General features: G+C 40.9%; 1 long non-coding RNA gene across 1 annotated transcript; it reads left to right on the forward strand.

The window, feature by feature from the left end:
• The first annotated feature begins 6,075 nt into the window (after positions 1-6,075).
• LOC127381478 (uncharacterized) lies at positions 6,076-38,839 on the forward strand. Its single transcript, XR_007888723.1, has 4 exons — positions 6,076-6,250; positions 36,863-37,036; positions 37,143-37,237; positions 38,000-38,839. It is a non-coding gene; the product is annotated as an uncharacterized LOC127381478 (long non-coding RNA).
• Positions 38,840-72,089: the final 33,250 nt, after the last annotated feature.

Consider the following 72,089-nt stretch of genomic DNA (forward strand, 5'->3'; position numbering starts at 1 on the left):
ATAGAGTTCTGATACCCTGAGACTTCCTGCAGTCCTAAGCTATGTGTCCTTACTCCAGGGGGGTGGGATTCAGGATGTGGCCCCTGTAAAATGATTTCATGCAGTCTGTTTTGTACCCTTTTCTCTCCCTGCAAGCATGCAAAGAATTAGCTACTTAATTTTGATTTCTGGACTGAAGAAAACACTGCCGTTCTTAATTTGGTCGCTTAAACCCTTGTTAGATTTAGGTCTGAGTCAGAATCCTAGCCTTCAGAGGTATGCTGCTATTCAGAAAATAAAGGTAACAGGTTCTGGTACTGATCAAGGTGACTAAAGACTTGAAAACAGGATGTGATCCTAGTCAAAATGGCATCTAGCTGAGTCTGGATAGCCTGGAACAGCAGCTCTGCCTTGGCTGCCATACACGGTTAGGCCAGCAAGTTTCTCTGTGTGGAGCAGCACGCTACAACAGGTACTCAGGACACCCCATTTATCACCACTGTGTTTTCAAACTGAAATTCGTCCCACCTCCTTTCCTTCTCCAAGTTGGAAAGAAAGATAACCTTGTCATACAGAGGTCATGATGGGGAACAGGAGAAGGAAGGCCAAGCTTAGCCTTTGGCATTTGGCAGGCTACATCCTACCAAAACTTAGTCTGGACTAAACTAAGTCCCAGTCTAATCTAGCCTGCCATTATACTTTTACAGTCAAAAGTTCATATTTTCTTTTCCCAACTATTAAAGAATATGGTCGTGTGGTCTCTGCTCACATTTTCCAAATGACTGTAATTGGACTGGGGCCATGCATTGGAAATTTTTGCCCCAAAGGAAGAAATTTTGAGAAAGATTCAAATGATTCAAACCCAGTCTTTTATGAATGTTAGAAATATGCACAGTATGCTTTGTTCACAATAGCTCTGTTTTCCCAGACAGAAGCTCCACCAACTGGTGGAATTGCCCTGGAATTCTGCAATACCACAGATGGGGAGGCTTGAATACTCCTGAACTGACTCAGCCTGTTCACTTTGCCTGGTGTGTAAGACAATAGGCGATTATTTCTTGCTCATCGAGATCCAAAAGTAAAAGTAAAGGAGGTTGCATGTTCACAAAAGGAACGACTGCCTTTCAGACAAACCCACAGACCAAACTGTGATCATATTAAGTAGAGTGGCTGTTGAGGGTATAATTCCTACTGCCCACGGAAGAGCTGATTAGAATTGGGAGAAGCCGGGACCAGACAAGGTTCAGACATGCAAGCATAGCAGATTATTAAATAAGGAGATGAAGAAGCATTCAGAGGGATCTTAATTTAAGTACATTAATTATGTAATAATGAGCAGCTTTAAACTGGATTTATCATGGATACACAAGAACTGCATTTCTTTCACAAGGATGATCTTCTTTGATTGTGTTCACTTAAAATAAATGAGAGAGAGCGGAAAAAAGAAAAGAAGCTCATGTTCATCTTATCCTGGGCATAGATCTTGAATGGTGTCACTTTTATGACAGATAGATGGATTTCAGAGAAGGATCAAGGCCATGGGGCTGGTTTATAAACCCAAAAGTTAACATTTTTCCTCCCTTTACCTTATAATTAATAATAGCAATTACAGTAATTATTGTGTAAGTTCTTTTCCCATGGCTTCCTTCTGAGCCCTTCATGTCTAAATTTAATTCCTAACTGGATTGTCAATCTCTCTTCCAAGGAGGAGTCTTTTTACTTGCCACATGGGGGACTACAGAAATGCAACGGTATAATTGTAAAGACAATAATCATTTATACCAGATAATAATTTAGGCTTATTCAGCAGGCATTGCCATTCTGGCAGACTAATACTTCATGTTTGTGTTGACAAAGGATAGCTCCTCAAAAGCATCAGCTTGGTATTTGTTTACTTTTCCTAACATCTTTCTATGAGCAGGACCTTTAAAATTCCATTTGTTCTTATTACTTTGTTTTTTTCCGGCTACCCTGTTTGTTTTACTCCTAATGATCCCTAAATCATTTACCTATGTTACTGAGCACTCATTGTCTCTCTCACCTCTTCTTGGACTGCAGTCTTTCCTTCCTACTAATTTCCCTGTTTCTCTCCCTTCTCTCTACTGTGCTGTCCAAACTGCCCATTTCCAAGAGCTGCTGGGCAGCAGTTCCTCACTCAGCTGGGGGAGGACAAGGGGCTTGAGGAGAGGACAGTGGGAGAGTTCAGCTGCCACGGCGACTGACTGTCCAGGTGTTGCTTTCTGCTTCGTCTCTGTCCTAGCTTATGCCTTTGCACAATTCCGTTTACCTCTGTCTGCTTTGTTCCCCATCTGTAAAATTACAACGAGGGATGCTGGAAATAAAGGCACAGAAATGAAAACTAATTGTTTATGTCTTACTAACGGACAAGGCCTCAGATCCCTTAACAGCAATCATATTTTTTATTTCTTATATAAAGAAATGAATAATTTACCCAAGAAGATCCAGACTATTTCTTTCAAGTTTATCCCATCTTAAAGATCAGAAGTGGGCTCTAGTATCACGTCATAGGTTAAGAGAGTTTAAGCATCAGCTTTCTTCAATTATGACTAAAATGTCTGGCATCTCTGAATCAGCTGAGATACACTGTTAGAGTGAGCTGATGAAATCAGTTCCACTTCCCGCCCCTGCACTGCACATCAAAGACCAGGCTGTGGTGTATGCACTCTAGGCCTCCGCTTGTAGCCCTGGCTCGGGGAGCAGGCTGATGAGCTCAGAGCCAAGTCCTTGGCCTCTTGAAAATCATCTTGAAATCCAAACTTGACTGACGCTGGCAAGTCATAGCTGCCTGAGCCCATCAGGGGCTGGAAATGTCCTACCTGGAGCTGAGAGTGCACTCCTCTGTGCAGCCCTCTGGAGATGGCGGGAGCGAGCAGTGCCAAAACAAACTTGCAAACAAAAGGAGCAAAGCGCGGGGAGTGCAGGTGTGCTGCTGTTGGACCAGCTGAGGGAAGCCGAGCCTGTTCCTCTTCTGCCAGAAAGGAGGAGGGGCCTGCTGCCATTTCTGCAGGAGAAGCTGTGAGAAAGGCAAGGGAGGATGCAATGGCCTCACACTCCTCGGTAAAGTGAGCTTTGGAAAGTGACTTGGAAAGTTGACCTCGAAAGTTAAAGCAAAAGAGAAGCTGAATTCCTGACTTTGTTCCCTCTCATTGCAAGGGTGCAAGAACTTCACAGCCTCCCCTGACTATAATTGTATGCAATGCTACTCAAAAACTTACAGGTAGAGTGATGTATGAGAGTGATGTGGTTTGAACAGCGAAAACTTGAAATATGAAGAAGTGCAAGTCAAACCCATCTGAACACAGCTTTAGAAAACAACTGTCGCTGCTTCTGGGGCACCTAGAGCAGAAATCCAAAATTACGGAAAGGCTACGTGTCTCAGTGATGGAGGCAAGGGGGAGAATGACAGAGAAGAGTGATTCCAGGGCTCCCCTTCTGCTTCCTTAAATTACCCTCCCTTGGGTGTCGAAGCTTTGCAAAGGCAAACAGGAAGCACCACAGTGGAGCCGAGAATCAGTGGAGCTGCTCACTGCGGTAGCAGCAGGTGCAGGTGTTTTTTCTAGTAGAAGGACCTCCCCACTTTCAAAGGACCAAAGTCACAATAGATTCTCTCTAATTCCTGTGTCTCTGAAGGAAAGGACCAGGCAAACATCTTCACAAAGACTTCTTGAAGTCGTTACTGTACTGCATGGTTTGTGCTGATCTCAGTAGGGGAAGGGAACAGGACATCCTGAAGAAAGAGAATTTATATTTGAACAGTCTTCTGTTCTTCACTAGGACATGGTTGTGCTTTTATGGGGAAGTTGTTGCTGGGTGACGAGGCAAAAACTTTGTCATGTTGCAGGTAAATTTGGCAATAGAAACTAATGAATAATTAGAAGTTCTGGATAATTCAAAAAACCAAAATGGCATTCCCATTTTCTCTTGCTTTCACTCGAGCTTTCATGTGCTAAATGCTAGAATAACTCTGGTGTTTTCACCCTGCCAAAACCGCCCACTGACCACTCCACGCGTTTGTGGTGACACGGAAGGGGGGAAAAGGCTTCCTGCCGCCTGTTCCGAGTTAGGTGTCTTCTCTTACTGTATTTCCTCGCTTTGTTAACTTAAATTGTTTTTGTTGTTAACTTCAGTAACTTAAATTTGCAGTATCTGTATCTTTAAGACTTTAAGCAATTCCCTTCTATTTTCCACGCTGCTGCTCTTAAATGAAGACAAACAGTAGCCTGTTTTCATTAGATACAGAACACCGCCCAGCTTCACCTTTTTATCATTCCTTGTAGCTTTTCCCAGCCTGGTATTTTCTAATGACAAGAACCCGAAACAGTAGAGGCTTTTTATTAAATTTATATATTTATTAAACGTAAGTATATTTATGAAACAGGCTTTTATTAAAAATGGTGTCATTTCACCATCACTTCCCTCCTAGCTGTTCGGTTGCCTTTCTAATTGCTTTGCCGTGTTACGAACGTTTCTAGAGGGCTCCACGTTACCTGCAGATTTTGTGTCCCACCAGCGTATTCCACTAAAATCCCATGGATTTGTCACTTGTCCCGGCACGCACGCGAAGAACCTGCTGCTTTTTAGATACATTTTATTGTTTTAAAACTCCACTGGCTGAGCCGCTTCCCCAGCTCCCGAGCGGACTCCCCCCCGCTCCCGTCCGCCCCGGCACGCCTGGCGAGCAGCGAGATCCCCTCGGGATCGGGGGTTATTCCCCAGCGGGGACGCGAGGCCTGCGGGCCCCGCCTGCTTCCAAAATCCATCCTTTCCCCCCGCCCCCCCCCGGTTGAGCGGCGGGATCCCGCCGGGGGCGGCGGGCGCGGGAGGTCCCGCCCCTGGCGCGCGGGCAGGTGACCGGCGGCGGCACGCGCGCCCGGTCCCGTGACGCCGCGGGCGCTGCTGGCGCCCGTCCCGCCGCGCGCCTGCCCCAGCTGAGCGCCGCGTGACGGCGGCGGCGGCGCCAACAGGTGTCCCCGCGCGCTGCCGGGGCACCCCCGCACCGCCCCCCCCCCCCACCGGGGGTGACCTGGGCTGGCCCCTGGCCCGGCTCCCGGGCCGGCGAGGCTGCGCTCGGACCCGGAGGTTCCCCCGGACACACAAACACACACACACACACGCACCCGGAGCAGCCGGTGGCGGGCAGCGCGCCGGGCGGCTCCGCGTCCCCGGCCAGAGCGGGCGGCTGGGGACGGGCACCGCCGCGCCCCCCCGCCGCCCAGAGCAGCGCCGGCCCGGGCGGCAGGTTGTCCCACGCGGCCGCAGAGCGGGGCACAGCAGAAACGCCCCGGCGCGGCTTTCGGGAGCAGGGAAGGGGACGAGGCTGCAGCGGCGGCCACCGAGGCAGCCCCGGCGGGCGGGCGGGCGCCGTTCGCGGCGGCACCCCGGGGCACCGTTCCCGCAGGGGACTCGCTGCCCGCCACGGGGAGGGAAGCGGAAGACGCGTTTTAAAAAGCCGCCGGGCCCCGCGGCTCGGCCCACGCGGGCTGCGGGAGCGGCGGGCCGGGGCGGGACGCCGGGGGCAGAGCGGCCCGCTTCCCGGCTCCGCTTCCCGGAAGGCTGGGCCCGGCCCTCGCGCTTCTCGCTTTCCGCGGGGTTTTTCCCGGGAGGGGGGGGGAATCCCCCGCGGGGCCCCTGGGCCGCAGCCCCCCCCGCACCGCCCGGGCCCCGCACCCGCCGCCGCGCGCCGCCCCTGCCGCCCGCCCCGCCCCCGAGGGCGGGGCCACAGCGCGGCCCGGCCCCGCCCCCCCGCGCGTGCGGACGGCTCGGGAAGCACCCGCCAGCGCCGCGCGCCACTCCCCGCCCCCCACAGCCCGCCTTCTCCCGCTATAAATAGCTCGCGCCGTGCGTGTGTCACGTTCCCATTACGTACGCCTTACGCTGACGCACGGGGGCGGTGCGCTCCGTGACGTCAGCACGTATCCGGCCAAGCTATAAATACACTTCCGGCGGGGCGCGCCAGGGGCGGGCGGGCTGGGAAGGCGGCGGCGCTGCCGGTCCCGCTCCCCGGGGAGCGCCCGCCCGCCCCGGCCCGTCACCCCGGCCCCGCTTCCTCGGGCGCCGACGCGGGGGGCTCCAGGCCCGGAGCTGCCCCCGCCTCGCCTCCCGGGCCGGGCCGGGCTGGAGGGGCGTAGCGCCCGGGGGTGTCGGCAGGCCCCGGCCGCCCTCTGGCCGGAGGGGCTGGGCGGGCCTGCCCTGCCCTGCCGGCGCTTGGCAGCTGCTTTCACGTGGAGCCGGGCAGCCTCCGTTTGCTGAGGTGGTGCTGCGGCGGGTCTGTCTCGTGGTGAGGTCGCTGCTGTTAAGGCAGTAGCGGTCTGGGGGCAGGCCGGCGTGAGGGCGCGGCGCTGCGGGTGAGGCGTGCGGGGTTCCTCCCGGGGAGGAGAGCCCCCCCGCCCCCCTGGTGCCCGTATTTCGGCCTCCTGAGCAGGGGAGCTGCAGGCCAAAGGGCAGCCAGCCCTTCTCTGAGTGGGGGTGAGCTGCACTTGAGCAGCAGGTGATGCCGCCTTTCTTTCCCCCCTCTCATTTTGGTGCACAGCTGTGGCAGTTTGCAGCCCTGTGTTTTCTATCGTTGTTTGTCTTGAGGTGCTGACTGAGTTAGTAGTTCTGCAGTTGGCCCAAGTCCATGTGCAGTAGTGGTGGGAGTGCTTAGCATGGTCACTTCACTGGTCCTGCTGTGCTCCTTCTAGCCTGAGATCTGGATCCCAGATGGGATTTAAGGAAATCGATACATAATTTAGCTGGTGGTTAGAAATGTAGGTAATGTATTGCTTGCTACACAGGGCTCTCACGAGCTTAGCTGCAGCTGTCTCTTCGGAAGTAAGCAATGGGTTGTGTTTTGTTTGGTTTTGGTTTACCCCTTCAGGTTGAGGAGGGCAGTCAACATACCTCTCACTCAGTCTGGGAAAGTGCTCTCACCACTAGTCTGCAGTGTCAAAGTGACTCTGATGGCTGGTCTCAATGTCATCAGTACGTGTTAGGCCCCTCAGGGCTAGGGGTGTAGCAAGATAATTTTTTTTTTTGCAAGCAGCTGTGCTGGCTAAAGATGTAACTCTTCCCCAGTCATTTGCTGCCTTTCCTCTGCCAGAGTTACCACCCCCACAGCTCTTGAGTTAATATTGGGTAAGTGAGCAGCTGGGTGAACTGTACTAATTCTGCTTGAAGCACACTAGGGAGGATTAGTACAATCTCTTGCTGGCAGAGATTTGGACTAGGTTATCTGTGGCATATAGATGATGACAGCATGATATGGCAATAATGCATTCACCTAGTGGAGTGATGTTGGAAAGAAGATCCTTGCTTATTATTTTTAGGCATTGGGACAACTTGTGAGTACATAGTATTTCTGGGTAGACAAGTGCTCAGGTCAGTCTAGATGATCATATCTCTGGGTCTGTTCATAGCAGTGCTTGGTGCCCTACTAACCTCTTCTGGTGAAAGTCTGGGCAGCGTGTTTGGCTCTTCTGCCAAGGTGTCTCACTTGCATCCTCAATGTACAGGGCTATGTTCAAAGATAGGCCTGCTTGAGTGGCTGAGCAACCCACTGAAAAATAACTCTGGAAAAAGGGATCCAATTCTAGTACTTAAACTATTGCTAAATAACATTATAATTAAATTGTAACCCTTTTTTTTTTTTTTTTTACTGTAAACTTCCTGGGTGGGGAAACGTCATCATTATTGGCCATCTTATGTCTCTTTACTGTTTGCATCAACCTGTGTTTTTTGTGTTTTGTTGTGTGCTTTTTTTTTTTTCCTTAAGAGTCTTTGCAAATCAGTAACAAAGTAAGTGTAAATAGCAGATTTATTTAATATAACTTTTAGAGTTGCTGGGGTTTCAGGAAATCCAGCCATCTTACTTGTTTTCTCATGCATGGTATTTTTGTGTTTCATTTTGTAGGCCAACATCTAAAATTTTATTGAGTTGGTTGAATTTCAGGTTATAAAACACTTGATGTTACGCTTGTGCTTTTATATCAATGGAATTTAAAAAAAAGAACTCCCATGACAAGAACTAGCCATTTCAATGATTCAGGGTTTCCACTGAGTTCTGTGCATTTGATAAGTTTTGCATGTATTTTCTAGCCCTGGCAGAGCAGATATGTTCATTTGTCTTTCCACAAAGTGAAAATTTTATAGCCAGCAGTGGGTTGAGTTGTGATGCTTGTAGTTTCTAATGTCTTGCCAGCTTTGTAGGGCATATTTGACATAGTAGTTTCTTAGAAGAGATGGAGCATTTCTTAATCTTGCAGTTTTATGGAGGTATACCCTGCTTGGATGTACGTAGTCTTTTGGAACATTATCCAGAGGCTGCGGCAGTCTTCTGGGAATTCAGATTTTATTGTAGTATGAGCTTCAGTTCTCAAGGAAAATGGTGTGCTTCTTCAGTAATTGCATTACTGGATAGAAACTGTGCAGTTGTCTTACCTGTAAGGCTTGTAAGTTTGCTGGAGAATTTTCCTAGACAGCATGGGTGGGTGCACAGGGGAGCTGAAACTAGAAGCAGCTATCCTGGAGCCTTCTCTTCTCCAGGCTGAACAATGCCAGTTCTTTCAGCCTGTCTTCATAGGAGAGGTGCTCCAGCCCTTGGATCGTCTTCATGGCCTTTCTCTGGACTCACTCCAACAGCTCCATGCCCTTCTTATGTTGGGGGCTGCAGAGCTGGCCAGAATACTCCAGGTGGGGTCTCATGAGGGTGGAGTAGGGGGAGAGAAGTGCTTCCCTTGACCTGCTGGCCATGCTTCTTTTGAGGAAACTCAGACATGGTTTGCTTTCTGGGCTGCAGGTGCACATTGTTGGCTCATGTTGAGCTTTTGATCAACCCAAAAGCCCAGGTCCTTCTCCTTAGGGCTGTTCTCAGTCCATTTTCTGCCCAGCATATATTTGTGCTTGGAATTATGTCAGTGTACATGCAGGACCTTGCACTTGGCCTTGTTGAACTTAAAAGAGGTTGGCATGGACCCACCTCTCAAGCCTGTCAAGGTCCCTCTGGATGGCCTCCCTCCAGTTTTTTGACCACAGCACACAGCTTGGTATTGTCAGCAAACTTGCCTGGGGTGCACTCAATCCTACTGTCCATGTCACTGGCAAGTATGTTAAACAGTGCTGGTCCCCATCCTGACCCCTGAGGAGTACTGCTCATCACTGATCTCTACTTGGACATCAAGCTGTTGACTACTGCTCTTTGTGACCATCCAGGTAATTCTTTATCCATCAAGTGGTCCACCCATGAAGTCTTTCTCCAATTTAGAGACCAGGATGTTTTGCAGGACAGTGTCAAGTACTTTGCTTAAGCTCAGGTAGATGAGGTAGTTGCTCTTCCCTTATGCAGCGATGTTGTAGCCCTGTCACAGAAGTCCACCAAATTTGTCAGGCACATTTTGTCCTTGGTGAAGCCATGTTAACTGTCACCAGTCACCTTATTTTACATAGTTTGCAGGAGGATCTGCTGCATGATCTTGCCAGGCACAGAGGTGAGACTGGCTTGTAGCTCTTTGGGTCTTCCTTTTTTCCCTTTCTAAAAATGGGTGTTTTGTTTCACCTTTTTCAGTCAGTGGGGATTTCACAAGACAGCTTCTCAAATATGATGGATAGGAGCTTAGCAACTTCATCCACCAGTTTCCTCAGGACCTGTGGATGCATCTTATTGGGTCCCATGGACCTGTGAACCTTAAGATCCCTTAGATGATCCCAAAACTGGTCTACCCCTGCCAGCTAAATTAACTTGGATGAAAAAGTTGGGAAGTTAGAGGTAATGTTAGTGGGGCTCAACCTAAACAAAAAAAAGTTGTGACTCTAATTTCACATGTGTGGGCAGTAATTCTACCAGTGTAGTGACTTGCTTGAAGAGAAGACAAGTTAAAACAACAAAGAGCTTAGGCAAAAACAGAGAAAGGTGTCTATGACACAAAGCCATAGTGGCTTTGTCAGGGGCAGGGTAACAAAGCAAAAAAACTCGTGTCCTTTTTAGTTGTCTCCTCAGTGCTGAGAGGAAAAGTCCTCTGTGTTGATCCTGTCTGTGATCAGGCTAAACTATAGTGTTTCTGTGATTGCAAATGGTAAACAGTGAAAATATTTTTGCAACAACACTTGATCGTAAGAAAACATATTAATAATATGACAATATTGTACATTCTTTGAGTACTTTACAAAAAAACAAGATTTTTTTTTAATAACTGTTTTTGAAAGCTTTTGTCTCTAACTTGAGGTAGACTGGAATATATTTTAATTTGTGAAGGCACTGCAGTATGTTTTACAGAATTCAGTGTGTCAGATTTATTTAAATGAGAAAAGCATTCTGATGTATGTCTAGGAGCAAATTTGCTAATGTTTATCTTGAGCAAATTCTTGTTGCTTCTTTTCCAGAAAAGTTTCATTTGTTGAAGTGAAGAAAATTAAGTTAGAAAAACATGTTTGGATGGAATATAAAAACATGCATGATTGTACTAAAATTCAGTTTGGTATTTGAATTACTAAAAAGCGTGGCTTGGTACAATTCTTGAATATGATTGTAACAATACTGCATGTGAGGGTTTCATATTCTAAAGCAGTTTTAATTGGCATTGTTTTCCTTGTTCCCTTGCTTTGCTTTTCATGAGAAGCAAAACTGGGCAAACTTAATGATGTCAGCGAGACATCAGCAGAAGAGCACGAGATAATGTGGTTTGTTAATGTCACCCTTCAGCTTGTATCTGTGGTCACACTTTAAAATGCCCTTCTTGGTTTCTCTGCCTTCTGTTCTTCTTTTCACTCTGATCTCTCTTCTGCCTTATACCTTTAGAGTTTCCAGTCCCTGTTTGGGTCTCCTTCCTTCTGCACTAGGCCAGTTCTGGATTTTCTGCTTCACGTTTCCCTATTTGACTAGTTTTGTTCATTTATGTATTAAAAATAAGGACTTAATTCATGTTAGCTTTCTAGGGTTTTAATAAAAGTTATATTTACTTTTTTCCAAGCTGGTCACCTTGTGGAAGAAGTGCTAATGAAACCTGTTAATGTCTAAAGCATGTTTTTTTTTTTCTTGTGCTACATTCAGCCTTTTTCTAAACATTTTTTTGACATTTGTTTTTCATTATGTACTCTTCTTCTATTGACTTTGTTGTTCAGAACTGACTTCAGTCATGAATAGAAACTAGAAAACGATTTTGGTCTGGGTCCTGACATGTAACAGAGACAGAGTTACGTATGATGAGATTTGTGCATGGCTTTCCTTATGATGTTCTTTTCTACTAATGAGTGGATCTTGCCTCCCCTGCCTTAATTGGTCTGCAGCTTGCTCAGTCTTCCATGGCAAAGCCAACACTTTTACACTGGGAGGGAGACACAAGTCTGAGGTGTGATCTGTTTGCTTCAGTCTGCTTTTAATGTGATTAAGGCCTCTAGAGCAATAGAGCAGCAAGTAGTCATGGAGGACCTGTGACTGCTTTCCATTTCCCATTCCCCTAAGGTGACTGGAAGTATTTGGAGAAAGACTAAGCGCCTCTATTTTTGCTCCTCTTCAGAAAGGGAACATGGTCTTTCTTTGTGGGAGGGGCACTGGTTACTGGTTAGCCCTTGTTATCCTGTGTGTCACTGTGATTTGGTATTGTATGCATTCTCAGTAATTTATTTACAGGAATGTACTTGGATAAGTTTGCTCTTTCAATCAATTTGATACTTAAAGTGCACGCTGTACTTGATTAACACTGTTTGTGCTTTAGTTGTGGAAGAAGTCATGCAAAAGTAATGAAAGATAGAAATAACCAGTGCAGCCATCTGCAGCATATGTTAATTTTGTTTGAATCTCCTCATTCAGTGATGGGGAAAAGCTAGAGAATGCATTTAACAGATTATTCTTGGCTGTGGTAACTTGGTCATTGGGCCAATTATCGGTAGAGGTGGTTGGGTAGAGGAAGTGCAAATGAAGAAGATCCACGTTTTGGAAATCATGGTTGATAGAAGTTTGTAGGACTGATAAAGCAGGAAGAATGGAAGGAAGTCTTGTTAATATTTGGTAACATCTCTTGCACATTGTAAAGGCTGGAGTAATTGCATGGCCGACTTTTGTTTTTTTGAGGAATGTGAAGAAAATATGGGAAAGGTATCTGGGAGTTCTGCACCTCAAGAATAAAGACTTTGATTTAGAGCTTGTTTTTGCAAAATTCTACAGTGTTGACAAAAACAGGCTATGTTAATGTCTACTTCTGAGCGAGGCCTGAATTCCCCTTGTAAAAAAAAAAAATCTGTTTGTGCATCCTGGTATAATAATTGTATAGATGTTAAGACATGAGCTTGCATGTACATGTTCACATGAATGATACATGTTTTCTTTTGAAATCTGTCCTAATTGTTTCTTAAAACCGAAGAAAGGAGTTACGATGATCTTTAAGGTCCCTTCCAACCCAAACCATTCTGTGATTCTATGTTAAGTATTAAGCTAAAATAAATTCTTGGCTGAACAGCGTGTGGGATTCAGTAGAGTCATGGATGCATAATTGTACAGCTTTATTTATATTTGAGCAGTTTCCTGAATTCAGATTGTGCCTCACTCTTATAAATACTGAACCATTCCCTTCCCCCATATTTTCACAGTAACTTTAGGAGCTGTGAATCCTTGTTCTCTAGTTGGCTACTGACTTTTAGTAGCCAGTCATATGGTATAGATTTGCAAAGCTGACGCAAAATGGAGCAATTCATCTCCTCCGTAATACAGGCTGCTGAAAGCGTATCACCCTGAAGCTCTGCTCGTTGCACTGTAACCCTGCTGAGTACCAAGACAAGTTCAAGGTTTTGGTTTTGGTCTTAGACTTCACAATGCATGATGGCGATGGCCCAAGCTGCCTGAGGGAACACCTTCTGCAGTCACAGCCGCTCATGACAGCTGCATTCCACTGGAACAATGGCATTGTTGGCGAAATGGGGAATGAATGGGAGAGACAAACTGCTTCTGCAGCGAACCCACAACTGAGGGATTCATTCCTGGAACACATCAGAGTGACTATAAAGCTCCTTGTCCTCAGAATTAAGCGTAAAATTCACTTGCTTCAATCTTGACTTTCTACAATGACCAGGAAAAATATAAATCACTAGGGCATAGGGATGATCTCAGTTTCTTTGTAAAAAGCCCCAATGTATATAAAAGTATAGAAAAACTAGTTTAAGTTTTGTACACTATTCCTGTGCAGTTTTTGGTAGTCTTCCTCATGACTCCTGTCTTCAGAACTTTCACTCTCCTGGCCAGCAGTAAAAATGCTACTTAAGCTTGTTTTTTTGGGTGAGGAAATACCCCAGTCTAAGAGGAGACAATAGAAAGCCAAGTGGAAAAGCAACAGAGAAGAATGTTTCTAAACATTTTAGCTTATGGTTTTTTACATTCCCTCTTCTGCACATCTATTCTTACTATAATTTTTATTTATGGATGTGTTATTGATTGTTGAAGCTGTAAAATTTATCACCTGTTGCAGTAGTGTTGCAGCTGTTGTTGGGACAAGAACCTCACTGATCTGTTGTAGCTTGCATTTGAATGAGAGTGGGGAGATAAATAGCTGGGAGAAAATACCCACTACAGTTGTTTTGTTTTTTTTTCCAGGAAAGCATTGGACAATGTTGATGGCCCATCTGGTTGTTGTAGTCCCTTTGCTCGAGAGTTGAATTTTGGGTCTGAGCCTAAAGTAACTGGAAATCTGTTCTGAAATAGCTAACAAATGTCTCAGTCTTCAGAAGCAGAAGCCCACCGAATCATGGGTGTCATTAGAGGGTGACTGGAGAGCGAGTGCCTGTGATGCCAAAGGAAGCTGGTGGGTGTCAGGTTCAGAACAAGAGGAAGTGATTCTTTGCACAAGGTGTCACTAAGGTCTGAAATTCCTCACCCGAGGACATGACAAATACTAGAAGATTGCCTGGGTCCAAGGAGACAGCCACATGGAAAAGCAAGCCATCAAGGTTTAGTAGCTGTAAAGACACAGCATGGAAACTCAGGAGTGGTTGAGAGGGGAAAGTCTTCCAGGGATGTATTCTGATGCTATTGCGTAAGCATCTTTTTTTATTCAGTATTGCACGGAATACTTGGTTAGGGGGATCACTGATCTGACACAGTGCAGCTCTGTATTTTTGTTTAAAAGTGGTCTGAGGAGAAGGAGAGGGAATGACAAAGCTTACAGAGAAATTAAAATTAAGCTGGCTGTAAAGCTGTGCAGAAGATCTTGCAATTCTGTGTGACTGAGTGAGAAAATGGCAGATGAAATTCAGAATTGATAAATGCAAAATAATGCACCCAGAGAAAAGCAGCTAATTATAGATACATGCTGATATGCTTTCATTTACCTTTTATCATTCAAGAAGGATCCTGGACTCATTGTGAATAGTTCTGTGAAAGTATCAGCTTAATACCCAGTAGAGGTCAAAAAGGCAAACAGGAAACTATCAGGAAGGGACAGAAGAGAAAAATGAGAAGAAAACAAAACAAAAAAACCCATCAGGACCACGAATCCATGAATCTTTGGTGATCTTGAAAACAGTGTGTGTTTTGGGCTATCTTATCATAAAGGAACATAGAGTAGACTTCAGGAAAAAAAAAAGCAACACAAAACCGAGGAAAGAAATAAGGATCAATAATTTTCATATCAATACAGAAAAGTTATTCACCTGAAATAGTAGGTTTTGGGGTAGATGGAGTATGATTGCTCCCTGCCAAGGCAAGAATGCTGGGAAGGAGGATGTGGTGGAAATAACAAATCCTTTCTGAGAAATAAAAACGAAGTCTTCAGGATGACAGCTTAAAAACAAGCAAGAGGAGGTGTTTTTAAAGGAAAACACACAAGCAAATAGTTACACTGTGGCACTCGTTGTGGGTGGTTTGAACAAATAGGTTAAAGCAGCAATTGACAAGTTAGTGGGATAGAAGTCCATCAAGGATTTCTGAACACAAAAGTGGTGATGCTGCTTGTGGTTCAGAAATACCTTAAAATGCCTGTAGACAATGGGGGATGGTCCTATGCTTTTCCCAGAGGGTAAGCCTGGGCCACTGTGAGGGGTGGGATGGACAGCAGCCAATGAAACTACAGCCTGATGTGGGCACCATGCCTTATGTTCTTAGCCCTAATGTTGGAGTATTCACTGTGATGCTCTGCAGTGGGGCTTGTAGTGAAGAAAATTACTTGTTCACAGGCCATGCTGTGTGCTTGTAAGAGTTGAGGAAAGGAAAGCTTTGTTCCTGCATATAAGAAGGTGAAAATAATTGAAATTCTATTTAAACCATACAGAAAATTGGAGCATGGTCTGTTTCCTGTCACATTTTGATTTTATGGTTAATACAAAAATATTTATAAGCTTTAAATAAGCTAGGGGAAGGTGATATGCAGAGTCCTCTGAGGAGACAGTCTCAGGTGCATCTTAGTAATGTCAAATAATGTGTTTTGGTTTCTGATTCCCCTCTTCCCTGAGTTTTTCTCAGCAATACATTTTTTCCAGTTGGGTACCAATTTCTTCAAGACATTTAGAGACATGGGAGATGGTGCTGTCGATGCTTAAGGTAGTGAAGATCAAGAGTTGGGGCTTGCCTGTGCTTTGGTGGTGCTGTAGCCAAAGCTCTCCACTAGGTCTCCAAGTCACTTTACAGAAGCCAGTCTGTCTATGGAAGAGCAGCTGGTCGTAGCAGCCTTGAGAGTGGGTCCTGAGGTGAACTACTTTATTTTCATCTCTGAATTCCTTAAAAAGCAGGACAGGAATGAAGAAGTTGCTTTTACTAAACTTTCTATATTTGTTAATTTTATGCACTTATGGAAAAACTTAACGAGATATTGTGAATACATGTACAGTATTGTCAGATCCATTTGTTGGACTAATAATAAAAAGAGAAAACATACAAAGTAATAATTTATTACCTCTTCAAGACTGAATCACTTACACTGGAAGTGAAAGAAAACTCTACTCTTTCCAATGTTTGTTTGTTTGACTTTTTTGTGTGTGGGTTTGTTTTTCTATTTATTTGTTTTCCAAACAACACCATGTAAAACACAAGCGAAGTAATGCTTAAATACATGTTTTCTAGTGCTAGTCTGCTAAGCACCTGTTAGAAAATATCATCAAGAAGTTGTTGCTATCAAAAGTGTCTCCTGAATGAGACTGAAGGCAGTAGTGGGGATTCTGTAGTTAAAATTTCTGCCTATGACAGAGTTCTGATTATTTGTGTTCCAACTTCTGTCTTCAAAAAATGCACAATAATTAGATGGGTAGGGAACTGGTCCATACAAGGAACAAAAATGCTCCATATATATACATACCACTTTTTACAGTGAATGAACAATGCTAAGTAGCTTTTAACTCAAAATGCAAAAATAAAACTGGTATACGTACTTTGGTTTGAGTACTTCAAGTTACTGGACTGAATTTATTGTTGCTGTACGTCTAGCATTACTCTTAGCTCCTGTAGCTAGGTCTTTGCTGAGAGCTTTAAATGTTCATTTTATAACTAGACAAATGGTTTTCAACCTTTCCATTTAAAAAATGTGCAGTGGTGGATGAAAGAGTAAATTTAAACCTGCAAGAGTTTTCCTGGTGGTTTCATGTTCTTTGAGTCCACCAATGCTTTGGGAGTCTCCAGAATTTGAAACAACTTAGGATCTTTAAATTATGCATATGAAATAAAGACCCCAAACCTGTTTTCTGCATGGAAGCTAAAAATTTATTCCAAGTATGTAGCTGGCTTTGCCAATAGCTTACTCTGCAAGTTTATTTGTGTATTGGCTATAGTTTTCAAGAAACTGGCTAGTATACATTTGATCAAATGTAATTATGCTGGACCAATAGAATCTGTGTAAGTCTTCCTTTCTGCAATGCTAAGAAATCATAAGCTGGTAAGAAAGCTGGTGTTCTGTTCATATACTGACTCCATGAGTCACCAGCTCTTCATTATTAAAACAGATGAACTATCCATGTCTTGTTCTTTCATTTGTTCTTTTAAGAGTTTTGTCAATTCTCTTCCACTGGTTGCTTTTACTGGTTTAGTTGGTAGGAAGGTCAGACATAATGCTCTTTAGCTCATAGGATCAGTCTTCAAGCCATTGAATTTTTTTAATATTTAGTATCTCACATTTCCAGAAGCTGAAATGGACTAAAATGATAGGTTACATGACAGACATGATAGTTGTGTGATTTGGGGAAAAGCTCCTTTACATGTTTTGTTTTGCCCTGTTATGATGCAGGGTTCAGCTGTCTTCAGGTTTCTGTCCTAGCATTAAAATTCTACTGGCCTTTATAAATGGCTTTATTCCTAATGACAGTGGTTTCTTAAAATAGCTGTACTACATTGTAATTAAAATAGTGTAAAAATCCCACAACCCAAATCAACAAACAAATCCAAAAGGTAGAGAGCTCATGAGAAGAAGACCCAGGTCCATTTTCATATACCTCATTCTGGTAGTTGCCATGTTGAGGAAGGAGAATGTTTATTAAGCTCATGGCATTTTGAACTTCCTTGTAAAGTGGATTTCTTTAGTAAAAATTGTCTTTGCTGATCCTTCACATGCAATTCTGCCTCCCTTTTTGTTAAAGTCTGAAGCACAAAGGACTATGAAGTTGCCTTCTAAAGGGGCAAAGGTTCATGGAGGCAAGATGTGCACTGGGACACACGCACTTAACATCCATGTTCCTAACACTTTCTGGTCTGCTTGTGCCTTTGTTTTTTTTCCAATTCTGAATGGGAATCAAGAGGGCAGGCAAGTGCAGGAGATTGTTTTTTCTTGATGCTCTCCTTGGTACTCTGGTACATCAGGAGTGTCATGTGCTGCCCGTTCATTTGGAGGACACCCATTTTAGTTTGTGATTTCTGCAGGGAGCTTTTGTATGGAAGCAACTTGCCCAGTGAAGTATTCTCTCTCACCATGTATGAAACTAAACTGGGCCAAACGGAGAAATTTTGCCAGCTAGGTGGAGCTCCCCCACTAGGTTTATTCTTGCCTTGATTTTGGACAGCCTTACTTGCTGTCACTGAATCTGTAAATTCATTTCATAGATGGCCAGTTTACAAAGAAAACTAAAATAAAAATGTAGGAGAAGCTTTCTCTTCCATGGACTTTGCCACAAGCAGCGGTGACCAGGCAGTAGGCCAGGACTGTATGGATCTGTGCTGCTGTCGAGTCTGTATCTCTTCATGGTGTTTTCATTCAGTGCAAACCTGGAAGTGCTGGCAACACTTTAAGTAGTTTTCTTCCTGGATAATACAATTTAAAAAATTCCTCGGATGACTCAAACTAGCCCACGGGTTGCTGTAAGGTTAACTTACCACTTAGCTGTAATAAACACCTGTCCATAGCAAAACTTACTCTTTTCCCTTCCCTCCCAGAGTCTCTAAGTCTGGCATCTTCCCTTTCCATACTCGCTGGGTCTCTGGAAAGCACTGTGTCGAGTGATTTCTCTGTGTGTGTGACAAGGATGAGCCTTCCTGCTGCAGCCTAAGATGTGAGGATCAGATGAGATTCATCATGAATTTTTATGCCATCTCCAGAGCACAGAATTTGTAGGATGTTTTAGGCATTGATGCAAACACCTCATTTTTCTTTCAGGCCTTTAGTGATGCTGAAGGCACTTGGTAGTTTTCAGTAAACACGTGAAGTGGTTTATGGTACATGGTTTTGTTGATAGTTCAGAAAGAAATACAAAATATAGATTTCTGTCTTACAGGGACTTCATATTTTGGGAAAACATAATTGCTTTGTTGTGGCTGTGAGGAGAGCCTAATGTATATACTCATAAGTGTTCAAAATAATAGGTCTGATTTTGCTAAAAGCACGCATGGGGTCAGTTGCTGTTGCTCAGCTGCTGAACAGTAATTCACTATGCTACAGCAATGTGTTTATTTTTTGCTGTGATACCCATATGCTGGAGTAAAAAGTTATGTTTCTGGATTTGAAATGTAATAAAATAGAGCTAGTAAGAAACTAATTTCTTTTCTAGTAAAAGTGAACATTTTAAGGACTGTAGTGAAGTATAATTATGTAAAGCTTTTGGGTAAAAGAAGAAATAGTGAACAAATAACTCTCTATGCTAATAATCAGAGACTTTTATTTGAAACCAATTATCTCAAAAATAAATATATGTTTCTATTGTAATATGACAGCAGTATGTAGACTTTTGTATTGTCATGTATGGAATATATTCAACCACTAGAGATCATAATTTAGATTCATCAAATAACCACTTAAAAGGAGAAAATCAGTGCCATGTTGTAGCATTAGTAATGGTAGTGGAAGAGTTCTAGATTGAGGCAAGTCTTTTTTTTTCCTGAGGATATGCATACATTAATCCAATGATGAAATGTTCTTAATTGCACCCTTAACGGCATGGGAAAAGTTTAGAGTTTGAAGAATCTTTTCAGTTCAGGTAGTGAATGAAGGCAATCTCTGAGATACCTACTGACTGATTTCTGAAAAAAAGTGCTCTGGGGAGTAGCAGCCTTACATCAGTTAATGTCTCATGTTTTAATAATTAATGCTAGCACACACACACATTTTATCATAACTTCTGTAGCACATGGAAAATGAAACACCAGAAGGAGAAGGGAGGAATTTGGAGGAATTGTCAGGAAGTTATTTTCACATTCCTGACTGGTGTGGTAACTGCATGTATGATATTGTGGAAAGAAGAATGTTTTGATGCAATGCTAATTTAATTTTGTAAATACAGAAATTTTTTTATCATGAAAGCAACTATATTTTCATATATTTGCTATATATATATTCCAATAGCATTGGAAAATTCTTTACCCTAAAACCTATGTAATTGTTAAAGCTTAGCACATTGTGTATTTACTTACAATTGTAATTCCATTCATTTATTAACTAAGGATTTTTTAGCATAACGTATAGAGAGACTATATTAAGTATTCCATGCATTCCTATGACACTGTAGACCTAAGCTGTGGAATGATGACTTTTTCTTGTTTCTTATGAGCATGTCTAAATTTTGGAGGAGGATGAGAGTCTGGGGCCTCGGTCTCAAGGAAGAGATTCAGTCCTCTCTGTAACCTTAAGTGCATCTTTCCAGCTGATGTTTTTGACCTAAGGAGTGATCTGAGATTCATTGAGTACCATTGACTCTTGGTTCAAGGCAAATATTTGAATCATGTCCTGCATCAGTGACTCAGTGTGTTTGCCAGTACTATAGAAAAACAAAATGAAAAAAAAAATTGACTTCTTCTTCAGCAGAGCTTTGTGAGAAGACCTTCATCTTCTAGACGTAATCACCAGAATACATCAGTACAAGTTCTACTTTTCATAGAATAATGGAATCACACATAGAGAGGTTTGGGTTGGAAGGGACCTTTAAAGACCATCTAGTTCGAACCCAGAGCAGAGCTCCAATTCAGAGCAGTCTGAATCTACTTTGTTTCAGTTTTGAGATGTTGGCCTTTGGCCTGTCACTACAGACCTTGGTCAAAAGTCTTTCTTTTAGCTCCAAGTATTAGGCCTTGCAATGTATTGCCTCATTACACTACAGAATGCTTTTAAAAGCTGTACCTAGGATTTTGCCATCAGTAGTAAGGAGATCCATGATATTATGTGACTAAGGGAAGAATAAGGTTTAAAACACAATGGCAAAGACATAAAATTGGCATGACAGAGCAACCGATTTTTTTGCAACTGTCACATAATGAGCTTCTTTACCTCTGAAGCCAACACTTCAGTGTTAACTAGTGGGTTTGTATTTGTGCAGACACGCAGCAGAGAATTTATATGACATCATATGAGCTAGTAATGTTTCAAACCAAACAATGGGGTCATACATTTGACTGGAGAAGAATTTGTGGCTGAATAGTCTTATGGGAACCTTGTAAACCAAAGATGATTGTAGTTTTGCCTTCAGTTCATCACAGATGTAATTGAATGATTTCTTATCTCTTTGTATGTGATGTTGCTTTCATATCGGGGTACTCTAATGTGGTTGCAGAATACCGGACCAAAATATTTAAGCTTTCTCTGATGTCTTCTGGGTTTTTTTTTTGTGTTTTTTTTTTTCCAGGCCATCACTAGAGAATATAAGTGTGCATTTCAGTCCTTGCAGGAAAGGTAATAGCAGCATGGCTCTGCTGCAGTCAGAAGGTAGATTTCCATCAGCGATGCAAATAGTGATTTATATGTATCTGTATATTAATGGCAGGGGAGTCCCCATCCTTCAGGCAGTATGTAGGTATGAGGTTATCAGTCAGTATCTTCAGACATTAATAGTTCACCCCTGGAGTTGATGCATTGCAGGCTGTGCAGGGATGAGTACTGGATCTCAACAGTTGGTGTTTTCTTCTGAGTCATAGATGCTTCGGGCTGTGGTGACAGCTACTGACTTCGCAAATAGCTGGGCTGGTTGGGGATGTTAAAATGTCATCTCTTCATTACCCATCTTGTTGAAGAGCAGAGATTTACCCTGGTAAATCTTGTCACAGAAATAAGTGTGCTTACTTCATCCACTGCAGGCCCAGCTAGAAGGTTTGATTAAAACAGGTGATAACCTTGCAGACTGGACTACTGGAGGTGAGGGAGGGCTCATACAGTCTCTTCGTTAGCAGGGCTGTGCAAGAGGTAACCTGCAGCTAATGGGTTGTGAGGAGCAACCAGGAGTGATAGCAACTTCATCCTACATAACTAGATCTGAAAGAGGATACACATATGGAGAAAAGCTTGCTCTTAGTCAGAGTGCTACTGCTTCAATTTATATTGGTATGGGGAAAAAAATACAACTTCCCCTTCTCCAAACACAATTATTACTAGTACAATTTTGTGTTTAGCTGTAAGCTGTGGCAGTATAATGAATACCCAGATGGGTACCTCTGTCCTAGGAGGGCTGTATTCACCTGGTAGTTTTCCTAAAACCATCACACTTTTTAATGAAATCACTATGTCGCTAGAGGAAAACAAGCCTTAAAAAATTATATGGGTAAGCATTTTTGTGGTTTCTTAGTAATGTTTCTCTAGATAGGTAAGTAATTTAAAATGTTCAGTCAGAATGTCCTATTTTGTGAATGGTGTCAACTGCTCATGATAAATGTAGAATAAACTGGAGAGATATTTGTTTTTGACTTTGCAGCAGAGTACAAATATTTACAAGGTGTCTTAATCCTTTGTTGACTATGTATTGGTTTTGTTTATGGCCTGCAATTTGCAAAGATAGGCTCAGAAAAGGAAGTGAAAAGTGTTTTACAACTTGAACTAGTTTTAGTATCTAGCAGACTTGTTGCAACATCTGTACAGGAGCCTGTGGAGAAATGAATATTCTGAAAAGAAAAGTTGCATGCCTGCTTAAATGCTATTGTAGGTTTACTTGTTTAGAATCAGCAAATGCAGTTGTCTGGCACCTCAAGACTCATGACTAGGAGAATGGTGTCCTTCAGAGTGACTGTAGTTTACTGATATTTTTTCTTATTTCTCTATACTATTTGATTAATTAATACAAGTATTTTTTCCTTCTCAGAGAACATTGCAAATGGCATGTTATATACATTGCATAACACTTGCTGAAAGATTATACCTTGTCAGGAGTAGAAGAGGATTTCAGAAACATTTCAGTATGAAGAGTCTGTTTCAGATCACATCTTCAAAGGAAATTCCCTTATGGAATGTATTAGCACATTGAAGACTATTGCTGTCTTTGTATCACAAATTTAAATTAACTCCTCAGCCATAAATGAAAGGTTCTAAATAGTTATAAAAGGTTAGAAAACTATAAAATGGAGAAGAAACTACTTTATGTATTTGTCAAGCGAGGAGAAAAACAAATACTTGAAGATAAGATTAATATGGCCATGTGTGGACAAGGTTTATAATGTCATGCTCTGTGCAAGTTGAAGGGTTTTTTGAGGGAGTGAGAAGCTACCAGCAGGTGTAGTTTCTTATTTGCAACGATGGATCTGGTAAGTGAAGAAAAATACATGCATGGCATAGTTTATCCAATACTAACAGTGTTGTGCTTGCTCACACCTGCAGATTGTCCTGCATTTTTTATTACAGTCATAGTATCAGCTGGATAAATCAAATTATGTACACATTTCTCAACACTGTTTACAACACTAATTGCAACTGCTTCTTTTTCTCTGCTGTCTATGGTTGTCTACACTGACGAGCATTACTAATGTGACTAATATTCCCTAAGCAGTATTCATGGGACTCTTACACTGTGCTAGGGAAAGAGGCTGTTCTAAGGGTGTTCAAGAGCTCTGATGGAGTACTTTTCAACAATAGCACATTCTTTGAAAGTTTTGGCAATTCGCAGAATATAGGCTCAGTACTTCACACTATTTTTGCTTCTTGCTGACAGTTTTCCTTCCTGTGTCCTGTGTCATTCAACCTGGGAAGTGCAAGAAAAGGCAGAAAGGTGAAAATAATAGTGCCAAAGACAGGAAAAGGATAGGAAACTGGAACTGTTAAGAAAAACTAAGACTTTCTGGCATTTCAAAACATACTACTTAAAGCAGGCCTGTAAGAAAGACAGGGACCAGCTTTTTAGCAGGGCTTGTTTTGATTGGACAAGAGGTAATGGTTTTAATCTAAAAGATGGTAGATTTGGACTGAATAAAAGGAAGAAATATTTACAATGAAGGTGGTGAAACACTGAAACAGGTTGCCCAGAGGGGTGGTAGATGTCACGTCCCTGGAAACTTTCAAGGTCATGTTGGATGGGGTTCTGCGTAACCTGATTTAGTTAAAGAGGTCCCTGCTCACTGCAAGGGGTTTGGACTAGATGACCTTTAAAGGTCCTTTCCAACCCAACCCATTCTATGATTTATGTTTTAGCTTCTCAATCCATTAATTGTTCCCAGCTTTCTCAATTTGGTAAGTTTATAATATGTCCCTTATCATATTTTATGAGTACTAGGGCAACATTTCTAATGAGTGAGGAAGAGGCAGACCGTGAGTCTAATTTGGATTATGATGATAATTCACAGAGAAGTAGCAAAGCTAATTCCAGTATTAACTCCAGAAGCAGCTTTGCTTTGTTCTGTTTCTAAACAGGAGATATCTGGAGATGTGTTGAACATATCTCCAGGTCACATTTAAGTGTTGTATTGGCCAAGGAGCATTGGAAGGTGGTACATTCTCCCATTATGCATCCAAGAGAGAGTTATACATAGTTAGATTTTTGAAACATGTTAGTAACGTGTATTGTAGAACTGGTAAAACTATGACAGGCATAAAAAAATATAACCTGCAGCATGTCTATCTCAAAAAAACACCCAAAATCAACATAAAAGGAGTTCCAAGATCCTACATGTCCTGTCAGCTACCTCACACAAAATTAATAATTTCATAATTACAGTTTTTTCATGTATTGAATGAATCAAATACAAAAGAGTCCCCGTATAGGTTGCAGTAGAAGAAATACATAGAATGAACAGCAGGATGTGGTAGGAAGAAATAAGGCCTTCATGGGAACAGGTTTTGGGCTCATCCATAAGTGAAGGCTAGGTTGATAGGAGAGGTTAGAATATTACCACCTTTGAGATGTACTCTCAAGTTTGAGCACTAGCTGCTGAATGGCACTACGTTTCTGTGACTCACCTGTGCCACAACTACTGGCTGATCTAAATTGGTAGAAATACTTCATCTTAAAACCACAATTAATGGATCTTAGAAAGGCATCTTTTCTCTTTTGGTACTGGGAAGAAAAACTATGATTAAGAGCCATTTCTTATGTGTGTAATGCTCCAGGCATTGTGGAAACCACAATGTGGTTTTAAGCATACAACATCCTGGTCACTCCCACCACGAGGGAGCAGACTGGTAAGAGATCAGGACAGACATCTGTAGCAACATTAGCTGGCATGATCTCCTCTTGGTGAAAGGACAATCTTCTAATCAGGCGTGCTGCATAGTCAGCACCTGGGAACAGCAGTGTTTTCATTTCAAGTGGCCTCATGTAAATGACAGGAGACTTGTAGCTGTCAAAAAGTCATCATTCTCTTCCTTAACCACAGAAATCTTACACAGGACAAAAACCAGGCAATCCTGATGCAATAAAACTAAGTAGGGAAAATGTTGGGCAATACCTGCTGTCATCACTATTGCTAGACATAGACTGTATGTGACTGCCACTGAGTGAAGTATGTAAACTTTACTGAGCTGTGGTGTGCTGCGAAGGTTAAGGTTAGTCAGGCTGGAACCCTAGCAAAAAGTTTCATGAATGGGGTTCCCCCTCTGTGGTGTTTGATAATCAAAAGAGCTGAAAAGGCAGAAATGTCCTCTGGGCAAGGATGTCCATGTCGGCAGGCTGCTCATCAAGCTAAGAACTGGTGTGGCACTGGAACCTGCTGCTCTTCAGAAGATCCTTAGCCTCAATGGAGAAGGGGAACCCTTGTGAGGGTACACTTATGCTGTAGCTTTAAATCTGTAGAGGGACACCTGGCAGAAGGGGGCTGAGAAACTTTGCCAGGAGTAGGAGCGGGGGGGGGGGGGGGGGGAGGAAATGGTTTAAGGTAGCAGTTCTCAAAGGTTCTGACCAGTGGATGATGTTAGCCTCATTCTTTCTCTAGTACAGGCCACTGAGCTGTTTCATCGAACCTTTAGAAGAGACAATGTTGAAAACCGTGTTTTAATAGAGTTTTGTGGGCCAGCCTTAGAGCGTTTAGCCTGGCCTGGTGGACCATACTTTGGGAGTGCCTTCTTAAGGGGAATTCTGGTCTACTTATTGTAATAAAGTTCTCAATTCATTGTCAGAAGACTGAAATTCTTTTGGGGATTCTGCACTATTGTCATTTGACATGGTGGCTGTCGGGGATTGTGGATGGTTTAGAGGCATATGGGGGGTATTGGCCTATCACAGATTCCCTGGGAGCTGCTGTGTGCCATAGGGGGCCTTGGAGTCTATTCTCTCTTGCAGAAGGGGCATGCTCTGCCACCCTCAAGGAACAATAACATTCAGACAAAGAACATTTTTTCCAGATCTCTTTTGCAAACATGGAGCTGAGTGTAGAACCCTTTCTGAGCCAGGAGGGAGCTGCAGAGTTTTGCGTATCTGCTCTACTGAGAAGCCAGGACAAATATGGGGCAGAGGCTTCTTTGGAGGGTGATGGTTTGGGACCATCTGAGTGCAGATGGTTCTTGCTACTCTAAAGCCAGAAAAGAGCCTCTGAACCCTAGACAGAAGATTTTCCATCCTTGTCATTAGAAACAGTTTCACTGAATTATGGTGGAGGCATGGGTAGTAAAAAGCCAAAGCACTTAGAAAAGCAGAATTGAGGCTTTGAAGCTATAGGAAAAAGTCTGATTCCTCAGTTAATAAGCTACTTTTGATAAAATTTCAGGATAGCTACTGCATCACTGTGATCAGTTGTGGGTCTACATCAGGTGTGGGATGTGTGGGACAGAGACACAAACACGTTCTGTCAAGCAATATCTTTTTAGGGGATGGTAAAATGAGACAGAATGAGCAGACATACCAGCTCAGCACTATGTAAATATTATATCCTCTACGCTTCTCTTCCTTTCTTTCCCCATCATATACCTGGTGTTTGCTCTGACACTTCTCTCTCTCCAGAAACTGATTTAATCCACTTAAAAGGCAGACCATTTATGCCATTTATGTTGTGGGTAGTTTCCTGAAATTTCAGTCAATCAGATCAGGTAATAGAAGAGAGTGATGCTCCAGCTGTAAAATATGACAGTGGATTAAGCAGCTTTGAGCAGGGAGGGAGGAATATAGGACCGGGGGCACAGAAAGAGAGAAGCAGAAGAAAGGGGAAGATTGACCTCATACTTTCAGCTGCAGGGAACCATTTATTGGGTTTATCTACGCATCAAACTTACTCTGTGCCTTTATGCCATTTAAAGAAAGTTTTTCCAATTAAAATTGAAGAGATTTCCTTACTAATTTTTGTAGTTTTTTTTTTCCCCATTTTTTGCTTGCATGAGGAACTGTTAGGTAAACTGCATTTTTAGCTCTTCACATGCCTGAATTTTCCTGAACTCTGTGACCTAGATGTTGGTCTTCTTCCATGAGGTATGTTCCATGTTTTCTGCAATTAATTTTTTTTTTCATATGAATGATTTAAGCTCTAATACGTAAAATCTTCAACTAGAGAAAAAATAGGTAAGTAGAAGTCAAACAGCAACAAAATGCTGAGTGTTCGCTATGTGGAACTCAGATTTAAAATGTGGAGTAATATTCACTGCTTTACTGTGTGCAGTTGTTCCTGTAGACTTTAAGATTACAGCAAGAAGAGATGGGCCATAAATACAATGGTCTTTAGAAGCAATGACTAATAGGGAAAAGCAGGTCAAATATCAACCAACAGTTTTAGTCTCAGTCCCATGAGGGACAAACAGCTAAATATAGGAGCATTCTCCTAAATTCAGACAAATTAATTAAGGCTAGAGAGAATTTGTTGTGATTCAGAGCCCACAAGGAAAAGCAAAGTCATATAATTTCGTAAGTCTGATTCTCAGTGACTGATTCGTAAATCAGTGTTCTCAGTGAACAAATTTACTTGAGTGACTGATAACTTCAACACTGGTGACCAGAACAAAACCCTGTCCTTTTATCCAAGATTGTAGACTTTTCTTCACTGCTGAAGATCATTCTCTTTGTAATAGAGCCTTGGGGAAATCTAGGTTTTAAGTTTTGGAGCATTAGACTTCCTATATACCCTGCTCTTTTAAAAATTGTATTCCTCAAATGATAATGAAATACCACAAAAACTGAACTGCTTTTTAGTGGTACAAGCATTAGCAATGCAGGGATCCTACATTTAGACTTTAGAACATCTGTGAGGGAGTGGTTCTTTTCTATTCTGATGCTGAGTAAGAAAGCAGATTGAAAAACAATCTTTAAGAATCATGTACCTTTGCAGCCAGCTCAGACCTTTGGCTGCCTACGCTCCTGACTGGCCCTTAGTAGCCTTACACATACAATTTGATGTGGCTGTTTTGGGGCTCCTTTTTTGCCTACATGCTAGCTCATAACTATTCTTGTTCTTTGAATGGGACTACTCTTTTTTTGGTCTTTAAATTGTTGATACTTATCATTACCAGTAGATTAATATTTTCATCGAAGACTGAAAGAGCTGGCAGTGAGAAGGAAGCAGAGGTCGACAGACCCACTGACAGGGAAGGGACTAGAGCAGTGTGACTTGGGGACACTGAAGGTCTGACCTGCAGAGTCAAAGACCCTAGTACCAGGGAACAGGAGGATGAAGCGGGGTCACATAGAACACCAACAGGAGAGGAAGAATGGGAAATGCTGTTGTGAGGTGCAAATGGAAAATGAGGAGTGTGAGGAAAACAGCACTTATAGTGCTTTAATCTGTCAGTGTTTTGTGACAGGGAATGAACGGGATCCACATTTCTGCCGTTTCTTACACATTCTTGTCATATTGGCTGGTTTGCAGGCATATATCAAAGCATTCATTTAAATTTTTTTTTTAAATTTATATCTGAAATCTGCTCTAAAGGAATTCGTAGGTCCTTCAGCATAGACATTTTCTTCCTTTGTCTTTGTAAAAGCAAAGATCAACCCACAACCTTTCATATTTCCTCATTAATTTTGTATTGAGATGTTTATTACATCTTTCTTGCCTGGGGAAAACCCCATTTGTCTTGAGCCTACAGTAGTTTCTTCTGTTTCCTGTGAAAAGCTGCTCTTCTCAGTAGGCTGTGCTTCAAAGATATTTGCTCTAAAATGCAGGCTCAACAAAAGCCATGCAGTTTGCTCTATCCTATCTGCTTCAAGCAATCGAATAGTAAGAGCTTCTAAGACAAACAATACATTCTAAAAGCTGAGTATCTTTATAAAGGTGTTAATGGAGAAGTGTAAATGAACAGAAATCAAGTTGATGATTTTTTTAACCTACTTTAAAAACCCATTTTAATCTTAAAGAAAGTAAAAGGATTGGAAAGGGAGGGCGAGTAAAAGGATTTCTCGCTCTCTCACTCTTTCCAGCTTGTTTACTCTGTCCATGTGCCAGCACAGTGTGGGTATTCAGTTTCACTCTTTTCATGAGAGTTTTATACAGACATGCACCAATTTTTAAAAGAATCTATGATTATTGCATATGTTATAGGGGATGTGAAATCTGTGAAACGAGTAGAGGACCCGTACTGTAAAGTCATAGAAAATATCCCATGGGATTTAGGTACAAATATGAGATTTGCCCCATTTCCAACCAACTTTAGATTGGCTAGATGCCAGTGTGATGAAGTCCTTTTGAAGAGATGGCTGCAACAGCCTGTACATCTGTACTCCTGGGCATGCTACTTCTGGCTGATACTAGGAGTAGGCTTTAGATTTTAACTCCAGCAGCACGCACCCCCTTCTCATCATGTATGCTGGGTAACATACAGTGGGAGAACAGAGTAATGATTCTCTAGATATCTGATCAATCACAGGAAATAGCCAGCACACCATCGTTGCTAATCTTTAATCTGAAATCAGTTGCATGGGAGAATTTTCTTACTTCTTCTCTCCATGGTTATAATCTGGCCTTTAGTTTTTTTACTCTAGATAACATCTGATAAGAGATTAAGAACATGATAAGAAGTTGTTTTATATGAAATTTAAGAGGCCATTAACATTCCATTGAATTGTAAAATTGTCAAGCTAAAAACAGCTCTGCTGGTGTTCTGCACAGATGCAATAGCAAATCACTGAGTCACAGGAAATGATTCAGTCAACATTTCTAAACTTTCAATGTGTGTTTTATGGAAGAAACTTGATGTAAATGTTTAGACAGTTATGGTTTTGAAGATAAATATTGCAATTTTATGGAGTTTGGGGTTTCACATACCAGAATTGTGTTGTCAATTTGCTGAACATCTAAAGCTGTTCAATTATTGTATTTGATTCCAGTGTGGGATATATTTTCTTTGGCTAATGAAACGTGGTGTCATATTTGGGTATAACAGATTACACATCAGAAAACTGAAGGAAATTTACCTTTTGATGACCTAGGATTCCCTCTGCATTGCTGCAGAAGAATTTGCATGGGCCTCCACAGAATTCTTTCTTTCTTATGTCCTCATCCTGTAAATACAGCACTTCAGTGATATGACCTCTTATGGCAGGTTATCCTCTGCCCTACATGGTCTCACTGGGATAAACTGCTTTGGAAGGTTAAGTTGAAATGTTTTCTCACTCCTCATTTTAATTTAATTAATTGCAACAAAGTGCTGACAATGCAAAATTCACTTTTTCTTATGTCAGTTAAAGTGTTTCTTGTATTTTTAAAATATTTTGTTTCAGAAGGATTTTTTTACGTGTTTTACTGGGTAAGAATTTGAATGGACCTGTAATGTGCTGTGGCTTAAAGGACATGAAATCAGTATTATGGTTACTATAGAGAAATATTATACCTAGGTATACTTTTGTGAATCTGAAGAAACACTAATAAAGCCAATGTAGATTCTCTGGATTTACGCTGTTTAAAGTGAGACCAGTCCAGGCCTAAATATGGATACTTATGATTAAAATATAAGCAATGAGACAGGAACTTTTAAAAAAGACTTTTAAAAAAGCCAGCACAATAAACAAATTCTACCTTCAACCATGTAATTTCCAGGTGCCTAACTTGTTCTTACAGGAGAATGATCCCAGAAGACAGCTTCTGCAGGTGAGCAAGTGTTTGTTGGTGTGTAGGAATTGGTATTTGGACCTGAGACAGTGGAAGAACTAAAGTGTCTCACTTTTCTGGCTGTAACAGGAGAGGACAGGCATGTCAAAACCGGTAATATCTTTGTGGTTCTAGATTTCCACTCAGAGGTGGGCTAGGCTAGTTCACAATGGAAAGAGAGACCCCTCTGAATGTCCCTGCCATGTTGAATGATCAGGATGAATCAGTCACCCCACATCAGGAAGGGCAACCAAAGAGTTGGTTCAGTCTGAGTGATGCTGTACAGGGTGTGGGTGCCCAGGCGTTGGCAGGGGGCTGTGGGGGCCTTTGTGAGGAGAGGCTGGGGCTGCCCCATGCTGAACACAGCTGGTTCCAGCCAGTTCCAGCCAGCTCCAATGGGCCCATCAAAGGGCACGGCTGAGCCCCTCAGCCAAGATAGTAGTGATTTGCGGAAAGTGTGTGTAAGAAAGGACAAAACACTACCTGGCGGTGAGAGGTGAAGACAAATGTGATAGAAACAGCCCTGAGGTGAGAGGTGCAAGAGGGCAGGAGGTGCTCCAGGTGCCTAGACTCTCCTCTGCAATTCCTGGAGAAGACCGTGGTGATGCAGGTTGTCCCCCTAAAACCCATGGAGAACCATGGTGGAACAGATATCCACACTGCAGCTCCTGGGGAACCCTGTGCTGCACCAGTCTTGCCCTGAAGGAACTGCAGCCCAGGCAAGGAGCCCATGCTGGAGCAGTTAATGAAGGACCACAGCCTATGACAAGGACCCCGGCTGGAGCAGGGAACAGCTTGAGGAGGAAGGAGTGACAGAGAGGAGCTGATCCAAATTGGCTGCAGCCTCCATTCCCTGCACTGCTTGGGGAGAAGGAAGTAGAGGAGTTGGGGATGAAGGAGTGAAGGTGAGCCTGGATAGAAGAGAGGGGGGAGAAGAAGGTGTTTTAGCTTTTGTCTTTGCTTCTCAACATCCTATTCTATTCTTAACTGGCAATAAATTAATTTTCTGCAAGTTGAGTCTGTTTTGCCCGAGACAGTTACTGATGAGTGATCTCCCTGTCCTTGTCTCGAGCTGTGAGCTTTCTCATCTTATTCCCACCCCCATCCTGTTGTGGAAGGCAAGTAAGAGAGCGGCTGGGTGGGTGACCAGTGGCCAGCCAAGGTCAAGCTACCACAAATACATTTTATCGTATGTGGGAACCAGATACTTGCAATGTAATTCCTGATGATGTGGTCTTTGATGTCAGTCTGTTTTTGAGGGAGATGTAAAGAGAAGAAGAGAAGGGGAAGCAGACCTAGTAAGGTACTCAAATGGCAAACCCAGCACACATACCTTCCACTGAAAGTTGTCCTGGAAGGTTTGTAATGACAACATTTCTTGATTTATTTTTTTTTAATCTCCAGAGTGATTTTTTTAAGTAAAAGGCAATAAACAGTTAAAAAAAAAAAACCCAATGCCAGTGACATGTAGCAAAAAAATCAAAGCTTTAAAAATTAAAATGTTTCCTTTGTTTAACAGCCTGTAGTAGCTAGCTTTGAAATGTCAATCCTGAAGCTTTTGCATTTCCTTTTAAAAAGATTAAACTAAGTATTAATGTGGCCACTTGGGATTGCACACAGTCTCCTTGAAAGGACAGAGAAACATATCCTTCAAGGGATTATACTATGTATTCAGTTTTGAAATTTATAGCATTCTTTTTTGAAAACTGCAATATTCTCTGTAAAATTTCATGGGCAGCAGTTGGCCAGAAATAATTTATTTTTGTGACAAAAAATTCCTTACATATTCACTGATATATGCAATTATTTGAAACTTAATGATGATACTATTAATTAACTTGTCAAACTTGCATCCCTCACTTACCTATAAATCCTTTTCAACATGCCTATTTTGAACTAATGTTCACTTTTCCTACAGAGTGCTTATTACTGTTAATATTAAATTGGCTTAAAGTAAATAATTGACAGATTGTCATAGCTAAGGCTTAATATTGAAATTGTTGAAAATGTATACAAATAGGAAGTACTGTGACTCATGGTTTATCAACCTAGCTCAAGAGATGAAAAGTTGGGTTTTTTTAGTATACAGCTTCTGTAAATTCTTATGGGTCTCTCAAAGCCTAAGTAGTTACCGCAGCAAATGTAAAAATATATGTATCTGGCAAGGGGAAATTCTGCATGAAAAAGCAGGACAGACTTCTCTATCTCTCTTTTTAATCTAATAACATTTAAAATGTATTCTGAATTATGTAATCCTCTTCTTTAAGTTAAATGGTAGTAAAATGAGTCTGCAATAGTAGAGCAAAACAGAAAGGAGGAAAATGTTAAGCTCCTGTTTGAGAATCATTCATGGAATTATCTGTCATAATGAAGTTAACAGAAATTTGGCAAGGATTAATGCCAATCTTTTTGCCTGAGAAGGACAGACCCCATGGAGGAGCATAGGCTGGGGACAGAGTGAGCAGCTCTGTGACAGGGACCTGGAGAGCTCGTGGCCATCAGTGAGTCCTGGCAGCAAGGGAGGCAAACAGCATCTGAGGACTGTAGTCAGTAGGTGGAGGAAGTGATTATTCCCATTTACTCAGCACCTGTTAACTACATTTGGATGCAGTGTTCAGTTTTGGGCCCTTGAAAATAAGAAAGACAGTGGTAAACTGGTGAGTTCAGTGGAGGGCCACAGTCAGGGGGCTGGGAGCACTTGCCCAGTGGAGGGAGCCTGAGGGAGCAGGGCTTGTTCAGTCTCAGGAGGAGAATGTGTTGGGGGGCTTTCATGGCAGCATTCCTCTGCCTCTGACGTCCAGAAGATGATGCCTGGCAATTCCCAGTGGTGTGACGTGGGGTAACAACAGGCAGCAAGTGGAAGTTGGAACAAGAGAGGTTGGCACTGGGTGTGAGGAGAAACCTTTTCACCCTGAGGAGACTCAGGTACTGGAAGAGGTTATCCAGAGGAAATTGTGTGCTCTCCATTCTTGGAGGATTTTGAGGCCAGGTTGAATGAACCAGGACATTGGACTAGGTGACTCCTTGAGATCCTCCCTAACTTGAATTATTCTGTGATTCCATGTGATTTTATTATTGCTGTTGTTATATTATTTTCTGTAAGAGCTTGAAAGACTGTTGTAAAAGGTGTCCTTTCCAGAGTTTACAGTCAATCTTATTTCAGTCTTAAGTACTTTTCACTTCTGCTCTGAAGTACACTTTCACTGAATGTGATGTAATATACAGGAAGGAAATTGTGTCTGACACAGAAGACTTCTAAGTTCTTGATTCTATGATCTCAAGACGTTTAGATAACTACATATTTTTCCTCAAATAAAAATAATCCCTGGCTCATTTTGGCAAATGTTTATTTATCTCCCCTGTTTTAATTGGTAATTAAATGAATAGAGCATGACTTTTTATCAAATAAATATGTATTTTAGAAATTAAGGGTATAATTCTAAAAGAAAAGGTAATTTTTGAGTTGAACAGATTACTTGTATTCAACCATTATTCATTACCTACTTTCACTTAATGTCTTAGCTGTTTAAAAAGACTTAAGAATATATTCCTAAAATCAGTGTCAGATGCAGTAATTACATTTTCTGGTTGGAAAGTTAAGTTCTTGAACAGACCTTACAATAGGCTCAAGTGAGCTAAAAATAAACTCCAGGCAGCTCATATTAACTGGGTAGTAACAGGCAACAGCAAAAAGCAGTATCCAGCTATGATGAAAACAGGAAGTTCATTACACAAGCTGCCCTTTCCAGATAGGTATGAATTCTTAAAGGCTTAACTAAAATAATAATCCCTTAAAGTTTTTAATAAAAGCAGAGAGTTGCCTATTGTTCATAGCTCAGTGGAGATGAAAAACATGCACCCCAGTACATTGTGAAAGATCTGCTGTGTTCTGGGAAACAACATTATTTCCATTTAATTATTGGTAACCCTCATTTAAATTTTGAGCCACTATGAATTTGATCCTGCAAAGGGCTGAGCATCTGAGTCCTATCCAGCAAAGCTGCATAATGCCATTGAGCCTGGGAGCTTGATGAGATGGAAATGCAGAAGTTGCCCCTGATTGACTGGGGTTAGAAGTGAGCGCTGAGCTCTTGTCGTTGAAGCTGCCTGTGCTCCAGCATCTCCCAGGAAACCACATTCCCCCTCTGAAGCTGTAGTGTCCTCTCCACGTTCTTTTGGCAGGTGGAAGTGGCAACAGGGTCCCTTCCTTAGCTGTGACTAGTGAAGCACTAGCTAGATCTAGACTACTAGAGAGGCTGTGCTAGAGAAATGCTACTAATTTTGATTCTATGGTAACAGGCAGGTAAAAGAAATAGCACCTCTGCTGCCAGCCCAAGCTATCTAGAGGAATTCTGCATTTTCTCAGCCGTTTTTTCTGCTTGTGAGGTGGTGAGGAGAAGTTGTGTGCACAACCAAATACCCAGGGTGTGCAGCTTCCCACTGCATGCGTCAGACGCTGATCTGAGCACACAGGTAGGGTGTTTTGGATGCAGGACCATCTTATTTGCATTTGGAAGGAGTTAACACCTTCTCTGCCACGTTAATGGGACAAATTACAGCGGCTGAAGCATGCTATGTTTCAAACATGCCATGTGCTGGGGACCCAGCCAGACCACAGTGACAGAGGGTGTCACCTGCCTGAGAAGGGACATGCCCTAGCCTAGCTTTGGCCTGTCTTCTGTCCTGTAGCCCTGGCTGATGCCAGCTGCCCTTTCACCACTTGTTTTCCTGCATCACTGGGGTACTTCTGCAGGGAAGCCCTCACCCACCTTTCAGGAGACCACCCTTCACAGTGTGGCTCTGCCTCTGAGGTCTGTAATAGGAATTTGTGAGTACACGATGCAGCACAACTCTCACCCTGCTTTCAGCATGTATTTGCATGACAAAAGAAACGTCAGTGTGTGTTTCTCTTGCCAAATTGAATCTTGTTAAACTTTTATGTTCTCTCTGATTTGGGTGCTTTTGACCTAATGCTGCCACTCCAGTAAAATGGCCTCTGAAATTAAGGTGGTTTTGAAAGTCAGAATTGAGTATTTCCACCCAGCAGGATAGAACACAGCCATGTTATTAAATAATGACTATGTTGATTTACTGTTAGCAAATTCTTCACAGAAGCTAAACATGTTAGACAGTCTATGCAGGAAATGCTGGTATTAAACCCAGACTCATGGATGAAATATTGCCATTATGCTCTTATCACACAGTTTGGTTCTCAAACTGGAAAAAGCTGGTACTTTGTGTATTAATTAAATGGCTACAGTCTGCAAAAGCTCCTTATCGTGTTTCAGAAATACATAACCATGATGATTCTTGTAATATATAACAGGAGAAAGCTTCTTTGTAAACTTAAGATAAGGTTTCCTCTGGAATCTCCTCAGGTTTAAAAATTGGAAGTCACGTCATTCCCCACTTAGTATGCCTATGTTTAGCTCCTGGGTTACAATAAGTACTTAGACTTCTAACGACGTCTTGCTCCAACATATTTTCTTTTGCTGTTGTTCTTGCTGTGTGAAGTCCAGCTTGGATTGCTGTGCGCGGTACAAACACCCGGGAAGATGCAGTTCTCTCAGGCTTGAAGCCTGAAATGGAAGCCTCCAACTGAGGGGAAGGAGGAGAAGATCATGACATCTATGTAAAATTATCACAGTGACCTGTTGATCTGACATTGGTGTCATTTAGTTTTAACATTTTGTCAAGGAAATTTTCAAGATAGTGTTATGGAAAAAAGGATTGCTAGATTTTGCTGTAGAAGAGAAAAAATAGGAAAACATGAAAGGATGAGAAAGTGTGTTCCACTGGGGACAGCATGGACATATGGACAGTAAAGTTGAATGGCTGATGCATCACAGGGGTGAAGGAGGAAGAGACAAACGTGACAGGCAACCAGCAGTGACACAGTTCAGAGACAGATCTGAACCTCTGGCCCAGATCTTTCTCTTCCCATCTGCAGGAAGGGAAAGAGCTGCTGGATTTCTGGTCCTGGGATATCTTTCATTTTTTTGTCATCTGTGTTTGCAGTCTATTAAGTAATTTTTTTCTAAGAAATTATTCTTAGGCATCTCTTTAATTTCTTTAATTGCCAAAACACGTGGCAACACTGAAGAGCAATGCTGGTGGTGGGTTTTTTTTAGTTCCTTTCATTTTATATTGCTCGATTCAGATTACCCTGGCTGCTCTTTAGGTCAGAGTGTGTGGGGACACAACTGCCGAATGTTTCTTTGATTAAGTTTTTTTTTAAGTCTTGAGGAATTTGGGATGTGACTGGCAAAGCAACTTTACTACGTCTCTTTACCTTCTTTTTGCCTTCTTTTGAAGGACTCTCTTTCAACTTGTGGCTGGATTTTGAAGGCTTGGAGAGTTCCCCACTCCACCATCTGCCTTTGGAAGCGGTAATTAAGCTGCAAAAACTAAAGGCCTGACACTGACATGGCACAGTCTCAGTGGTTTTGACAGATGGACATGGGAAGGAGCCAACTGAGAGAATTGTGGGTGAGGTCCTGTCAGAAGGGCTGTTCCGTTGCCTCCTGCTGACTGAGAATCCTGAGGAGGGAGAGGCAAGGAGGCCTTCCTGACTGCAAACCCTTCTCCTTTGCAGGGTGCCTGTGTGAAACACTGCTGCAGGGGGCTGTGACAGAAGGGACAAAAAACCCCCTCAGCTGCTGCTGGGAGGCAGTGGGCGACAACAGAAAGGTACGTGCCTGAAGAAGGGCATGGGGCAAGGAAAGAGCACATGTGGAGGGGGAAGAGCTAGAAATAAAGCTCTAACCACACATGACAGTAATAATTAGAATTTTAACATGTTAGGATAAAGGTGGGGGAATAGTTATTGTTTTCCAAGATAATTTTTTGAAGGACTGGAACAATTCTTTACTTTCTACAGTTTTCTATGTACTTTATATAGACAACCTTTGATATACTTTACAAAAAAACAAACCAAAAGAAAAAAAATGCAAAAAAAAACCCCTCTTAAAACAATACAATCTGAAATGTCAACAAGAGGATGAACATTTTTTCATAAAAATATTATTTCCTGAAAAAATTATTAACTTGAAACCTCCTCTTTTTATATTCCCCAGTTTTGCCTACTGCAGTGCAGGATCATTCCTAAATTAATCTGGATGCTAGTATTTATCTAACCTACTATTGTACTGATTAATTCAATTTTAGAAACCAATTAAAATTTTCTCTGCTGTCAAACTTCAATGTTCAGCACTTAATTTTTCCTTGATATTTGTGTAACTCTCCTGTATCTCTTTAAATGGTTCTGCTGATGAGCCAGTGGAGAGTTTGCACATTTTAAGTATTTGTTTAGATGTAATAATAACTTAGCTGTCATTTAGCCAGCATGATACAAGTACTTTTAGTCTTTCTTTTAGCTTAGTCTCCCCTAATTATTTTTGTAGCTTTTCCTTGAACTTAATCAAATTTGTCTACATTTTTTCTGGTAATTAGGTGCAGACAGCAGAAAAGCTTTTCAGAGAGTTCCTCCTGTTATGTGAAGAATCACCTCCTTGAGAAAACTGTGTGCACATGATTTCTAGCTGCCTTCCCACGTGTAGTGTGATCCATTTTGCCTTCTGTAACTCTTTTATGGTTAATTTCTGACTTCCAGAATGACTGGAATTTTTTGAAAAATCAAGATGTGAATGCATAATTTAAATGAAATTGTTTTCCTTGTGAATGGGGGTTGCTTGGGCAGCCTTAAAGCTGAGCTTCCCAAGATTTATGTGTTACACCCTAAAAATTATTCTTCAAATGCTAGTTTAGACAAAGAAGGATAGAAAGAAGAGAAATTTCTCACTTTGTTAGAAGACAGAAATTGATATTCTTCTCATTGCTTTTATATATAATATTAACACCCTTGGTTTGTTGAATTAGTTTCTGCCAATTCATTTCATGAAAATGTTTGTGAAAAAGTTAATTACTTCAGTATCTATCTGTTATGGTTTGCAGGCCAAGCAGTGGAACATGATGTGACACGTAACACACCAATCAACCCTATAACACAAACTATTCTGTCTATACAAAAACATGGTAATTTTTATTGTGTAGATTTTAGGGGTCATCCTGAGGTTGTCTAAAAAACCAGAACTGGTCTCTGTTGGCAAAGAGGCTGCAAGGGTGGCTTGAGGTGATACCAGTTGCTGTCATGCATGATGACATGCAGATCTCTCTGTTATGATGAGTGAGTATGGCTGTCATGTTGGACTGGCAGTGTGAAAATTCTTTCTGTACATTCTTTCTTAATATACCTAAGTAAAGCTATGCTCTCAATTTGATTAATAAATCTTTGCTGCTTTAATAAAAAAACCTTTCCTCTTCTTATCAAGAGAGACATTTATTGTAAGTATGGCTTTTATTGCACATCCTTTTCTCTATGGACTTCATGGGTGGACCACTTGGTGGATAAGGAATTACCTGGATGGTTGCACTCAAAGAGTTGCAGTCAATGGCTTGATGTCCAAGCAGAGATGAGTGATGAGCAGTACTCCTCAGGGGTTGGTATTGGGACTGACACTGTTTAACATCCTGGTCAGTGACACAGATGGTGGGATCAAGTGTACCCTGAGCAAATTTCCTGATGATGCTGTGCTGAATGATGTGGCTGATGTGCTGGAGGGAAGGAATGCCATCCAGAGGGACCTTGACAGGCTTCAGAGGAGGGACCATGCCAAATTCATGAAGTTCAACAAGGCTTAGTGCAAGGTCCTTCACCTGGGTTGGGGCAATCCCAAGCATAAATACATACTGGGCAGAGGATGGATTGAGAACATCCCTGGGAAAAAGAACTTGGGGGTGATGGTTGATTAAAAGCTGAATGTGAGTCAGCAATGTGCACTTGCAGCCCAGAAAGCCAACTGTGTCCTGGGCTGCATCAAAAGAAGTATGGCCAGCAGGGTAAGGGAGGTGATTCTGCCCCTATACTCTGTTCTCATGATACCCCCCCACCTGCAGTGGTGTCCAGTTCTGGAGCTCGCAATATAAGAAGGATATGGAGCTCTTGGAGTAAGTCTAGAGGAGGGCCATGAAGATGATCAAAAGGCTGGAACACTGCTGTGTCTTGCCCATAAACCAGTGCCTGCTAAGTGCTTCATGCCCTCTTGCCTTCCTTCCCTGACTGCCTGACGGGCTGTGTTCAAAATGCTGGAAAGAGCTGTGCAGGAAGAGGAACAGGGAAGGGCAAAACCAGGCATTAGCTGAGTACCAGCCAGATCAAGGTGCATGTCTGTATAAGTTGTGTAGTTGTATTTGTCAGTATTTTTGCAAAAATAGCAGACATCATAGTAGCAGAATGTACAAATTCATAAATAAAGTCTGTTTTGGTTCCGGTTACTAAGTGATTCCCAGAGCTGGTAGGGATTTCCTTCATCTCACAGTGGATTATTTTATCATAGCCCATGTTTTATCAAATATAAGACAAGAACCTTAAAGCTTTTCTTTAAGATGATAGACTTTTGTCTCAATGAAAGATTATAAAGGTTCCAGGCAGAGCAGCAAGAATTAACAGGTGATTTGAAAACATTCAGAAATCAGATGTTGAGGACTGGTCTGTCACAGGGTAATTGGACAAATGAGCAAAACTTGTAACTACTATTGACTATCAGAAGTGTTCTGTGTTATGATTTTAAGTGAATTAATTTAAGGAAGTTTCTGATAAAGATTATTCTTTCCAGATTGCAGCCATAGAAGGATGCCAGGAAAATTGAGGGAACTTTGTGTTTAGTTAGGTTTGTGAAAACGCACCAAGAAAAAGACCCTTTCTCTATTTTGTGAACTTCTCATTGACAAGAATTTGAGATCACTGGGAATTTCTGCAAATTGTTTTTAGCAAAGAAGATTTTGGCCATATTAAATAGTTCCACTAATGATTTATTTAATTTTTCATTGCTTATGGTTCTGACATGACAAAAGAACTTGATCTTTTGGCATCCAGTAATATTTTTGGTTTGATTCTGTAACCAAACAGTGCTAGCTACAAAATTATTTTAATTTTTTCATGATCACACTTGGGATACTTACTGTTCATTTTGGTTTTGACACTCACAGCATCAGAACATAACAACTTAACCCAAATAACCAATAATGTGTTTGCAATAATGTCAAGCAGTATTTGGCAATTAGTTCACGGTATGATCCAGGAAGGTGTTTGACACTGATCTGCTTGCATCTGAAAATAATTGTGAGTTTATGAAACCAAGAGTGGAATTATAAACTAAACAGCTGGTCATCTCTCACAGGAATACAACAGTTATACTCTTTCAAATGGGGTTTTAACTGGAAATCAATACATAACAGGTAAGGGGTGACTAGCAGGCCAAATGATTCCTACCAAAGAGGCTAAGAGGGTAGTAGCTAGGCAAGAATTTATGCTTTGCGCTTTACATTTCGGCTTAATTCTGTTTCATGTTAGTGTATATAGCTGGGTTTTACAATATACTTGAAGTCATTCAGCTTGCTACAAAATAAAAAAAAACCCTAAAATGGTTAATTGATGTGTGTTGCTCTATTTGAGATGACTGATTCCCTGGGTGTACAAACAGCGATTGCAAATGAAGGGAAAGGCTTATACACAACCATGAATTATGAATAATTGGGAATTTTAAAAATAAATTTTTGGTCTTTGTCTTGCTAATTGAAGAAAATCGATACTGTTCAAAAACACAGGCATTCTCTAAGTACAGATGAGTCTAATAGGTAAGTAAGCAAACAATATATTGCTTATGAAAGGATAGCTGATACTACCTGAGTCCATAAACTACGAAATAAATTATGATGTAATTTATCTGATAATTCCTATTGATCTAGATAGGAGGTTTGTAATAGGTAATGTTATTGACATGTAAGAGTTAACAAAGTCTGTGACAGAGTCAATTAAAGGCATTTGGTAAGGAGAAATGAGAATTAGTTCAGAGGTTTTAGTCTGATAAGGCGGGTTTTAAAGGCTCAAATCCTTATTTCTTCTTAGGACTAGTTAACATGTCTTTTTACCAGTTTTAACAACCAGGTAATATCAGTTTTTTATACTTACTGGTATAATGAATATGGCATAAAATGCTATTTGCTGAAAAGATTCATAATATCAACACAGAAGTAACTAGGTGATGGTTTTAGTGTCATTAGTATGGTGGTGGAAGATGGCATTATTGTTGATATTATTATCATAATCATCTGAGGTTTTCACAAGATCTCCAGCCAAACTTGTGCAATCTGGGTTTAGGTGCTAATACTTTCTTCAGCAGCCAGTGGTTAACCATGGTGGATAGGTACATACATTAAAGTTCAGTGTTTTTTTCCCACAGATAAATATATTTGAAGTTGTATTTCACATAGGAAACCCAAATCTGCCAAGAAATGAGAATCATTAGGTAATTTTCTGTTTCCCGTTGCATTCTATGATAACTTGAGAAGAAACTGCCTGGGTTGCGTTCTTCTCACATTATTAAAAATCAGAAGAGTGGCATTTCCACAAGTAAATATACAGCTTCAATATAAAAGGAACTTCCTGAAAAATTTGCCAGAAATAAAATATCAAGTGGTAAAAGTACTGCTTTGATTTTGTTGTACAAGTCCAGGTCAATTTCAGAGGCAAGAGAATTCAGTTTTAACAGAGTAGTTCCAACCATAAAACTAAACAGAATCTATGAATTATTAGTTAGTTTAAGATAAAGTATACAATAAAACGTTATGTCAGGGCAGACATTTAAAACCAATTACAGGTAGCTGTTACTAAAAAGTTTTCAGGATGAATGGGTCTTTCTGGTTTGCTTCGTGGAGGAAAAGATTATTGTGTTTCTCAATAGAACAGACCCTAATTACTACTGAATTGCCCTAGCCTCTCCCTTTTACTTGGCAGAAGGCAGCACAGAGCATTGCTATCCTTTCCCTTGCTCCTGAGCTTCCACAAGAATGCTTAGTTGACATGGTTAGATGACATTTTGACATAGAAAGCATCATATTTTCTCTTAACACATACAGGTAGTTCATATATGCAGGTGAATTTTTGCTCTCACTCGTTTTTGGCCTATCATTCCCCCCTCCTATAAGCCACATGCATTAGGAAAAATGAGAAAAACTTGAAGTATATTTCTTAATGGGTGCAGATATTTATTTGTGTCATCCTCTGGCATACTGATACTCTGGCTTGTGTCTCAAGTGCTAGTGTCTAAAGACACTACTACAACATTTAACTTTACACTCAAAAATGGCAGCCTCTGCTTTCTCATAGGTGGATCCTTAAGAGGAATTAAGAACAAGTGAAAATCTATTGTTGTTTCTCTCCACGCATTCATTCTGTTCAGGAGGGATGGATAAACAAGTTTCACTAATAATCTCAGAGTCATGTAATGTACTAATTGTAGTGAATTCTAAAAAAAAAAAAAAAGGTTCCAGGCATTTTTGGTTGCTATTCTTTGTCTTAAGTAAGCACTTTTGACCTATACTTAGAGCCATTCCTGTCTTGCCTTTTCTTTGGCTCAAGTGCTTGCCATTGAAGGTGGAGAAAATATAATAATTGGAGACTGACTCCTAGAACTCCAAATTTCTTTTTTTTTTCTTGGTGCCTTTTTAAAGTCATTTTGCCCAGCCTTTATGAATGCTAAAATTCTTTAATTTATGTCTGTTGGATGTTATCTAAATTGTAGACACTGAGTCTCAAATGGTTGTGTTGTGAAGAGATACATGCTTTACTGGAAGAGAGTAGTCTTCAGAGGGAATTTCCTATTTAAACATTTACATTAAAATTGATGGCTGTCTTGGCAGACTTTTTCTTTCTCCGGAGTCTCCTAGAGTGTGTTGCAGTTGACAATGTGGGAATTTCCCATAGTGGAACTGGTAAAGGAGATGATTTATAGATCAAAGACATTGCTGGGCAGTGTCAACAAGGGGTCTGAGACTTACTAGGACCTACATTTTAATGTCTGTTTTGAGTTCTTAAATGGGGGTTGGCCACAAAAACACTTTTGGGATAGTATTCTACAGAATGGTGAATATCCTGCTCTGTTTCTTTATTTCCTCTTAAAAACACAAAGTACATTTTTTTGGGTTGTTCTTTTTAGTCCTTTATGCTTTGTGAGGCTCAGGGTGAATGCAGTATTCAGCTGTTCTGATAGCCAAACATTTCAAACTGTGCTCGAACATTTCTCTGTGCTCAAGAAGTCTTATTTTTCAGTGAAAAGTGTTTGTTCTTTTATTAAATCCTTGTTTAATATTGTCCTACCATTCCAATTCAAGTTGATGAAGATTCAGAAAATACTTGCTCAGAAACACTTCCATTTTTATCCAGTCCTGGTGGAGGAATCCTTGCATTAAGCAAATGTCTTTTCTTTTAATCCTTTTCCAGTCTGGTAAAAATCAGACTTCTTCAGAAAGCAGGTCCATGTTGGCCACTTACCAGTCTCTAAAAATGCCCAGTGTTGAGATGTATTCAGTTCAGACTGATTGGCTGAATTCTGTGGCTGGCTGGACTTGCAGTGGGAAGTTTTTGAATGTATTTGATAATCCAGAGAGAGCTTGGAGCTTGAGTTGTTGTATTCAATAGTTGCTGTTCAAATTAAAATTATTAAACTGACACATTTTGAATGTAAAGATTCTTGAAGACAGAAATGTATTTCTTTCACAGTTTACAAACAAGAAAATCATGACACAGTGTGTAAAACCAGGATAAAATCCTAAGTTAATCATATTGACATATTCCCCAAGGGAATGTCTTCATTGCATTAATTCCCCTGTGGTAACTTTTGTTATTTTAACCTGCCACTCTAAACATTTTATAAGCTTTCCTCCAACATGTTTCAATAGATGGATCAGTTGTCTGGAAAATTACAAGTGGGCTTCTTTTGATCAGTACTTTTGATAAGTATTTTATTGTAACTCTTGGCTGTGGGGCAGGTCCAAAAAATAGAAAAGAAACTTGTCCAATGAAGCAATTAACTGTGAGCATTAGGCATCTGATTCCACTGGCTTTTATATGCATACTTTGTTTATATGTCATCTTCAAGAACAGTTTTTCATAGATGCAAAACTGCTGCTATACTGGTAGAAACACAGAAGAATTAAAAAGTCTCCCCTGTTGTGTGAAAACACCTGGGCAGTGCTTGCAAAGATGTATACTTGCAAAACCATTGGTTCTGCTGCTATGAACTATGCAGTTCCCAGTCTGTTCCCAGGTCAGCTCATTGATTTACACAGACCTTTGAATGGTCCTCAGTAACTTGGTTACATAGAAAAGATGGTACTAGTGGAGAAGAGGTTATAGCAAATGTCTTTGTTTCTTCCAAAATTAAGCAAACTTAACGTTCCCTAAAAGTCAAATGACTAAATTATATACTACTTAGAATTGACAGCCTTATTGCTTTCTTGTGCTCATTCCCTCACTTTTTTACATTTCAAGAAATGTTACAACACCTGACAATTATCAAGTGACATTTCTGAAATATTTAGACAAGAGTACCTGGGTTCCATAGTCTGGTAATGTTACTCAGAAAGATGTTTTTTGTACTCAAAGATGGAGAAATCTTACAGAGAAATGATATTGTTCTTGCTGAGTAATGAGGCTTAAAAAAGACTCTGAAGTTGATAGCAAAGTTCTTAGAACTGTCAAGAGGACTGAGATTTCATGAGCTTTCTGTATGTTTTTTAATTTCTTTTAGTAGCCAACAAGTAATTTTGAAGTTAGTCCATGGTGAAAAAGACTTAGTTTTTAAACATTGAAATGTCAGGTAGTAATTCAAGTTGAATGGACTGCTTAATAGAAGTTATTTTTTAACTTAATTTCACATGTTTTGTAAGTGACTTATGCTGTGGCATTGTCTATCCATCTGCCCATTTCACACAAATATCTTTTGAATTCCTTGGTCAAATTCAGCCAAATCTGCATTACCTGTAAAAATTGTAGTTTTCTTTATGTTCTGTGAAGTCACATGAAAAATTAGGGGCTGCGTGGAAGAAAGAAACTCAAATTACTGTACTGCTGAGAAAAGGGCAGGCAGAAAGCAAACACTTTATATTTTACTAGGCAGCAGTGGGCTACGTCTAATTTTGGGCTGCCCACATTGCATGCACTCTCTTGCCTGGTTAGGATGGCATGATAAAAAATGGTGGAGAAATCGGAATTTCTCCGATTTATGGGATGAAGAGAACCATCTTCCATGAGTTCTATTGCTCACAGAAGAGCTCATTTGACTGGCATTGCTATAACTACCTTAGTTAAAAAATCTGCTTTATTAAACTCAAGTCTTAAGTAAGGCTATATATAATGATTTTAATTTCTGAGGCTTCACAAGTAATCCTACCTAAATATATAGAGAAGATTTATCATAAGATGTTAGTGCCATTTTTCTTGATTATCACTTTCTGAGGTTTCAAAGTACTCACTACAAAGTGCTTAAAAGCTAAATGTGGGTTGTTGTTTTTCTTTTTTCTTGCCACAGCATCCAGTAACTTAATAAAAGACAGATTATACTGATTAACTGTGAAGCACAAGAGATAACTACAATATAAGGTTTTTTACATGTCTACCCCATAGGATTATGAGTTATTTTAGGACTACAGGCAATGTAGGTAATTTTGCATTACAGGTACAGAACATTCCTGTTTTTAAAAAATATTTTGCTTTACCTTCAGAACTAAAACTACAGGGACTCGTGCTTGTTTGGTGTTTCTACTAGAGGAGTGTCTCTAAAGACAGAGTCACTGATGAAGCACTGGCCTGTGTTGCTTTTTGTAGGCAGCCACAAGGATGCTGCACACCCTTTGCCCTCTGAACATAATGCTGCCTTGCAGACAATCCACAGCTGGCTGCTCTGGCTGTGCCTGGTGTACCAGCAGGCTGCCTTATGCCACTCTTAGCTCCTGGGCATTCTTGGATGCACCTCTGGTGTCTCCCTTGCAGTTCCTCTGTAGGTACAGAGACTCCTTGAGGCACCTCAAGGCACCCTTCAAAAGTCAATCTAGACCTGTTCTTTGGCTTGCCAGCACACTTTAGGTCATTACTGAAGCTGTGAATTCCACTTTTTGAGAAAACTTCGGTGTCAAATAGTTTTCCTTTAGGTGCGTGCCTTTTAGGTAGCCCATGGAGGGCTCTGATAGGAAGACCAGAGTAATTTATTTCTGATGTAACCTGACAAATTCATGGTAGTGGGTGCTGGGTGACCGGTGTGGCTGAAAGAGCTGGACTGATGCACTTTGAACTCATTGAAGCAATTCAGGCATCAGCTAAAAATGGTGACGCTGTCTTGCAATAGCCAAACCTGGAAGCTATGCTTATGAGAAAGAACCATGGCTATGACATAATATATAAAAATGGTAATTTTAGTGGCGTCTCTATTTGAAGCTAAAAACTGTTGAGATTATCTTGAAGTCAAAACACCAGTGCAGGTAATTCAGCCTTCAAGTTTTTTGTTCTCAGCTTCACAAGTTTCCCACCTTGTTAGGAGTTAGTTCCATCTTGGCAAAGCCCTGTAACACTTGGGCTGTAGGACTAATTTGTGCCATGCCTAGAAGATGTGTGCAACTATCTTTCCTCAGTGTGCACTGGATGTTCCATCTGCAGTATCTTCTGAACTCTGCCAGCTCTTTCAGGTAGCTGTTCAGTGAGGATGGGAGGGAGAGTGGACCGACCTACAAGGACATGAATAGAAATGGTGGACATGTTGCTGCAGAACCCTCTGGAACCAGACCACAGTGCGTTTGGCTACTGTTCTGTTTCAGTTTGTGACTAGAGCAGTCTGGTAAGATAATTAATCAGTTAGTAAAAAAATATACTAGTTCTGTCATAAAATCCTTATGCCTAGACTATGAAAAAGAAGGATGAGAAAACAGCATTTGTGTTATAAGCTAAATTTTAACTCTTACTTAGATACAATGAAGGAAACTAATTATCCAGTTAAAATTGTCCTAGCATTAGAGCTGGTTCTCAGTGAGTTTAACAGCCATGTTACTGCTCTCTGCTGCAGGGAGTGGCAAATGTGCCAGAACATACTGGATTATGTCACAGCATGTCTCTTCTACTACTATCCACTTTGCACTGGCTTTGAAGCTCTTGCCTATGAAGCTGCTGAAACCTGGTTGTGGGACTGTAAGGCACTAGCTGCATGTGTGGAGAGAAATCATCACTGTCAGGTATTATTAACTGAAGCCTCTCTAGCAAGCAGTAAACAAGAGTGTTGGCAACCCCTCATTTGGAGGGACTTGATCCCCTAGGTCAAGCTAGGGGCTCCTCTGAATTCAATCAGAATGAACATACGTGAGTTTTGAAGTGCTGAATATTGAATTAATAACTGGGCCCAAAGGTATAATTTTACATACATACAATCTTAACCAAGTGACTTTAAGCTTGAAACAAAGACATTAACTAGCGATATTTCCTGCTGGCTCCAGAGAAGAGTAACCTTTCCCGAGCATCCCACATATAGCAAGCCATTTTTGAGGAGTGAGAGTTCTATTGATGTCTGATGAATTGTGAGATTATTTGTTTCGATAGTCCAGCTTTCAATTGCATATAAAGTTTGAGACAGCTGACATCCCACTTTGAAAACTATTGCCTGAATTTTAAAGTGATAGAATATGTAACATCCATGTTTGTGCTTGCTGGGGACTGCCCAGACTGCTTTGACATCTGTAGCGTGGGGGTGCTGACACCAACCCCAACTTTCCCACTCTGTCTTCGTAGGAGAGGTGCTCCAGCCCCCTGATCATCTTTGTGGCCCTCCTCTGGGCTCACTCCAACAGCTCCATGTCCTTATCATGTTGGGGGCTCCAGAGCTGGATGCAGTACTCCAGGTGGGATCCCAAGAGAGCAGAGTAGAGGGGAAAAATCACCTCCCTTGACCTGCTGGCCATGCTTCTTGTGATGCAGCTCATGACACAGTTGGCTTTCTGGGCTGCAAGCACATATTGTCAGCTCACGAGAAGAAAAGGTTACAGGTGGAGTCACTTGTAACTGTCGTTCTTAGATATGTTTCATCATAAGAATTCTTACTCTTAAAGGCTCTTTGGCTGTAACAAACAGCTCCTTGGGTCCAAATCTTCTGTGCTGGATGACTATCTCCAGCTAAAATTATTACTTTAATTTTAAAGTTCAGCTATTATGAACGAAAGCTGTTTACAAGAATATCATTCCATCCATTAAAATATAGCTGCATAATGCTTTTGCATTTAGGATGAGGGGCAATGGATTAAAACTCTAGCACAGGAAGTTCCACCTCAACATGATGGAGAACTTCTTTACTGTGAGGGTTACAGAGCACTGGAACAGGCTCCCCAGAGAGGTTGTGGAGTCCTCTTTCTCTGGAGACTTTCAAGACCTGTCTGGATGCCTTTCTGAGAGATCTGCCCTAGCTTTTTGGTCCTGCTCTGGCAGGGGGGATGGACTCGATGATTTTCAGAGGTCCCTTCCAACCCCTAACATTCTGTGATTTTGTGATTTGCTGGGTAAAGTCTAGAGCATTTGTGTTAGTTCAGGAGATACTTGAAATACGGTGGAGATGGGGCTGGTGACCAATATACACCTCTTTTAGTCTCTGTAAAATCCTCACAGGGTGGGCAAGGTACAGAATCCAATCACATCATAGGTTACATATAAAAACAAGGGGATAAACTTACAATCTAGCTTATCTGAAGATGTTACATACTTGATGTCTAATGTCCTTCTGGTTTGGAAGACCATGAGAAGTTTTCTGGAGCAGATCTGCAGAAGTGTCTGGAAATACAGTGTGTAGGAACTACCAGTGCTGTATGGTAGATGTTGTAGTCTGCCACCAGTATCTTCTGCTGCAATGCTTCTCCTTTGCTGTTGTGACCTCACATGACCACTGACTCCCCAGCATGTGACAAGTCCCACATGGATGGTCCACAAGATTCCAGGAGGGGTTCAGTGCTTCAGAGAGGTTTGATAACATTGATGTATCCCATAGATAGAAGAGAATTATCAAAGTTTTCCACTGTTTTTCTCTCCTGTTAGTTGCTGATGATGTTTGTGGAAGAATAGGATCACTGTCCTTTCTGTGCCATCAAACGCTTCTGCAGCTGGAGACATCGCTAAAGGGAGAAGGATGAAACAACACTTCTATGTGTTTTTTTTTTAATTTTTTTTTTCCTATTACCAATGTATCTCTTTTTATTCCCAGTGCATCTTTCAACTTTCTAAAGAAAGCTGGGATTGGAGCAGTGGAAAAACTCCACAAATTTCTTCCTTTCTCTGGAAAATTAAGGGTGTGTCTCTGCTCAGAAGAATGCAAAACTTGAAGGTTTAGTTATATCTCAACTTTCCCCCAGGGATGTTGAGAAATTTCTGTTAAACTTAGGGAAATAATAAATGTTACGCAGTATGTTTAGAGGCCTAGACACATTATTTAAAGGACTAGACGTGTTAGTCCTTGTTACGCTTGCTTCCTTCTTTCTAATCAACATGTTTGTGTTGCCTTCTCCTGTCATTCACCTGCCATAGCATTGAGTGAACAATATAATGTCAACCCTGAAAAGTCAAAATATACTCACTTGTAGGCCTTTGGAAATCTTCAGAACCAAGTAACATACACAAGGCTACTGGTAAAAAATAAGGCAAATAGCCTGGGAGTGGGGACCAAAGCCCTACTTCAGAAGGTTCTCTCTTGCAAAACTCTTTTCTCTCATACTTTCCATACTGTGCCAGCTGCATGGATTCTGCCTCTCTCTGATAAAAGGAGGGAATGTAATGGGCTGGACATGAGAAGGTTTGTTGCTAATTGTCTTGAGCTATTGCTCTGAAACTGCCCGGCTGGCAGGAACAGCAGCCTGATAACAAAGGAGACAGCTTTCACAGAGCCACGGAATAGTTGATGTTGGAAGGGGCCTCTGTAGATTGTCTGGTTCAACCATGCTGCTCAAGGCAGAGTCATCTAGACCAGATTTCTCAGTCTCCAGTCACATTTAGAATATTTCCAAGGATTAAGACTCCTCAGTTGGCCCATGCAACCTGTTCCAGTATTCTAACACCTTTAAAGAAAAAAAAGCTTTTTCCTGTGAATTTCCTGAACTTTTGATCTGTGTGTGTTTACTCTTGTCCTTGCACTGGCACTGAGTTAAACTCTGTCTTCTTTACTGCCTCCCATCAGTTATTATTATACACATTGATAAGATGTGCCCTCTTTCCCCAGCCTTTTATTCTCCAGGCTAAATCAATCCCTGCTTTCACAGCCAATCTTCTTATGTCAGACACTTGAAACCCTTAGCCATCTCTATGGCCCTTTGCTGGACTCAGTCCAGTATCTCCATGCTTGTCTTACACAGGACTCCAGATGTGGTCTCCTCAGAGCTGAACCATGTGGAATAATCACCTTCATTAACCTGCTGAAAATGCTTTTCCTCCTGCAGCAAGGTGCTGCTGGCTGCCTTTCCTTCAAGTGTGACTTGCTATCTCATTTCCTGTTTATCAACCAGGTCCTCCAGGTCCCTTTTTACAAAGTTTTTTTCTAGTCAGCCAGCCCACAGTGCCCACTGATAAGTACAGGACTCAGTATTTCACTTTGTTGTGTTTCCTAACATTTCTGTTGGCTCACTTCTCCAGCCTGTTAAGGTCCCTCTGAGTGGCAGCACCCTCACTGGACCTATCACTCATTCCTACCCATTTTATATCAACTGCAAACATGACCTCAATCTTTAATGAAGATGCTAAACAGTATTGGAAATGGTATTATCATGTGGGGGACACTGCTGGTGACTTCATAGAGATCACCAGACAGTAACTGTTGAAGCCCCGTATTTCAGCTAGTTTTCGTTCCACTTCACTGTCCATCTATCTAGTCCCTACTTCATCAGTTTGTCTGTGAGGGTGTTATGTGAGACAGTGTCAAAATCCTTGCTTCAGGCAGGCTGAACGACATCCACTGTTCTTCCCTCAAACCAAGCTTCTTATCATAGAAGGCTCTCGGGCCAATCAGGCATAAGTTCCCCTTCCTGAATCTGTCCTGACTTTCCCCAATCACATTCTTGTCATCCCTGTTTGGAAATTATTCCCAGGAGGGTTTGCTCCACCACCTTCCCAGGGACTGATCTGAGGTGGGCAAACCATAGTCATTCACCTGTATTAGAAATTAATGCACTCCAGAAACCTCCTGAGCTGTTTGTGCTCTGCTGTATTGCCTTTCCAGCGGGTATTGGGGTAGTTAAGATCCCTCATTTACCTATGTTCTAGTAGCAGAAATTTAGTAAAATGCCAGAATGTAGGAGTATATATTAAGTACCTTGCAGTTAGCAACTCTCCCCCTTCTCTCTTGTACACATGTGAGTACGAACAGCTAGAAGGCAGACACAGACCTCTGTGTGGTGTGTTTATACATGCTCCATGTACATGAATATTTTAAGTGATGTGCATCTGTATTTCCAAATGTTCCTTCCCAAATGCCACAAGGCATGAGCTACTGACATATTTCTGAAGAATGCTAAGCTCCTGGAAAAGTTAAGTAGAGATGCAGAGTCAAAACTTTGCAAGACATTTATGCTGACCACAACGTAGGTTTTTTTAGTGAAAAGAGGGCTGTTACCATTTATAATTGCTGATTAACCTGGTAATACACCACTTGAATGACAGAGCTAGTGTAGAGTTTCCAGGGGATAGGGAAATCTCTGCCATCAGATGGTATTCTTTATATGTAAAATATTCACAGAGTCCTGAAATCCTTATTGTGGTATTGAAATGTTCTCAGATGATTAGACTTCTGTGGAAGCAGAGTGAAATCAATGCTGAACAGTTCTCATAGTCCTGCTTTGAATATTCAAGTGTGTATTTGCAATGTGAAGTTGCCTTTTTTCCCTATCAGAATCTCCCTTCTTCTAAGAAACATCCCAATGTTGAGCTCTTTTTGAGTTCTATGCCTCAGGTACTCAAACAGCTGCTTCAAAGACATGTAGTGTTGGTTGAGCAATGCTGAATCCATACGTGTGGTTGATGGATCTGCTTAGGTCTGTTTTCTTTCTGTATTTCTTTGAGCACAAAGGTTTGAAAAGCCTCATATGGACTGTTTTGTTCACTGTCTTGATGATGGGTCTGTGACAGAATGTGCACAGATTAAAAGGAAGATTAGTTTTACGCTTGAAAACTATCAATTTTATGTGTGTGAGGTACAAGAGGAAGTTAGACTGCAGCTCAGTGATGGGTGGTGCATTATTTTTACTCTGTTGCTATGACGTTTTGTTCCTTTATAAAAAGAAAGTAATAAAGTCAAGCAGAGACCTCTGGAGGAAGGGGCAAATCACTTCTTAAGACCATCTGTGCATCAAGCAGGAGAAAAAAGCTTTGCTACATGCTAGTCAGGCAGAGGAGGAATGTCTGAGACTGAAAGTTGGCTGAGCAGCTAGGAGATGGCTGAGGAGAGCAGGGAGCAAACACACAAACAGGCCGGAGTGATTTCTCAGGATCAGGAGAGCAGTACGTAGAGTTGAGCTTCCATCTCAAGACAACAAGCTTATATGTTACCAGAAAGCCTAAAAGAAGGATAAAATAAGCAGAGGACCTTCCATTGCAAACCACAAAAGAATTTCATTTCTGTCTTGTTAATCACTTGATTTATATCTATTGTAAAAAGTTAACTCTTCTTGTTTGTATATTAATAGAATCTGGCTTTTCTCTTGAAAAGTCCTTCCATTTTTTAGGAGCAGGGGAAGCTCATTTTACAGGCTTTAAGCAAATCCACCTCACGGTTGCTATCCAATTTGATGTTTAGTCCCGGAAAAAGTGATTTTCAGATTTTTCAGAAATTGCTTCCAACCGCATTTTTCTAACCACATGTAGACTGCATCGCCACAATGCAGGTTTAATTTTGAGGCTTGATAATGGAACACAAAATCTGTTTTTCTTTGTCCTTTATGACATATGTGGGCTGGATATTGACCGGGTGGTGTCAAACTTTCAGAAAATACTTCCTCTTTTGGGGAAGATGGCAAACCTTTCTCTGTTTAAAGGAGATTCCTTACTTCATTAGTTTGTCACTTGAAAAAAACTTTTGCAGAGTAATACTAAGATATATACTGTACTGGTACTGTCCAGAGCCACTCACATGTGACAAAAGATTTAACATGTGCTCTCTTCCAAGTTTTATCCACAACTAAAGTAGCATTTCTGGTAGAACTCGAGCTTTATGCACATGATAATAATAATTCCTCTTCCAGTTGTGGGGAAAAAAAAAACCAAAACCAAAAAATTAAAAAAGTAGGTTGGAAAGGGCATATGTTTTCTTTCTGGCCACCACCTTAAAATGTGAAAACATCAGTGTTTCTGATAGCTAGTCATTATCAAAACTGTGAAGGGGGATCAAACCTCTGACACTCAATTAATTAAAAAAGGAGGAATGAAACTGCATTAGGAATATTTGCAAATGGGAAAAGTACAGTGAATTAAAATAATTTCACTTCTGAAAACCTATAGTCATTATACAGACAAAGCTAACTAACTTTACAGGAACACTAGTATGTGCTTGGTGCTCTTCTTCCCTAACACAACAAATTATGTTGTACATAAATACTTACTCAATTAAAAAAAAAACAGTGCTAACATGGTTATACTCATTTTTTATCTATTGCCAAAACAGTTCCAGAGTTATGGGAGATATTTATTTTTATCAGCCTTTGAATATTTGAAACTACTGAAGCATATAATCACAAAAAAATTATTTCTGCTGTTAACTGATGATAACTGTGTTATCTTAATTGTGCGGTTGAAGGGATCTTGAAAAGTTTCCTCACTATTAGTAGTTAGCTTTCTACGTTAAGTGGCGATTGCCTAGTTCCAATTTCTAATTTCTTTAGGGATGATGAGGATGGCAGTGATGATTCCAATGACTAAATAACTACTTAGAAGACTTTTTTAATGACATACTTAATAGTAACAAACTGCTTTTCAGTATACTGGAGTTAATGATGTAATGCTTTCTGTGAAATGAAAGCTAGGAAAAAGAACTGGCAACTGATTAATGCATCACAGTCTAATTTTTAAAAACATTTCACATCAGAGAAGAAAAAACACCAAGCATTTCATTCGTCTTTCAAAAACCTGAATTTGTATTAAAGCTGGAACAAACAAAACTAGATTTAAACTGAGACAGTTGCTTTCTCTGGAAAAAGTGCTGGCCTTTTGGGAAATCACAGATCTTTGTGACAGGCTCAGCTTCCAAGTCTGGATGTGGAACCTTTGCCTGAGGAATTTTGTGGCTGATGAGAGTGTCAGTAGTCCACCTATTGTGTGAGCTTTCTGTATGAAAATTGTCCATGGCTCTGTTCTTAAGCTCTTGGTCTATTTATTTAAATTAATTGACTTTCATATGGTCTCTGCTAACTGGAGTGCACACTCTGAAGAATATTTTTCTTTTGAAAACAGTATGGAAAATTGTTAAGTATCAGTTCTGTTAAACCCAAGCTACAAATTAATGTTTATTTCAGTTGAGTGTGTGAAAAGACATACATATTGATTTAAAAAAAGATGCAAGCACCTTAAGAAATGAAATATTTTAAAAAGTTATACATTATTGTTTTTATCTCGGCAGATTGAATATGATAGTATAGCAGTGAAGGCAACAGGAATGCTGAATGAGATAAAATTGGATGAGAAAGAGTATTTCCCTTTTCTATTATGTTTTCACCCATGAAAGATGGTGAGCCAACTTCCGAGGCAATTAAAAGCTATGTTGTCAAGAATATGGCATCCCAAATGGATTTCTGGTAACTGTACTGCTAGTTCGCCCTTATATCACAACAAAACCGGTATTTTTAAGCTGCACCTAATAAATAGGTGTCCATGTTAAGTGACAGTAGTTTCAGCTGGCACATCTTTCAGCCCTGAAGCTTGTTCTATTCATTTTTTTCTCTTTATAAAGGTTCTACTCATAAACATATTGCACATATTGCACAAGTTCAGGTCTTGTCTTGTCTTCCTTATATTGGCAAGTAATAATATGCAGAAGCTTCACTGGGCAGGTGGGGAGAGGAACTGAATATATCTAGGTCTTTTATTGAACTTTATATGTTATATTTTCAAATTGATTGTTCTTTGGTTTATTTTTGGGGAGTATTTTTTCATAATCGGCTTTTAAAGCTAAAATCCAACTTCTTTATTCCAATTAAGGCCTAGTCACTGCTGTCTAGACTGCAATAATGATGTTGGTTATTTTCCTGTAATAACCCTATTGATACACCCCAAAATAGCACTGGCCCTTTTTTTGAAATAGCTGATGTTGGATGATTATACAAATAATGGGCTGTCGTCCACTACACGTTGTCTGTTTCTTTTTGCCATAAAGGGAAACTGAGCATTAAAGATAAAAATAATCTTGGAATGAAAGGGAAGGTTTTAGCCTGAAAGGCATTTTTCAGACCTACTTGGGGACACTGTCATTCAAGCTCTACGTGTCAGGATTGTGTTGCTCTAGGAAATTATGTCTGCTGTTCTCCTAGTCCCCCATGGCAAAAAGGTGAGGTCAAGAGCTGGGGTCTAATGAATCACAGACTGAGGGCAAATTCACCTTCCTGTGAGTACTGTGGTTTAATACCTTTTTGATAAATTGGATATTAGCCTGTATTATTTCTTGCTGTTACATTTTACAAAAAGCCATCTTAGTTAGCTGAAGCATAAAAAAAAAAGAAAAAAATAATTCTGGGCTTTAAGGATTGAGTATCTCTGTTACAGGTTGGGCTGGTGGGATGTAAGATTGCAAGTGCCCTGTCTGGCACTTCAGTGTCTCTGGAGGCAATTCCAGATGATCACTGGCTCTTCAGCAGGGCAAGAAAAATATCTGCTGTAGCACCTCCATGGTGTCAATTTAGCTCAAAACATTCATACTTCTTTACTTCAGTCTGAAAATCTCCAATTCATTCTTTAATCTTAATGTTAGTCTTAACGAAAGGGCAGGAAAGTACAAATTCATGAAGCTGTCACAGGCTCAAGGTATATATTTTGAACTTGAGTCTTATTTTTTATACCTTCTTATGTCTGTGCTTTAGGTAGAAGCTGTGTCAGAACGGAGCACTCTAGTTGCTCTCTTCTTTTATATGTGTGAAATGATTTTCTTTACCTCTTTACCAGATGATTTCTGGTCTCTCTGGAGCTTTCATGGTATTGTTGAAACTGTATGATTTGTTGTTTTGTCCCCTTTCTTGAAGATAAGTACTATGTGAACATCTGCAAAGTTTTCATTGAATATTTGCAGCAATAATGGGAGGCCTGAGGTACTGGGAATGGTATGGGTGGATTTTGCTGGGCTGTTTTGTACTGGAATAAAGGAAGAAGTCTGGTACAAGGACCTCTGCACTATATGTTTTGATGAATACTTGGCTTTATACTAGCTGCTACCATCAGGGGAATGCCAGCCAGCCTAACTCCAGTCCTGTGGGAAGAACAACCTTGGAATTTCCCCAAAGGATGGTGTAACTCTGGACCAACTGTAATGACAGCCAGTTGTGCTAGCTGCACAAAAATCCTTCATAGGTGCATCTCTGGCTGGGAGAGAGACTTATCTTTTGTTTATTTTGGGGGTGTTTTAATGATTACTATTACTATTACGTTTGTTTGTTTGTTTTTTCCCCATTAGTATTCATGAGCTAATAAAGCAACATTCCACAATATACAAGTATTTTGAATCACAGTACTTGTTGCAGATAAGGAATTAAAACAAAATCATATGAAAGGAAGAAAGGCACATGACCAGCTTTGAATATATGCTTCCCACACAAGAGAAAACCACAAATATGTGCCATTGATGAGCAGCTAAATCAAGTGCTTTGTTGGTGACTGTATTAGCTTTATATAAGGTGTTCTGCTTGACTGTCACTCCAGAAGTTGTGCTTTAGCTTTTGCTGGAAGGTTAGTTTTGTTTCAGACCTCCTAGGGTTTTTGGGACAGTAATCCTACAAACAAGAAGGTACCAGGCCAAGGGAATGGAACTGTCATGGAAAGCTGCACGTAGGCTATACACCTTAAGTTGACCTCTGCTGGCTGGTAAGCGTTATCAGGCAGGGCAATAGGAGACCAGGAGGCTCTTCTTGACTTTTCCAATGATCTATTGGTGTTTCCTGGCAAATCACTTCATCTTTCTGTGTTTCAGTTTCCCTGTTGATTCAAACAAGGGATAATACTATCCTGGGGAAAAGTTTTGCCTAGAAAAGCATATAAATATAATAAGAATAATCAAACAATCATAACAATAAAGTTTGTGCTTGTGATGTTACTACAGAAATTGCCATGAGTATGTTACAGGAAAAAAACAAAGGTTCCTTGCTTCTAATCCATCCATTGCCTTTCTGCTGGGCCTTTCCACAGTGGTTGGTCACAGATTCTAACTATTCAAGCTGAGTGGCTTCCATTAAGATACATTCAGTCAGAGAGAGAAGTGGATAGAAACAATACACAATGCAATAGTATTTCTAAAAGTATTTTGTAGGATTGTTTCTTGCTATCAAGGAACCAGAAAAAAATAGAAAACAATACTATTTAGGTCTATTCTTACTGATAAGGTTTGTGCAAATTTAAGTTTCTGTTATTTTCAGTAAGACTGGTATTTCCCCGGGGGGAGAACTTAGGTTTTTCTCTGTTAGCAAGAAACTCCAAGTTAGGGGGGAGAGAAGAAGTGTGAGGTGAGAAAAGACATTCTGAGGCATATACCCAAATAAATAAATAAATAATACAGAATGGAGAGAAGAGAATGAAGACTCAGGGCTCATTTTTACATAAGATGTTCTATAGGAACAAATTGGTGATAGTGTAATGGCAACATTAATAATGCATATCTGTGTATATATATCTGTGTATAAAGTATATGAAATTAACTCCTATAGATGTGTTTCTTCTACCTGTGTCCATACTGAGTTTAACCCACAACAATAAGACACCTATTATTTTGGGGGCTCCAGAACCAGACACAGTACTCCAGGTGGGATCTCAGGAGAGAAGAGTAGAGGGGAAGAATCACCCCTCTGAACCTGCTGGCTGTACTTCTTTTGATGTAGCTTGGGATAAGTTGGCCTTCTGGGCTGCAAGTGCACATTGTGTTTGCATGTGAGTTTCTCATCAACCAGCATCCCCAACTCCTTTTCCTCAGAGCTGTTCTTAATCCATTCTCCACCCAACTTGTAATTGTGCTTGGGATTACCCCAACCCAGGTGCAAGACCAGGGGGATGTATAAGGCTCCATAGTGATTCTGTGCAGGAGCAGGTTTTGAGGGGGAGTAAGTAGAGCTACAAGCTCATTTACACATTTCCATCTGAGAGGAACCCACTGGTCAAGAGATTGGAGCCATACCAGAGAATATCTGGTGCTTCAGGCTTGTCCATCAGAGGCTAGTTCTGGTGGATTTAACTATGGAGGTCTAAAGAAATGGGTGGTCCCCACCTGCGTAGTTTTCCAGGCGTTATTGCCTCTGCTGCAAAGGTAGCAAACCAGGATTCGTGTCACATGTCCTGGCTGCCCCAGGTCATTTTCTGGTATTTCAGCATAAAAAACACCTTTGAAGCAAAGTGTACAAATGTGTTAGGACTGACAGGCAGACCCATGTCCTCTACCACTGCCTGCTTTATTCAGGCAGTAATTCTGTCAGGGAGGTGAAGAGGTGTACAACAAGCTACAGCTATATTTTCAACTCTGCTAAATAATTCTCCCAGAGTTTGCCTGCCACTGGTCTCAAAGGAGGCAGAATCAAGTGATGGCCTGGTAATGAGAGCTGGGCAGCTGGACACCACCTTCTCCTGTACCACTGACACTCTTTATAGTATGATTTACCTGAGACAGATAGAGGGTGTTCTTAAACATCCCTACCCCACTGACATGCATAGTCTGAAAAACTTGTGCCTGAATTTGGTTGATATTATTAAATTTTTTTTTTTTTTTTTTTAGCTCTGGCTATGCATGCTGTTGTATCATAAATACTTTTTTGCCCATGTGCATGCATTTTTGTAGGGGAGACTGTTACACCTCGTCAGATCAAGCGCATTAGTTAGCGCCTATATTTCAACAGTTAATGATTGAAATAGAAAACATTTGAATCAAGGATTGTCTGAAGCTCAGCACAAACAATTCTGGCTGCCTTGTCTTTGAACAGAATGTATGGGTTAAAAGAAAATTATCAGAGAGAGAAAAAATGTCACATATTAATGGGGAAATACAAAAAGTCTTCAGGAAGAGACAAAATTGGAAACGAGTATGGGGAGGTAGGGTTAGAAAATATAAAGTGGTTTTGGAATACCCCATGTTTCAGGAGAAGACTGTCATTTGAAATTCCCTGTACAGTCTGACTTTTGGTTGTGGTTTACTTAGCTCTACCAAGTCCTTACAGAGAGCTAAGTAGTATATGGGAGAGCTTGCACTTTCAGAGGTAAGTTCTGGGAGATAATGTATTTCAACCCTGGGGGACCAGCCTTAAATCCTGCAGGGAGGAAAAATGTTTCCATCATTTGGATGCCAAAGACAGACTCTAGAAGCTGAAAACTAGAGACATGTGGGGAGGCTTCAGGTTGGAGGGAGGTCACTGGCTGGATCTCTGGCACTTTCCTTTTGTGCTGTGTGCAGCTCTGTAGCAATAAAATCTTCCTCCACTCAGTATCTTCCTTTGAAATGTAAGGTAGGTCCATTCTGACCAGCTCATAATTATTGTATGTCAGTTGGCACTGTTCTTTTTTTGTGGTTTTTTTTTGTTTGTTTGTTTGTTTGTTTTTTTATTTTGTTTGTTTTTGTTTTGTTTTCTTTTAGCATGCTACAACACCTGTTAAAATGTATGTTTGACATTAGACACTGTGTGTTAATTCCATACATCTTGCTTTCCCACCTCTCACTTATTTTGGCAAGGGCACAGGGCTATTCCCAAGATATCTGTCCCATCAGCATCTCAGCAAATATGCATTAATAGAGCTGTGATCCAAAAGAAAAGTCATAGCTGGAGGAATGAGTTATTGATGGTGGAGTACTGAAAGGCTACTGATAAAGTACCAGAGCATGGCCAGATATTGCATAGACGTGTTCCTTATAATGCAGAATTCGATGTATTCTTGTGCAAATTAAAAGTAGAAATGGCTTCGTACTGTTTCTTACTCATTCAAATACACCCTGGCATGGAGATTAAACTGTGAACCACAGTGCCAAACCCAGTAAGATCTGCTCTATGAGAGCGTGTGTGTGTAAAGTACTGGGAACTCTTGGAACGAAAGGAGTCCTGTACAGGAGTCCACACAGGGAAGGTAAGGACAGCTTGGACTGTGCTTTCACTGTCATAGAGTATCCAGAAGAACCAGAGGTAGCAAACACTTGTCCTGTGAATTCCTTATCCCTCTCTGACAGCACTCAATGCTCTTAAGGATAAGGACTGCTGGTGTCTGCAGGTATTTCCGCTTACCCCTAATTCCTGAACCACATTTTTAAACAAACCTTCCAGCATTTAGGGTTGCTTGTTGTGACTCCAGTGTAGTTGCATTTCCCAGAAACAGTACAGACCCTTCTCTGAGATAATTCACTTGTCTGAACTACTCATGCTCACAGAAGCATAAAACTGCAAGGAAATGGCAGTTTTTATACAAAGCTAGCAGGCTGGTGAGCACTGAGCAAAGAGGAGCTTGCTTAGGGCTTTCGACCTGCCTTCTGTTGTGTAAGGAATAAAGTTAATTGTCACCTGGCCTCAGTTAAATGCATGACTGCATGAGCAATAGCATGCTTAATTACAAAGCCACTAGAAACAAGTTGACATGTGATGGAATTGCTTTGTCAGAATTTGTTTTAAAGGGATCGGGGACTGAAGTAGCAAGGATATGCAGTATAAACCTCCTGTCTCTATCCTTCCTAAGCAGGTTTGTTCCCAACCAGTGGAACAAAATTCTGCCTTCTGAAGGGCACAACCTACCTGAAAAATTTAAGTCAACCCCACAGCAGAAAAAAGGGGACCATCACCAAGGGAAAATGGGAAAGGGGAAAGGGGAAAGGAAAAGGGAGAGGAAAGAAAAAGAAATGGGAAAGGAAAGGGAAATCTTCACAAATCTCTGAAATAAACTATCATTTTCCTTCTATTATTTTTCTCTTAGAAGAACTGCACTTAAGTGACTAAGTTAAATAACACAAGCAAAGATGATGATTCATGCTCCTTTTTCTGATAGTTTCTAATGTTCACAAGCCAGTATCACAGCTGCAGCTTTGAATAAATGCGTGGGGAAAGGAATAAAATTATAGTAGGTATGTTAGCGTAATGTTCCCAATGTGCAGCCTGTGTATGTGATTACCTAATATTCCTTACCAGCTGTTTCTTAACATTAGTCATAGTGATCTAAAACAACCACCCTCTCTTCATCTATCTCAGTAAACATTGTTCTTTTTTGAAGAGGTAAGCTGTTTAGGAACAAAAGTTCCCTCCACTCCTTCAGCTCTTCCGTATGCATGTCGTAATCATCTTGAATTAGAAACAGCTATAGCTGACTGTGTAAGTAACAAACAGTGAAGAAATATTTAAAAATGGTAATAGCTATATTTGAGTATCATTCTGAATATGTTTTCTAGTAGTGTCTGGAAAATGCAAGGCTCTGTTCTCCTGCCAGTACAAAACAAAGATAGAAGGAGGAAATATTTTCATTTTGTCATTTGACACTGCACTTCTGTCTTTCTAAATGGAATCAAAATATCCTCTGCAACTCCATGTCTGTCTTTTCATTTGAATCTGTTTATATTATGCAACCATTTTGGTTTTATTTCAAACACACATTGTCATAATTAATTACCTGTTAAAGCTATCATCTTCATGAGTATCTGTCCCACTTACTGATGGTGAGCTGCACACTATTCCCACCTAGCTCCCATGAAACTTAGTAGGACATGTGTTCCCAAATTCACTGGCACACATTTACATGCTGCTCAGGGTGAGGAGAATCGGCTCAAGGTATGTCTGAAAGGGAAATGGCAGGAGTGCTTGTGAGACTGAGGAGAGGCAGCAAGTGGATCTCCTCACCCTGTGGCTTCAAGTATGTTGTCTAGGCAGGGTGGTGACCTTCCTTGACAGGACAAGCTGCAAATCAAAATCTTCCTGTAGCTGAAACCACAAGACTCATTTTTTTTCTCCAGAAGAAGGCCAAAGTCAAGACTTGAAATGATATTTAGGGTCATAAGCTGATCATAAGCAATCTGGTCTTGACCATGTGATCTCTAAGAGGGCTTCTTTGTTTTTGTGTTACATCTGAGTAAGCAAGTGTATATTTTTGCCAAGCATTTAGAAGTGATCATTTCTCACTGCTTAGTCTAAGGAAAGACCAGATTAGTCCATACTCTATTATGTGTATTATACGGGAGTGGAAGCTGAAATTTCCTACCTGGCTGTGGGCTCAGAACAGATTGAAAGGAATGCTTTCTTGTCAGCTCTCAGCAACGAGACGGATTTGTGCTCCTCTGCAAAAATAAAGCATTCACGGAACAGAATCAGTTGATAAGTATTTTGATAGCTTATGAATAAGTATTTAGAAAATTTTATTTAAAGTCCCCGGACAAGAAATTCAGCGGACTAACCAATATGGAGAAATAATAAAACTGGGCATATATACAGGGAAAAATACTTTATTTGCAAGTTTGAAGGCTAGTAAATTGCAGTAAACCCCAGATATCAAGGCAAAATGTAGAGATATGCTCAGCTGAGGTTTGATTAAAAATCAGTGGGGAGGTCTCATTAATATGTAAAATACAGGTGTGTACCTCTTTGTCAACATATAGATGGTGTAAAATCAAGGTTGAGTTCTGCATTTTAAAAGAAAAAAAAAGTTTTATTTTCTCTTTCTGGTAGCCTACTCAAACTGTGTCTTTTTTTCTGTCAGTACCATGCTCCTGATCAAACTGATGGGTACCACAGGAAATAGGGCTTCTGAGCTGAGACTGTGTTGTTGTTGTTATTTTTTTGTTTATTTATTTTTTTTCCTAAAGAAACAGTCTAAAACTCAAAGAAATTCAAGTGTTTTTCTCAGTACTGGCTATTATACAGTGGAAGAGCCAAAGTTCTTTGTAGAAAACAGTCTTGAAAATGCAGTCCCAAAAAATGAAGTGTGCTGTTTATAGACAGTAAAAAAGCCTTCAAAACTGGAGCACATTGATCAGTACAACACATTCTGCTCTCAAAGTTTTTAAATACATGTAGAATACCAGCATAAAGTAAGTATAGTCAATGTTTCTCTTTGTACTTCCGTTTAGATGTTTGCTGTGGCACAAGAATGAGTGGTGTCAACTGAAACACGTTAGGATACCTGACAGACTTCAGAGCACAGTATTCAAATACTGAATTCAAGTCTTTTGTATAGGTAACCAGCTGTTATTTAAAAAAAATATACAGCATAATTATTCGTAGTGAAAATATTGATAGTGAGCACATCAGCAGTGGAATACTTTAAAAACAACTGCATAATGCAGTTTATTTCTGAGGAAGTTCAATCCAATGCACTGCCACGCCAGCTCACACTCCTGCTGTTGCCCATACATTATGTTCATGAAAAGTAACAGCTGTAACATCTGTTGTCATCACAGCATATTTTCAGCACAGCATTAACACACATTTATACCACATGTGCAGTCTTCATCTTCTCACCTCTTCTTCGGAGAGAACTACCTCTCCTTGGATATAAATGTGCTCTGCTTATATAACCTGAGCCTCCAGAAGCTGAAAGTCATTCGCAACCTATCTGGATCTATTGCCAAATCCTGCTTGACTGGGAATGTACAGAAGACTCTGGTTGGGAAATCTGCAGCCGTTTGAGTATTCAGGGCTCTTGAAAATTAGTACTTTCTTCTCCTTATTTTATCTGATTCAATGAAGATGTTCCCTGTAGACAAAATATTAGTATTTCTGGGATGTCAGCAAAGACAGTAACCTTTCTCCTGAATTTCTACAAAGCATGTTTCATTCTTATTAAACTAGTTGAATCAACTGATTTAAGGGATTTAAAAAGCTTGAATTTCACTCAATTCTTCTTTCTCAGTTTTTTTTTTTTCTTTCTTTTTTCTTTTCTAACTAGGAAGGAATAGTAATCAACCAGCTAATAGGTAACAGAGTAAAATTTTAATAGTCCTCTCTCACATTCCTCCACTTACAAATCTGCTAATGAATTTACCTCTTATTTTAGTAGGGCCTTGTCTAGTATAAAGATGATGAAACAGCAACTGTTTGTCATCAGGCTATTACAGATCAGGAGAACCAACTCTAATGACATATCTTTGGTCTCTTCTTTCACTTTTTCTCATTCACCCTGTGGGTGATTGGTTATCACTTAAAATCTGACTGAATCTGATTCATCAAGCATTTGAATTCTAGCTTGCCAGTGCTATGTAACAGCAACCTCTATGGAACACACAGGGTTACAGCTGCATATCTAGCTAGCTATGTCCTGTGTTGTTCCACACATCCTTCTTCCTTGGTCAAACATAGCAAGAATTCATGATCAAAACTAGCATAACACAGAGTTTCAAGAACATTCCAAAGTGAAAGCCCCAAATTCAATGATCTATGACTAATTGCTGATGCCTCAGGTGATTGCTTTCCTCCAAACAGTGTATTTCCACAAATTCTGGTTACCTCCTAAACTATAGCTCTTGATAGTCATTGACAATCTTGACAATCGTTGATAGCCATCTGAGATTGCTGTCTGTATTGACCCTATCTGAGTAAACCAGCCAACTCAGAAACCCATATATTTCTCCCTTATATGAGCCTAAGAGGGTGTAATTGATATGTCTGTACTGTGTGATTGTTTGAAATTACTTTCACGATCAAACCAGCTTTTGGGTCACCACTGTCATCTGTGATCTGTCTTGTTACAAATAGGCACAGTGTGATTTTCATGAAATAATTGCCATACTCAGAACCTCACATTAAAATAAGCCTACCCTATGAATATCTGCAAATCCCCCTTGACTTTGATATTAATTTGTTGGAGGTGGGACTAATAGGCTATTATTGATGATATATTTTAACTTACATATAATTACAAGCTGCTTACTCCTTTGTTACTAATTGGTAGCTTGCTGTTACACAATATTGCGTCAGGTATGGTGCATCTAGAGAAAGCTTCATGATAAAAAACCTTCTAGTAATCATATTTCAGGAAAATCATGGAATAGGTGCATAGAAATTAAAGCCTCTCTCCCACACAATCTGGAAATATGCTGTTCTCACCATCCTGTGCTTAGACTTTTCAGTGTGGTCTCATCTGCAGCAGCAGTTTCTGAAAGTCACAGTTTACATTTCATCTAATCCTTGTCTCTGGTAAATAAAGACATGAATATGTAGATTTATTAATCAAGATGAAAGCTTTTGCTTGTACGCATTGCCATATATATTTCCTGAATTAATAATGTTGCTATAAAGCAAAAGCCCTTCCCTGAAGAATTCAGTAAACAATTATATTTTCCTTGTTTTCAGAATGCATGAGGACTACAGGGAGAGGACACAGTCATGAGTCCAAGCAACGTTTCAACCTGGCAATAAAAATCAACAGACATTAGGACCAGTTGCTCTGAGTGATTTCAGCAACTGCCAGAATTGTAGTGTGGACACACAAATTCCATGTAATGGATGAAACACACCTGACTGGAAAGGCAGTACAGCTAAACTGAAATCTTTTGTAACATGCTTTCCCATTCAGATAAGGAAGATGTAAAAGACTTCCTGGAAACAATGAATTAGGTGGGGAAACATGCTGGTGCCTCCTGTTCCACAGCTGGAAAGTGAAACCATTGTACTACTGAGCAAAGACAGTCAAAATGAAACAGGGTGAAGCTGTTCACGGCCTGGGAGGTGTGATATGGTGGGTCACGCCAGAGCGTGTGCACCATTTCTTCCCTGACATTCATACCAGTGCACATGTAAAGATCTCAGCTGGGTTTCCACAGTGCCTCCAGTGCATGGTAAAATAGTTCTAACTCAATGTGAGCCTTTCTGGCTGCATTTCAGTTACAATAACATGAATTATTGTTTCATTTTCTAAAGGATTTTCTAGCATTTTGTGGAATGACTGCCATGTGAAATACAGACAATAAGACTTTGACAGTGTTCACACAGTAGTTGGGAGCAACACTCCTTTAACTCAAGAAGCTGTAGGAGGAAATTCTTTTTCTGGTGTTAGACAAAAGGTCAGAGCACATGGGCTCTTCTGGCCTGAAAAACCTATCAATTGCTTTGATAAAGGTGACACCTGGTATACTATAAAGACAAATCTTCAAAACCAGGCATTGGAATTTTTTTGTATTTGTTTAACAGCATACAGGAATAAAGAAATGAGAACAGGGGAGACAAAAGTAATGACACTTTGAAAGTAGAACATATACGAAAAAGAGACAATAAAAAGTTATGAGAACATATTAATCACACAGAATCTCACCATCTGTTGACTCCATATATATACCCCATCCTACTGCTCCATATGGTACTTGAAGATAAATACATATAATGATGGATAACAAGTGAAAAATAGCACACAAAAGGTCTAACGTACACATAGTAAATAAGCATATGGCATAATGACCCCGTTTTGGTGTATCTGGTATGACCTCCCAGAATACACAAGCAAGGAAAGGAACTGATCAAAAGTTGAGAAAATGTGGTATTGAACAGATCTAGTGACTTCAGTCACTGAAAACTCAAAAAAACTCAGCTATGGAAGGAGCCTTAACTGAAAACACAGTCTAGGAACATTAAAACCTGAAAATAATGGGACATCATAGAACCACAGAGCTCTGCTCTATTGTGCTGTCACTCCTCTTTCATCTCTCTCTCCCTCTTCTATACACATCCAAATATCAGTGACTTTCTTCTATCACAAATCCTATTTTGTGGGTGCCTTCAGTAGTGGAATTTCACATTTAGGGAACTATAACTCATTGAAGATACTCTTCTGTGGACAGCGGAGCAGAGGACAGAGGTGGAGAGTGTGCTTCCTCTTTTTCTGCATATTGTTCTCTGTGCAAGGAAGAACATCACTCAGCTAAGAACCAGGTCTTATTGCATCAGAAAACAAGGGTGGCCAGTATGGCAAGTGGAAATAATACTGCTCAGAAGGTGCTGATGGTGCTCAAGAGGAGTTGGTAACTCTCCTCATTTTTTTGCTTCCCTCCTCTTGCTTCTCCTGCCTCCTGAGTTCTGGATAGGAGAGAAGTTGAATTCTGTGCAACATGAAGGTTAGTCATGCATCTAAGTGCTGCATTTTCTTTGCAGCCCCTGCCAGAAAAGTAAGGGTTTTTCCAACCATGAACTCTGGGCACTGAAAAAAGTAATCTTCAACTCTTCATTCAGGCTGGAGAAGCTGGTTTGACAAACATCCTGTGGTCATTTTCAGGTGTTCTTTCAGTGTCCTCTAGTCTCATCACAGTTTGTTTGGTTCTACTGGTTCTACAGTCTTTCATAATTTGTTGCATGTGTAATTAATGGGTGGATAAGCTGTTTATCACTGTCTACATTTCTCTCTCAAAAATGTAAAACTAAGGATAGAATTTGTCTTGCTACAAGTGGTAGCAGTTCCTGTATGAATTTTCAGATGTGAATCACCTGGCACATGAACAAACTGGGTGCTGTGGAACGTATGCACCCTACTTCTGGCAGCAGAAATCAGCACCCAGTTAACAACAGACTTTTTGATTTGTAAGGGAAACAGGCAGCTTGATGTCATACATTCCACTGGTCTTCCTTTCATTTGCACCTTCTTCCCCCACCCTGTATTTGTGGACTTCCATATCATGCAGTAGAGATGAGCCTTTGGCCATTGGTTACTGTGGTTTCCATGGCAGCTACAAAGACTGTTTTGGAAAGCAGTTGACTGTAGCTGGAATCTCTCATATTTATTTCTTAATGAGTTGTGCTCAATGTACAAGTATTTCCTATATTTCTGCTCCTATTACAATTCAAAGGTTTCCCTTTTCTTTTTTATGGGAATATTTTCAACCCAGCAAGGAAGCTATGCCTGTGCTTGAAGGAAAGTCACTGCAAACTGCTGATCTGTTGCTGTGTTCTGGGGTTGCTGCCTTGGTGCTGCTGTAGGTGGAGGTCAGCATGTCATGGGAGTGAGCATTCTGCATCCACTTTCTTGGTCCTTTGCAAATGACACACCTGGCAAGAGCTGAAACTTTTTCTGGAATGTTGAAGAAGCAGAGTCCTGCTCTAGTGCTCTACTTGCCTCCAATCGTATCTCCAATATTAAGAGCAAGTGACGTTCGTTGCTACCCATACACAAGAGAAGGGAGGGGATTAAACCTGATCCTGTTGCTAAGTACTGTTGTGATTAAAACCAGACATCTTTTGTCAGGCTCTGTTTGCTGTTTTTGGTTGTGTTTTGTTTTCCTGCAGCTATGTGTTTCTGATGGATGCTTATGGTTGCAGAAGCTCTGTTTATCACTTATGTTGTCAGAGCAGGGATATGTTATCTGCCAGGTAAAATGTAGGGGCATGTATCTCTCGGTGACAGAACAACTAGCTAAAAGGATTTAATGATGGAATTTTAATGATAGTTTTCTATTTTTCAACCACAGATAACAGATGAATGATGTGACAAGAACCTTGATTTCTGTCTGGAAAATGATCTTTCTGAAGGTTCAGCTTTTTAAGCCTTTTTCCTTTATTTCTGGTCATCTGTCCACCTTTTGCTTTTGGCCAGAAGTGGAAGTATTGCCCTGCCATGAGAAACACTTTTTCTAGGGTATATCTGATCCATTGAAGCAGTGAAACACTATAAATCTTATTCTCATGAAATTTGGAGTTGTGTTTGGAGTGGTGTTTCCTCAGCAGCACAGACTTACTGGGAAGAAAGAAGATGCTGAGCAGTGTAACATTGCATCTGTCTCTGCTGAGTTGTTTAAGCAACCTGGTAGAGGAAAGAGAGTGCCAATAGAAAGACAAAAAAGAAATTGGTGCAGCAAAGGTTATAATCAAGCAGTGACAGATCATGACACCTTACTATGTCATCCCTCCTATCTGGACAGAGGATAGTCTATTAGCTTGAATATTTTTGTTTTCCAAACTTAACAGTGCTTCAAGTTAGTCTGCATTGACAGGACTTGCTGGTTTTGGAAGCCAAAAGCAAACTATAACCTTATTTCCAATCCAGTACTAAGCTGCAGAGGGGAGAAGGTTCAAAGATGAACTGAGCCAGCTCAAAGATCAAGACCACAGAACCTACTGTAATCACTGCATGACAAAAAAAAATTATAAATTTCTCCCTGGCAGGAGTGACAGACCATGAGAGCAAGAGGTGAAAGCTGTGCAGGTAGTTTGCTTGACTCATGCAGCTGGTACCCATCTTTTCTGGAGGAGACTGGAGGACTGGGCCTTGGTGAATCCATCTAGAGAACAGTTTTGTCCTCATTGCTTCTCTTCACTCCAAACATGTAGGTTATGCTTTTTTTTTTTTTCCTGGAGCACAATAGACTAGATTGTTACTGATTTGGTTTTAACTCAAACCAAAATGTGTGTTTGGAAAACCAGATTGTCCAGCTCATTCCTGGAGGAGTGCTTGGCTGGCCCTGGCAGCCTGCCATTCCCAGACAACCAAATTGCCTGCCTTTGCCCTAGGCTGGGTCTGACTGTGTAGGCACATTTCTGTTTGGTATGCTAACTGTACAGTCTGAGTGAGTCTCATTTTCTCACTGGCCTGATTTTCAGAGACGTCAAGCACCGACAAATCTAAAAAAGTCAAAGGACATCTGGGTGCTCTGAAAGTCTTGCCACAGATGGATACATTCAATTCAGCAGGCAGAACACTTGCAGGTCATTTAGTCTGTCCTTAGCTGCTTCTCCTGCCACACATTTTACTTCTGGCTGTCTTTGTGATTAAATTATATTAACAACTTTGTCAACTGTCTGAATGGGAAGCTCCTGCTCATGGATCCTACGGATTAGTTCAGATTCTATAACTTCTCCTTGATTTATTTACCTATTTTTAAAAGAAAATAACTGTGTTTGGAGGACTACATCAGTCAACCAGGGAAAAGCAGTGGATGTCATCAATCTGGACTTCTGCAAGGCCTTTGACACAGTCCCCCACAACATCCTTCTCTCTAAATTGGAGAGATATGGTTTTGATGAGTGGACTCTTCAGTGGATAAGGAATTAGCTGGATGGTCACCTCCAGAAGGTAGTGGTCAATGGCTCTAAGTCTAGATGGAAAGCAGTGACAAGTAGTGTCCCTCAGGGGTCAGTGCTGTGCCCAATGTTGTTTAATATCTTCATTAATGACACTGACAGTGGCACTGAGAGCACCCTCAGCAAGTTTGCCGATGACACCAAGTTGGGTGGTGCAGTCGATATGTCAGAGGGACAGGATGCCATCCAGAGCTAGACAAGCTAGAGAAGTGGGTCCAGGTGAATCTCATGAGGTTCAACAAGGCCAAGTGCAAGGTCCTGCACCTGGGTCAAGGCAACCCAAGATATGAATACCGGCTGGGGGAAGACAGGCTAGAGAGCAGCCCTGTGGAAAAGCACCTGAGGGTACCAGTGGATCAAAAGCTGGACATGAGGCACCAATGTGCAGCTGCAGCCCAGAAGGCCAACTGCATCCTGGGCTGTATCAAAAGAAGTGTGGCCAGCAGATGGAGAGAGGTGATTCTGCCCCTCTGCTCTGCCCTGGTGAGACCTCACCTAGAACACTGTGTCCAGCTCTGGTGCCCCAGCACAAGAAAGATGTGGACATGTTTGAATGTGTCCAAAGAAGGGCCACGAAAATGACCCGAGGGCTGGAGCACCTCTCTTATGAGGACAGGCTGAGGGAGTTGGGTTTGTTCAGTCTGAAAAAGAGAAGGCTCCGGGGGGACCTCATAGTGGCCTTCCAGTACCTGAAGGGGGCCTACAGGAAAGCTGGGGAGGGTCTTTTTATAGGGGCTTGCAGTGAGAGGACAACGGATAACAGTTTTAAGCTGAAATAAGAGAGATTTAAGTTAGAGATCAGGTGGAAATTCTTCAGTGTAAGGCTGTTGAGACACTGGAACAGGCTGCCCAGAGATGTTGTAGGGGCTCCATCCCTGGAGGTGTTCAAGGGCAGGTTGGATGGGGCTCTGAGCAGCCTGTTCTAGTGGGAGGTGTCCCTGCTCATGCCAGGGAGCTGGAACTCGATGGTCTTTAAGGTCCCTTCCAACTCCAAACATTCTGTGATTCTGTGAAAGCACAAATGTGCTGTTAGTCAGCATAGCACTGCCGTAAAAACTAGTAGACAAAAACAATAATATTTTAGAAAATCTTCATGATAGTTTTAAATATGTCAGGAACTTTGTGGCCTTTGTTTATGATTCATAGATACTCATAGTTGATAAAGTTGTACTGATTAACTTTTTCTCTTGTGTGCAGTCTGTGGTGCAGCATCAGTTACCCAAACTGGGCATACATGTGTGCAAGTGAATTAGTTTGTTTTTCTGACAAACCCCAGAAAGAGTAGTTGTCTTTTATCTCCTCTTAGTATTCATCCCCTAACACAGTTTACCATCTCATTAGGTCTTAAAGCAATGGTTATGAGTTTGATCTATGAACTGGATACTACTGTTTGGCAAAATCAATACTGCAGCCAGACAAAGAGGTTACTGAGTTTTAACTATAGCCTGGTATTTCT

Source organism: Apus apus, chromosome 2 (genome assembly GCF_020740795.1).
Source record: "Apus apus isolate bApuApu2 chromosome 2, bApuApu2.pri.cur, whole genome shotgun sequence".
In the NCBI taxonomy this organism is placed as follows: Eukaryota; Metazoa; Chordata; class Aves; order Apodiformes; family Apodidae; genus Apus; species Apus apus.